General features: G+C 42.7%; 1 long non-coding RNA gene across 1 annotated transcript; it reads right to left on the bottom strand.

Moving 5' to 3' along the window:
* Positions 1-13,239: 13,239 nt before the first annotated feature.
* On the bottom strand, positions 13,240-46,544 carry LOC118359480 (uncharacterized). The gene is made up of 3 exons (XR_004820680.2): positions 46,467-46,544; positions 13,870-13,945; positions 13,240-13,743 (listed from the first exon to the last, which is right to left on the bottom strand). It is a non-coding gene; the product is annotated as an uncharacterized LOC118359480 (long non-coding RNA).
* Positions 46,545-72,089: the final 25,545 nt, after the last annotated feature.

The following is a 72,089-nucleotide window of genomic DNA, read 5'->3' on the forward strand; positions in this document are numbered from 1 at the left end:
ACTGAAAACTGGAAAATATATCAATGCGCCACTTGAATGTATTGTTGAATGGAAACCACATTACCTGGAGCCGAGTTTGCAATACCTACAGCTTCCACATGATGTCAACAGTCTTGTCATTTGCCTAGGCTTTGTTTCTTGGTCAAACGAACAAGAGACAGCCCATTTCTTCCGGTCTCCAACAGGATATTTTGGTTGAGATTTATCCGGACATTATTTCAAGACGTAGAGCTATAGAATATACATCGCCCCGTGATCAATTTGATCGACTATTAACGTTTACTAATACCTAAAGTTGCATTACAAAAGTATTTCGAAGTGTTTTGTGAATGTTTATCGTTGACTTTTTTAATTTAAAAAAATGACGTTGCGTTATAAAACACAGTTTTTTTCCTTGATCACACAGTCTTCATAGATCGATATCTAGGCTATATATGGACCGATTTAATCGAAAAAAATACCCAATAGTGATGTTCATGGGACATCTAGGAGTGCCAACAAAGAAGATCGTCAAAGGTAATGAATGTTTTATATTGTAATGTTTTATATTTCATTTCTGTGGTCCTTCTGTAGCTCAGTTGGTAGAGCATGGCGCTTGTAACGCCAGGGTAGTGGTTTCGATTCCCGGCACCACCCATATGTAGAATGTATGCACACATGACTGTAAGTCGCTTTGGATAAAAGTGTCTGCTAAATGGCATTATATTATATATATTATTATTATTATTATTATTCTGCATTTTGTGTAGCGCCGACTATGCTAATTATTTTGTTTACGTCCCCTGCGGGTCTTTAGGGGTGTTGCATGCTATCAGATAATAGCTTCTCATGCTTTCGCCGAAAAGCATTTTAAAAATCTGACTTGTTGGCTGGATTCACAACGAGTGTAGCTTTAATTCAGTACCCTGCATGTGTGTTTTAATGAACGTTTGAGTTTTAACGAGTGCTATTAGCATTTAGCGTAGCGCATTTGCATTTCCAGATGTCTAAATGGTACGCCTGCGTGTCGGGTGGAGGTAAGAGGTTAAGAAACTGACTGACTGTTATAACTGTTGAGGCTCCATGGATTAACCTCTAATGACACCCCATCCCGTGAACGGGACCGTTGTCATCATCTGACACTAATTAGCATAACGCAACGGACATAAATATTCCTAGAAAATATTCCTATTCATGAAAATCACGAATGAAATATATTGAGACACAGTTTAGCCTTTTGTTAATCACCCTGTAATCTCAGATTTTCAAAATATGCTTTACAGCCAAAGCTAGACAAACTATTGTGTAAGTTTATCGATACCTAGCAGCAGGTAACTTGGTCACGAAAATCAGAAAAGCAATCAAATTAAATCATTTACCTTTGATGAGCTTTGGATGTTTTCACTCACGAGACTCCCAGTTAGATAGGAAATGTTCCTTTTTTCCAAAAATATTATTTTTGTAGGCGAAATAGCTCCGTTTGTTCTTCATGTTTGGCTGAGAAATCGACCGGAAATTGTGGTCACTACAACGCCGACGTTGTTTATAGTCAATAAACGTTGTTTATAATCAATCCTCAAGGTGTTTTGAAAATATCTATTCGATAATATATCAACCGGGACTGGTGGCTTCTTAGTAGGAGAGAGAGAAACAATGGCCGCATTTGTCCTTTACGCACCAAACACTACGAGAGACTTCAGCTGTCCACTGATGCAATGTTGACGTTCAGGCTCATTTTTCAAAATAAAAGCCTGAAACTATGTATTGTGACACTAGACACATTAGGAAAGCCATAGAAAAAGTAATCTGGTTGACAGCACATTCACTGCTCAATAGGGACGCATAGGAACGCAGAGCCTTCTAAATACCCTTCCTGTTTGGATTTTTCTCAGGCTTTCGCCTGCAACATCAGTTCTGTTATACTCACAGACAATATTTTTACAGTTTTGGAAACTTTAGAGTGTTTTCTATCCTAAGCTGTCAATTATATGCATATTCTAGCATCTTGTCCTGACAAAATATCCCGTTTACTACGGGAACGTTATTTTTCCAAAAATGAATATACTGCCCCCTAGTCACAAAAGGTTAAGGACAAATTTAAAAACTGTATGGTTGAAGAGATGGGGCAAAATTATTGGTTAATAAGTCTGGCTGCACATCTAACTTACTGCAAATTGAAAAATTAGGTGACTAAACTCAATGACAGGAAAAATAAACTGTATTATGAAGCCAATATCAATGCCATAAAGTATGAACTTTTAATAAAATTATGGGCAGAAAGACAAATTCAATTCCATCTTCCATTGAATCGGATGGCTTATTCATCACAAAACCATTTTATGTTGCCAATTATTATAATGACTACTTCATTGGCAAAGTGGGAAAACTGAAGCAGGAATTTCCAACAACGAACAATGAGCCATCGTATTTATGCATAAAAAACAAATAATGAAAGAAAACCATTGTAAATGTGATTATTATAATGTTAGTGTGGGAAAGCTGGAAAATGTATTGTTATCAATCAATAATGGCAAACCTGTCATTGACAATTTAGAGGGAAGGCTACTGAGGATGGTGGCTGACTCTATGGCCACTCCTATCTATCATATATTTAATCTGAGACTAGATGAAGGTGTTTGTTCTCAGGGGTCTTTCCAAAGTCCCCAAATCTAGAACAAATTGAAGAAAGCGTACAGTATTATATAGAGACATTATTGCATGGAACTCACTTCCATTTCATATTGCTCAAATGAACAGAAAACCTGGTTTAAAAAACATATAAAGCAACACCTCACGCCCCAACGCCTCTCCCCTATTTGACCTTGATGTTTTGTGTGTATGTATTGATGTGTAGGCTATATGTGTCCTTGAGCTGTTCTTGTCTATTAATGTTTTGTATTATATTATGTTTCATGTTCTGTGTGGACCCCAGGAAGAGTAGCTGCGGTTTTCGCAACAGCTAACGGGGATCCTACTAAAATACCCAAATTCCTGCTCATTAATAGGGAGTTGGTCCCCTTTTTGCTGCTATAACAGCCTCAACTCTTCTGGGAAGACTTTCCACTAGATTAGAACACTGCTGCACACAAGAGCATTAGTGAGGTCGGGCACTGATGTTGGGCGATTAGGCCTGGCTCACAGTCAGCGTTCCAATTCATCCCAAAGGTGATCAATGGGGTTGAGATCAGGGCTATGTGCAAGCCAATCATGTTCTTCCACACCGTTCTCGAAAAAAAAAAAGTTTCTGTATGGACCTCACTTTTTGAACTGGAGCATCGTCATGCTGAAACAGGAAAAGGCCTTCCTCAAACTGTTGCCACAAAGTTGGAAGCACAGAATCGTCTAGAATGTCATTGTATGCTTTCGTGTTAAGATTTCCCTTCACTGAAACTAAGGGGCCTGGCCCAAACCATGAAAAAATGCTCCAGACTATTGTTCCTCCTCCACCAAACTTTATAGTTGGCACTATGAATTACGGCAGGTAGCGTTCTCCTAGCATCCGTCAAACCCAGATTTGCCAGTCGGACTGCCAGATGTTGAAGCATTATTCATCATTCCAGAGAATGCGTTTCCACTGCTCCAGAGTCCAATGGCTGCTAGTTTTCTACCACTCCAGCAGACACTCGGCATTGCACATGGTGATCTTAGGCTTATGTGCGGCTGCTCGGCCATGGAAACCTATTACATGAAGCTCCCGACGAACAGTTATTGTGCTGATGTGGCTTCCAGAGGCAATTTGGAACTCGGTAGTGAGTGTTCCAACCGAGGACATACAATTTGTATGCGCATCGCGCTTCAGCACTCTGCGGTCCTGTTCTGTGAGCTTGTGTGGCATACCACTTTGCGCCTGCCCTAGACGTTTCCACTTCAGAATAACATCCCATACAGTTGATTGGTCAGCTCTAGCAGGGCAGCAATTTGATGAACTGACTTGTTGGAAAGGTGGCATACTATGGCAGTGCCATGTTGAAAGTCACTAATCTCTTCAGTAAGGCCATTCTACTGCCAATGTTTGTCTATGGAGATTGCATTGCTGTGTGCTTGTTTTATACACCTGTCAGCAACGGGTGTGATTGAAATACCCAAATCCGCTAATTTGAATGGGTGTCCACATATTTTTGTATATATAGATTACCTAGGTGAATCAACCACATATCGCAGTCAAATATACAGTATACAAATATTCCATTCTATATGAAAATATAGTGTACATTTTTTAAATATTTATCCTTTTTTTAATACACGCCTAAAATCTCTGACTAAAAAATCTGAGAACTGTAATATTTTACACTTTCATGAAGGTACTAATTAGCATTCATTTCTGGAGAAAAATGTGTGGATATTGCATTTTGGAAATAAACTCTTCATATCAGTAAATGTTGACATCTCATTGACAAATTAATATGCACTAAAACATATAAATAAACATAAACATATCAAATAAACACTGAAATAACCTTGTAAGAGTGCAGGTAAGGATGCATTCCTTGAAACAGTTGTGATGTACAGTAAAGTCAATAGGGGTTTGACCTGTAAATACATTTTTGCAGGTCTTTCCTATAATTCTTCAGTCACTTGAATAAGGTTCAGAAAAGTGGGATGAGCTAGTATATTGTGGATAAATAAAGGGAAAAGCCTTGCCAGTCTTGCCTCTTGGTTGTCCTGAGGGTCTGGCCAGTGAGCATCCAGTTAAATGTGCACAGACAGATGAGTCTGCCCTCGCAACACTGCTGCACCTCCCAAGGGCACAATGACATTTTCCTGGGACAATATGGGGCTGCAGTGACATAGAAAACATTCCCTCCTTCCGTCTCCCCTTTCCTGCCCCAGACACTGCAATGCCATCTCTCTCTCTCTCTCTCTCTCTCTCTCTCTCTCTCTCTCTCTCTCTCTCTCTCTCTCTCTCTCTCTCTCTCTCTCTCTCTCTCTCTCTCTCTCTCTCTCTCTCTCTCTCTCTCTCTCTCTCTCTCTCTCTCTCTCTCCTAATTTCCCCTAACTTTTCTTGAGTGCTGCTGCTGTAGCTGCTTTTTGCCTTTTCATTCTGTTACAGGTCAAGGAACTTGACAAAGTTCCAAAAGGCTGGTGGCGGCAGGGGAGAGAATGGGGGAAAATGTGACAGGGTTCAACTAAAGAAAATGAGACAGAAAAGGCAGGGCAACAAAATGCCTCAAGGTCGTTCTTTCAATCTGAAACTTGAATTTTTTCATGGTGAGCTGTAGTTCAAACTGTACTGGACTGCAAACTGATTTTTGTTTTAAAGCACACCTACTACTAAGTCTAAAAATAAAATAATTAAAGGCTCAATGCAGCCATTTTTATCTCAATATCAAATCATTTGTGGCTCTAGCTGGCTTGGCGGTCTCAAATGGAGGCCGCTATTGAACGTTTCCAGCGCTGCAGGAGCTGTGTTTACTTTGCTTTGTTCCGGGACAAGGTGGACCTGCTTGCTTGCTGAGGACTACAGAAGCGAAGTAGCTACTCTTAACAAGCAAGTAGCAAACCTACACAAGGGAGGGGAACCCACGCCTGCCTGCTTTAATTTTTCTTTCGACGCCGTGTCGACTCTCCACAGCCGACTGGTCGGTGCTCAGCAGGGTTCCATCCCCAAAAGGGTCTCCCCCTTCCCTGGAGAATGGAGCTGTTCTCGACCCAACCAACCAGCCATCACCAGTATGTCACTTGCCGTAGAAGTTGAAGAAAGTAGGCAGCTCTATATTGAGAAACATCTCGGTTCCCAAGACAAAAAACTGTGCTACCCAGGAGCAGGAGAACAGGACATCACAAGGCTGCTTCCGACTGTTCTACGACAGATGCCGGGAGCTGACACTGTCATAGTCCATGTGGGGTCAAACGGCATCAGGAGGGCCAGCTCGGAACATTTGAAAATGGATTTTAAAGAACTGATTTGATCACTAAAAGGCTCCAAAAAACAGGCAATCATTTCAGGTCCAGTACCATCGTTGGGCCGTGGGTGTGAAAGATTACACATCTGCTTAAAAGACTACTGTAACTCTGCTGGAGTCACTTTCATAGATAACTTTTACACCTTCTGAAAACAAAAGATACTCTACGGGAATGTCCATCCAAATCATCTTGTCACATGGGCTCTGTCCACGCATTTCAAGACTGCATTGAAACAATGAATGTGATCCAAGACCAGCTCAATTAATCCCTACCATTGTGACAATGAGTCATCATAATGCTGCATCAAATGTACATGATCCTAGGGGCATTGGCAAACACAATGTAAATCACTTAATTTATGTGCCCCTAATTGCACCGAATACTTCTGTTTATCCTACAGCTATTGTATGCAGTAATCATGAGCTTATAAACCAGAGATACACTGTTAGCACTGAGGCTGTGTGCCCTAGTAGGAAGACCACTTTGTGCAGCTCACCCTGCACTATCAGCTACAATATAAATAACATGAGTAAGTCTACTTCTGATAAGCCTCCCAGTAAAGCATTAAAAACAATCAAGCAAAACTGCTAAAAATAGTCTCCCAGCCTCTCTTTGGTAGTCCTCCCGGTTTTGACCTTTGCCTGTCCTGTATCTTTGCTCCACCTCTGGATTACTGAACCCTGCCTTTCCCTGACTCTGAGTCGGCCTGCCGTCCTGTACCGTTGCCTTCCCCTGGATTTTCGAACCCCTGCCTGCCTTGACCTGTCTTTGCCTGCCCCTGTTGCTACAATAAACAGTGTTACTTCGACAGTCTGCATCAGGGTCTTACCTTGATTCCTGATGTTATGGCCTTATACCCCCTGCTATAATGTGGATAACGATTTACTTGTCTAACAAAATACAGAGGGCGTTCTTTAATGGAAGCCTCTCAAACATAATCCAGGTAGAACCAGGAATTCCCCAGGGTAGCTGTTTAGGCCCCTTGCTTTTATAAATGGTATACACGTCAGCTACTACAGTGACTGAAATGCCCTTAACCAAGAGTTGCAGTTAGTTTCAGAGTGGGTGGCAAGGAATAAGTTAGCCCTAAATATTTCAAAAACTAAAAACATTGTACTTGGGACATAACATTCACTAATTATGTGGAAATTGAGCAAGTTGAGATGACTGCTTGGAGTAACCCTGGATTTTAAACTGTCATGGTCAAAACATAATGATACAATAGTAGCTAAGATGGGGAGAGGTATGTCCATAACAAAGCGCTGCTCTGCCTTCTTAACAACAACAACAACGCAGGTCCTACAGGCCCTAGTTTAGTTGCACCTTGACTACTGTTCAGTCGTGTCGTCAGGTGCCACAAAAAATTTGCAATTGGCTCAGAACCGGGCAGCACGGCTGGCCCTTGGATGTACACAGAGAGCTAATATTAATAATATACTGGCTCAAAGTGGAGGAGAGTTTGACTTCATCACTACTTGTATGACATGTTGAATGCACCAAGCTCTGTTTGAACTACTGGCACACAGCTCGGACATCCATGCATACCCCACAAGACATGCCACAAGAGGTCTCTTCACAGTCCCCAAGTCCAGAACAGACTATGGGAGGCACAAAGTACTACATAGAGCCATGACTACATGGAACTCTATTCCACATCAAGTAACTGATGCAAGCAGTAGAAACAGATTTAAAAACAGATTTAAAAAACACTTGGAACAGCTGAGACTGTGAAGCAACACAAACATAGGCACAGACACATGCACACACACACACACATGGTAACATATGCACTATACACACACGTGGATTTAATACTGTAGATATGTGGTAGTGGTGGAGTAGGGGCCTGAGGGCACATAGTGTCTTGTGAAATCTGTGAATGTATTGCAATGTTTATAAAATTGTATAAAATTACATAATTTTGCTGGACCCCGGGAAGTAGCTAATGGGGATCCATAATAAATACAAATACAAATACTCAGACCACTCCCAGACTGTCCTAGCCGAATTCTTGCTGGAGAAATTGCTCTTTGCAAAGAAGCTTTTTTTGTTTCTTTTTGACAATTTTAATTGAAAACAATCACAGTAAGGTACCGAAAGGGATAATTCACCCACATTTAAAAAATGGTGCCTTTACCCTGTAAGCAGTCTATGAACAAGATTTGACAGTAATCCATGTTTTAATTTAGTTTCCCTGGCATTCTTTCCACATGCAAACGGCACAAATCCCATTCAAGTCATGGAACCGATATTGGCATATTATAATTTTTCACAGATCATGTTCAAAACATCTATAAGTCCGATTATTTGGATATGATGCCCGAAAAAAAACAGTGACTTGAATGGGATTTGTGCCACAAAAACATTAGCATATGGAAACAGTGCCAGGGAAACTAAACCAAAGCATGGATTGCTGTCATACCTTGTCCATAGACTGCTTACAGGGTAAGGAAACCAATGTGCTGTTTTATAATTTGTGTGCACTATCCCTTTAATTGTTACCAATTGTTTTTAATGTAATATTGAGATAAAAACAACTGCATTGGACATTTCACAGATATTGCAATGGCATTTATTTGACTTGGGCCCACTACAGAAACACGTGTATGTTCAGCTTGGCCTCAAAGACGTAACATAGTAAACTTAAATCGGTGATACTCAAATTAGCATGATACAGTATGTTACTTTTGGTATGCTTATATAAGAATGAAGGTTACTTAAGCCAAAACGGGACCGCCGAGTGCTGAAGCACGTAGTGCAGAAAGATCGCCTGTCCTCAGTTGCAACACACACTGCCATGTTCCAAACTGCCTCTGGAAGCAACGTGGCTGAATGGAAGCAAGTCCCCGAAATGTTCCAACATCTAGTGTAAATCCTTCCCAGAAGAGTGGAGGCTGTTGTGGCAGAAAAAGGGGGACCAACTCCATATGAAAAACTATGATTTTGGAATGAGATGTTCGATGAGCAGGTGTCCTCATACTTTTGGTCGTGTAGTGTATTCTATTCTTATTTACAATAAAAGTGACTGCGAAATGACACTGTACATTATTTACCATTCATTTCAATCGGGCACAGAACAATCTGAAACACAACCAAAACAAACAGCAAATGCATCCAACAAATTTGTAGAGATACAAGCATGATATAATTATTGCGTATGGGACCAAATACTAAACTTTTGACTACTTTAATAGACATATAAGTGAATTTGTCTGAATACTTTTCGGTTCACCCGATATGGATTAAAATAACCTCAAATTAAAGCTGACAGTCTTTACTTTAACCTCATAGTAAATCTATTATTTCAAATCCCAAGTGCTGCAGTACAGCGCCAAAGTATCAACAAATGTGTCACTTTCCTAATACTTCTGGAGCTCACAGTACATACATCCAGTACTGTACCTATAAATATGTAAGTGCCTGTCATATTGTCTACAGTATCCACACAGCGGGTATGTACATGTAGGCAGGGTGTATACCCAAAGCAGGGTGCATGTATGTATGCCCAGGGTCTGTCCATGTACAGTGTTGTCAGGCCGGTGTGTGGAATGCAGGGTGCAGATGTGTCACTGCAGATCAGGACAGCGGCCCGTGTGACAGTTGAAGCGTCCTCTGTCAGTGGGGAGTGTGTGTGTGTGTGTGTGTGTGTGTGTGTGTGTGTGTCAGTGTGAGTCAGTGGGGCCTCTCTCCAGGGAGGTGCAAATCTCTGCACATCCCTGCATTGGAAATCATCCACAGCATCTTGATGAGCGACAGTCCCCAGACTGTGATTGACTGGCACACTAACACGGAGCGACGGCTGCGCACGCCACGGGGGCGGAGAGGCAAGGGGACCACAAGAACATGGCCCTGTCCCTGACACAAAGAACACAAGCCCAGACACATATAACAAATCACTGCACATTAGGATCCCATCTCTCCCTCTCTCTTCTATGGCTGATATGACTGACTGATACCCATGACTAATGTCATTAGTTTCATCTTCCATAGAGCTAGAGACAGAGACAAAGACAGCTATAGCAGCTAGCATCTATCTGTCATTAGAACACAAACACGGGAGTCATTTTAATTTAAAAATACATTTCGGAAGACATTGTCATTGAAAGAGGCATTTGGTTTGACCTCAATAGTAGCATACCACTGAGGAAGTACAGTTCCCGCTCAGCCCAGTCAAAACTGTTCGCTGCTCTGGCCCCCCAATGGTGGAACAAACTCCCTCACGATGCCAGGACAGCGGAGTCAATCACCACCTTCCGGAGACACCTGAAACCCCACCTCTTCAAGGAATACCTAGGATAGGGTAAGTAAGGGTAAGTAATCCTTCTCACCCCCCCCCCTTCTCCCCCCAACAAGATTTAGATGCAAGTGGCTGTTCCACTGGTTGTCATAGGTGTTTGCACCAATTTGTAAGTCGCTCTGGATAAGAGCGTCTGCTAAATGACTTAAATGTAAATGTAAAATAATGTATTACATTTTAGTCTCCAAAGTGGGGTCGAATAGGGTCACAGTGGGGGTCACACTGTTGGGTCCGTTATGAGGATGGTTGAGAGCAACTAATCACACGAGCCAGTCGTTAACTTGCCTGCTGAATGTAGCATTGCAAAAAACAGTTAGTGGTTCATTCAATTAAGATTTCAACTCAAGTGAGACTCACTCCCACATCTTTCCCAGATAAATAAAAGAAATGTCATTCGTAAACAACTGGTGTAGACTAACCATGAAAAGCTTACTTAGGGACTCTTCCCAACAATGCAGAGAGAAGGGAAATAGAGAAATAATGGAAAAGTAAAAATAGTAATCATAGAAGTAATAATTACACAATGAGTCACAATAACTTGGCTATATGGGTCTTTTTTTATAAATAATGGGGCCAATGTGTGAAATTGAGATCAACATTTCTAAATGTACAGCGCCTGAGTGGTGCAGAGGTCTAAGACACTGCGTCGCAGTGCAAGCTGTGTGGCTACAGATGCTGGTTCAATACCTGTGCCAGCCTCGACTGGGAGACACATGAGATGGCTGTATGTTTTTGGTTTCTCTCCCTCTAAAAACAGAAATAATTCATTCTAAATTACAAACGGGCTTTCTTGACAAAAAATAACATCTCACCCCATGTTCAAGAATGGACATTTTATCAGTTATTTTATGTTATTTGAAAATGAAATCATCTCCAAAATATTGTTATCGTTTAAACAAAGCGAATATTATTGTTAATTTATAATTATATAAAAGCACCTTGGTTATTCTAACAGACATATTATTAACCCTGTTATTAGCAGGACAATATATAGTTGAAGTCAAAAGTTTACATACACCTTAGACAAATACATTTAAATTCAGTTTTTCACAATTCCTGAAATGTAATCCTAGTAAAATTCCCTGTTTTAGGTCAGGTAGGATCACCACTTCATTTTAAGAATGTGAAATGTCAGAATAAGGTATTTCAGCTTTATTTCTTTCATCACATTCTCAGTGGGTCAGAAGTTTACATACACTCAATTAGTATTTGGTAGCATTAAATAGTTTAATTTTGGCCAAATGTTTTGGGTAGCCTTCCACAAGCTTCCCACAATTAGTTGGGTATATTTTGTCGCATTCCTCCTGACAGATCTAGTGTAACTGAGTCAGGTTTGTAGGCCTCCTTGCTCACACACCCCTTTTCAGTTCTGCTCACAAATGTTCTATTGGATGAGGTCAGGGCTTTGTGATGGCCACTCCAAAACCTTGACTTTGTTGTCCTTATGCCATTTTCCACATCTTTGGAAGTATACTTGGGGTCATTGTCCATTTGGAAGACCCATTTGCGACCAAGCTTTAACATGATAGCTTGAGATGTTGCGTCAATATATCCACATACATTTCCATTCTCATGATGCCATCTATTTTGTGAAGTGCACCAGTTCCTCCTGCAGCAAAGCACCCCCACAACATGATGCTGCCACCCCCGTGCTTCACGGTTGGGATGGTGTTCTTCGGCTTACAAGCCTCCCCCTTTTTCCTCCAAACATAACAATGGTCATTACGGCTTAACAGTTCTATTTTTGTTTCCTCAGAGCAGAGGACATGTCTCCAAAACATACCATCTTTGTCCCCATGTGCAGATGCAAACCGTAGTCTGGCTTTTTTATGGTGGTTTTGGAGCAGTGGCTTCTTCTTTGCTGAGCAGCCTTTCAGGTTATGTCGATATAGGACTCGTTTTACTGTGGATATAGATACTTTTGTACCAGTTTCCTCCAACATCTTCACAAGGTCCTTTGCTGTTGTTCTGGGATTGATTTGCATTTTTCGCACCAAAGTACGTTCAACTCTAGGAAACAGAACGCGTCTCCTTCCTGAGCGGTATGATGGCTGCATGGTCCCATGGTGTTTATACTTGTGTACCTTCAGGCGTTTGGAAATTGCTCCCAAGGATGAACCAGACTTGTCTTGGCTGATTTCTTTTGATTTTGCCATGATGTCAAGCAAAGAGGGACTGAGTTTGAAGGTAGGCTTTATAAATACATCCACAGGTACACCTACAATTGACTCAAATTATGTCAATTAGCCTATCAGAAGCTTCTAAAACCATGACATAATTTTCTGGAATTTTCCAAACTGTTTAAAGGCACAGTCAACTTAGTGTATGTAAACTTCTGGCCCACTGGAATTGTGATGCAGTAAATTATAAGTGAAATAATGTTTCTGTAAACAATTGTTTGGAAAAATGACTTGTGTCATGCACAAAGTAGATGTCCTAACCAACTTGCCAAAACTATAGTTTGTTAACAAGACATTTGTGGAGTGGTTGAAAAATTAGTTTTAACTTCCGACTTCAACTGTATATTGGTCATATTGGTCATGGCTTCCGAGTGGCGCACAATAGGATTGCCTTGCAATTCTCCAGCTGTATCCGCTGAAATAGCTGTGGACGTGCAAGGTTCAAGGTAAGAGGGCTGCAGAGCTGCGCACAGAAGACGGACCTAGCCCATGGGGAAGGGAGGAGTAGGAAGGGGAGTGGGGGTAGCACAGAGCAACACTTTAAGGGGCATTGCACTAATAATGACACTGCCTGACGTTCCAGCTGTTCTTAGTGCCTGTCTGCACATTCAACTAAAACAATATACTGTAACTAATAATGGCATGACAAATGCCCTTGGATATGAATTCGGAGGGCAGATATTATTACATATTAAAGTATTACACCTCTCACCAAAGGCGTCAGTCAACATTTATACTTAAATTCAAACTAGATTTAACAAAAAAGGACATGAAAAGCACACATTTGTAAATCCCAAACTCTAAAAGTAATTGGAAAGGTAGATACAAATTATTTGTGACATTTTGGTTTCAATAAAGGGTGTAAACAAGATTTTAAAAAGATGCTGTGTTTTTATTTACAGTAGTGATGGACAGCTGATGGCATTTTGAAAACATGTTTTCATGCACTTGTAGCCCAATTAGCAGGACAATAGACTCTTTATAGCCCAGTTACTGTAGATGTGAATATCCCCTACTTGCTATGTGTTCGATGCTTAAGTACTCTAAAGTGTTACATTTATAACTCAAAACAGCAGTACAGTATTTCGTCATCAACATCTATATGCTTTTGTTAATAAAATAACTAGAAAAAATACATTCAATATTCAGATGGTTATTTAAACTACATTTGAATTGCACTTCCTTCCACCAAGCTCCACTACCATGGGTAAAACCTTGCTGAGATGTTCAATGTATTTGTTGCATTGTAGTATCTTCAATTTCTCCAGCCAAAACATCTTGATGGCCTTGACCAGTTCATCTTTTCTTGTAGGCTTGGCAGAGTTACGGATGAAGGTTTCCACTTGATTCCAAACAAGTTAGATCGCGGTTAAATCAGGAGACCTACATGTAGAGATAAAAAAAAAAAAACATTTTTAGATATACTGTAGGTCCTACCGTAGGTGTTGTAGGTCTTTAATTGATTTATTTTTAGTTAACCTTTATTTTACTACATGAAGGTTTACTTACTGTACTGGTGTCTTGACCAAGGTTATGGCTTCATTTGCAATGCAAACCCGGGCGGTGGTGTGTTTTGGGTCATTGTCTGCATTTGGAGAAGAAAAAAATCAATATAGCCTAACAGCCAACATTAGGTCCAATACTGGAAACATACATGTAAATAGGCCTAAACATAACAAACTATTGCTCTAATCCTACCTTGAAAGAAACAATGTCCCAGAAACACCTATCTGCCATAGGGTATAGCATATCTCTTGATTATTTACTCCTCAGTACACAATCGTTAGCACAGGCATCGGATGATAGTGTTTGCGAATAGCACTGTCCGTGACCAAAAATCCCCAAGTCTACCAGTGTTTTGGAAATGTCTCCAGTGGATTTTCCGTTCCTCCTGAAAGCCCTAATCTGCTCACTTAAATGAATAGAGATCCTGGTCAGGGTGCTACAGTATGTTGTTACAGCATAACCAAAGTGAGGACAATCAGCGTTCTGCTCTATACTTATGGCCTATTGTATGAATTCTGCGGCATCCTGCAGTACGCTGCAACTTTTAAAGGACAAACCACTGTAGGACCTTATAAAGGATCCCCTCCCCAAAAAAAAACATTTAAAAAGTGTTTTAAAAAAGTAGACCATCACCACTTGAAGAATAATCTTTTTTTTAGGCCTTATTAACAGCTGTAACGTGTTGTCCAGTGTAGGGAATTCTCACTGGTACCCTATTTAGTAGAAAGATTCATATACACAAGGTACCAGTACGGAGTTGGATCATGATAGATCCTTGGTGATGTAGACACCAAGAAACTTGAAGCTCTCGACCCATTCCGATGTGAATGGGGGTGTGCTCGGGCCTCCGTTTCCTGTAGTCCACGATCAGCTCCTTAGTCTTGCTGACGTTGAGGGAGAGGTTGTTGTCCTGGCACCACCCTGCCAGGTCTCTGACGTCCTCCCTATAGGCTGTCGTCATCAGTGATCAGGCCTACCACCATTGTGTCGTCAACAAACCTAATGATGGTGTTACTGATGAGGCTATGTTCCACTACCCACAGTACCATACCACGTAGAATGCATGCTCAATACATTGCTTCAGTCTAAGTGGCATCCTAGTGTGGATATCTTTACATAACTTCTTGAGAGAAGAGCCTCTTAATGGAGGTCAGGCTCCCTGGACTTCAGGTGTACAACACTCTGGCATTCAGTGCTGATTGTTCCATTTGTAGTGCTGCTGGGTTCCACCACACGGAGGCTATCAGAGCCGGTCAGTCACCTTCTTGTACTCTGTAACACTACACATATATTGTCCCTGTCTTCTGACACAACATGACACCTCCCACAGGGCCACTAACCAAGGTTCTGATTGGACCGGGGAGTCAACTCATCACCCAGAGAAATAGACAGAGAGAGAAAGAGAGAGAGAGAGAGAGAGAGAGAGAGAGAGAGAGGATTAACCCTGAGGTCCTGCTGTTTGTTTAAGAGAAGGAAGCCATGCGGAAATGTTTCATGTCTTAATTGGCTTGAGTGGCAACGGACGGTACCTGACGACACTCATTAATCAGAGTGGAGAGGAGAGGAGAGCTTGAGGGAGGGAGAGAGAGAAGGATAGCGGGGGAGGGAAAGAGAGAGGGTGAGAGAGAGCGAGAGAGAGAGAGAGTACGATTGAGTCAGATTAGGGTAGCAAAGTGGGTCCAACACGGCCTCCCCCCTCACTTCTCTACCCCCAGTCCCAGACACCCAATGACACGCTCCTCACAGCTGTGTCTGTCACACTCGGCCACTCATCACCACACACAGAGTGCACAGAGAGGAGACTGTAGTAATTAAAGTAAGCCAAGCCATTGCTACATGTAGGCTAGACACACACACACACACACACACACACACACACACACACACACACACACACACACACACACACACACACACACACACACACACACACACACACACACACACACAATACATGTCACAGAAAGCATATCTGATATCAGACTCCACTATAGCTCTCGAGCGGCTAGATGTTCTTTACCATTGCCACCAATGCTCCTTAATTAACCTCTTGAAGCTAGGGGGCACTATTTTTATGTTTGGAAAAATAACGTTCCCAAAGTAAACGCCCTATTTCTTCAAACCAGATACTAGAATATGCATATAATTGACAGATTGGGATAGAAAACACTCTAAAGTTTCCAAAACTGTCAAAAATATTGTCTGTGAGTATAACAGAACTGATATTGCAGGCAAAACCCTGAGAAAAATGTAACCAGGAATTGGCTTCTATTTTGAAAACTCCATGTTCCATAGCCTCCCATTGCTCCATTTAAAGGGATGTCAACCAAATTCCTTTTCCTATCGCTTCCTCAAGGTGTCAACAGTCTTCAGACATAGTTTCAGGCTTATATTTTGAAAAATGAGCCAGAACGATAACATTGCGTCAATTGGTCACGAGTTTTGCTCGCGCAACAGAATTTGGACAGCTATTGTTTTTCCCTCTCCTACTGTGAAAGACATTTGCGGTTGATATATTATCGATTATATATTTTTAAAACAACCTGAGGATTGATTATAAAAAACGTTTGACATGTTTCTGTGGACATTACGGATATTATTTGGAATTTGTCTGCGTTGTCGTGACCGCTCTTTCCTGTGGATTTCTGAACATAACGTGCCAAACAAGCGGTATTTTGGATATAAAAATCATCTTTATGGATGGAACAAAAGGAACATTTGTTGTGTAACTGGGTGTCTCGTGAGTGAAAACATCCGAAGATCATCAAAGGTAAACAATTAATTTGATTGCTTTTCTGATTTTCGTGACCAAACTACCTGATGCTAAGTGTACTTAATGTTTTGTCATGCGATCGATAAATTTACACAAACGCTTGGATTGCTTTCGCTGTAAAGTATAATTTCTCAATCTGAGACGACAGGTGGATTAACAAAAGGCTAAACTGTGTTTTGCGATATTGCACTTGTGATTTCATGAATATTAATATTTTTAGTAATATTATAGAGCTATGCGACTGGAACGAGCAGCAACAAACACTCAAACTGGACAGATTTATCATTCAAAGTCTCAATCATGGACACTTACTGACAGGTGTGGCTACTTTGTGTGATGGATTGTTGTCTTTACCTTCTTGACCTTTGTGCTGTTGACTGTGCCCAATAATGTTTGTACCATGTTTTGTGCTGCTACCATGTTGTGTTGTTACCATGCTGTGTTGTCATGGGTTGCTGCCTTGCTATGTTGTTGTCTTAGGTCTCTCTTTATGTTGTGTTGTGTCTCTCGTTGTGATGTGTGTTTTGTCCTATATTTATATTGTATTTATTTATTTATTTTAATCCCAGGCCCCCGTCCTCGCAGGAGGCCTTTTGCCTTTTGGTAGGTGTCACGCCCTGACCATAGTAAGCTGTTTATTCTCTTTGTTGGTTGGGGCGTGATAGTGACTTGGGTGGGTCATCTAGGTGTTTTGTATTTCTATTGTGGCCTGATATGGTTCCCAATCAGAGGCAGCTGTTTATCATTGATTGGGGATCATATGTAGGTAGCCATTTCCCCATGGTTATTCGTGGGATCTTGTCTACATTTAGTTGCACAACAGTAGCGTCACGTTTCGTTTGGTTGGTTGTTTGTTGTTTTGTTCAGAGTTTTGGGTTAAATAAAAATTATGTGGAACTCTACACACGCTGCGCCTTGGTCTACTCATTACGACGAACGTAATAGAAGATCCCACCAAAAATGGACCAAGCAGCGTGTACATGGGGAGTGGACTTGGGAGGAGATCCTGGATGGTAACGGACCCTGGACACAGGCCGGGGAGTATCGCCGTCCGAAGGAGGAGATAGAGGCATGGGTTCAGACCTGAGCCAACTCCCCATGTTTACCGGTCAGGCAACATGTTATGCGGTGATGCGCACGGTGTCTCCAGGGCACATTCACAGCCCAGTGCGCTCTGTTCCAGCTTCCCGCAGTTGCCGTGCTAGAGTGGGCATTCAGCCAGGACGGATTGTGCCGGCTCAGCGCTCCTGGTCTCCAGTACGTCTCCTCGGTCCAGGATATCCTGTGCCGATTCTACGCACTGTGTCGCCAGTGCGCCTTTCACAGCCCAGTGCGTCCTGTGCCAGCTTCCCGCACTTCCCGCAGATCCCAGTCCAGAGCTTCTGGCGACAGTTCCCAGTCCAGAGCTTCCAGCGACAGTTTCCAGTCCAGAGCTTCCGGTAACGTTTCACAGTCCGGAGCCTCCAGCGACGGTCCCTAGTCCGGAGTTTCCGTTGACGGTCCCTAGTCCGGAGTTTCCGTTGACGGTCCCCAGTCCGGAGTTTTCGTTGACGATCTGCATCCCGTAGTCTTCAGCGACGGTCCACAGTCCAGAGTCTTCAGCGACAAGCTGCAGTCCAGAGCCTCCAGCGGGGGGTTCCCAGTCCAGAGCCTCCGGCGATGATCTGCAGTCCGGTGCCTCCAGCGGTGGTTCCCAGTTCAGAGCATCCGGCGATGATCCACGGTCCGGTTCCTCCGGCAACGATTCACAGTCCGGAGTCTCCAGCGACGATCCACAGACCGGTTTCAGAGAAGCGGAGGGATCAGCATAGGGAGTGGGTACTTCGCCCTGCACCGGAGCCGCCCCCGACGCCCTGTGTCAATGCTCCCCTATTGAGTCAGGTTTTGCGGTCGGAGTCTGCACCTTTGGGGGATCATATTTAGGTAGCCATTTCCCCCATGGTTATCCGTGGGATCTTGCCTACATTTAGTTGCCTGAGTGCACAACAGTAGCGTCACGTTTTGGTTTGGTTGGTTGTTTGTTGTTTTGTTCAGTGAGTTTCGGTTTATTAAAATGATGTGGAACTCTACGCACGCTGCGCCTTGGTCTACTCATTATGACGAACGTGACAGTAGGCCATCATTGTAAATGAGAATTTGTTCTTTAACTGACTTGCCTAGTTAAATAAAGGTTAAATAAATAAAAATAAATATTTTTTAAAAGCATACAGACCTCACTCCGTCATTTATTACATATCGTTCTCCCACATGGGGCTAGCTAAAGAAAACTACATATTGGGCTGGCATGTCAAACATATCGCTTTGTGGGTCATTGGAGGTTTGTCATACATCATCTGAGGTCCTGTCATACATAGCCTACATGTGTCTGAAAGCAGGCCTGTAGAGACCACAATACCTCTTTTCGCTCTCCCCCTGGCCTCTCTATGAGACAGGAGCCATCACAGCCTCCTTACACCCTGACTGGCTCCTGGATGCTCTTTTCTTCTTTTCTTCCTCTCTCTCTCTCTCTCTCTCTCTCTCTCTCTCTCTCTCTCTCTCTCTCTCTCTCTCTCTCTCTCTCTCTCTCATATATATATTTTTTGCTGATGTTCTTCGGGTCACTTCACCTGGTGGGAGTAAAAAGCCAAGGCCCTGAGGCCATGAGTTGTTCTCTGAACAACACACACACTACACAAGACCTAGACCCTTTCACTGCTCTCTCTCTTTCTATCTCTGCCTGTCTGTCTGTCTGTCTGTCTCTGGCCTTCCTGCCCGGGGCCCAAGGAGCTACTATAGGGAGGGAGAAGGAGTCACTTAACTGCCTGTTATGGTTGTTATTTTCTCCGGCTCGTCAGGGGCACACCATTAAACCCTGGTTACCTCTAGGCTCACTCTTTGTGTTTGTGTCACTGCACTTGTTTTCCCTCTCTCTGTTCCGTGGCTCTCTGTGACCCACTCTCTCACTGCTGTGTATCCTTGTCAGGATAGACAATGGTTAGAGGACTGTTTGTGTCCAACAGAGAGGCAGGGAAAGGCAGATAAAGAATGGGACAAAAGGGAAAAACTTGGTAAATGGTAGCTAATGTAGGACTATTGAATATTGCGTGTGATGCCCAGTAATCATGGCCCAGAAATTCTGAGTTGCATTGAAAGGGTAAAATTACGTCCAGGCCAAAGCCATTGTGAACCAGTGCCCACAGTACTGTACCAGGATTGTATGAAGAATGCTTCATGTTCAACATTCACTAAACTAAATAGACCCTGTTCTTTGATGATTTCATCTAAACAATTTTCTTTTTTCAGGCTACATTCCACTTTTCATTTCATGCAGCTAGTCTTTTTCGTATTGACAATGTTTGGATTAATATTCTTATGTGCTGCACCGCAAGATGATGCATCATGCAAATGGTTCACTCCTGATGATACAATTCTGTCCACAAATGCTTGGAGTGTGTAAAGGAGAATATTGCCACAGAGATAGGAATGAAAGGACTAGTGACTACTTACCCTGATGCTGTTTATGTCTAGCTCATCCAGTCTAAGAAGAGAGGATGCAGAGAGAGATATCACGTTCTGCTGCTTTCTCAAGACTCTCCTTCACTGACTCATTCATTACAAACCATTAACGAGATCTGATTTAGTCTGTCTGTTCAGGATGCACGGAGTAGCTCTTCTTTATGTGTGACTGGGAGGTTGAATGAGGAGAAGTGATGTCAGAGACAACAGATGAGAGCCTCCATTTCTCTCGTTCTGCACATTGCCAGTCTCCTTCAGCACGTTCCCCAACAGCCTCCCAGCCACGTGACACATCGCCTGTTCCAAATCGTAATCAACCCTCACCTGTCTGCCTTAAACAACACAGAGACACAACTGCTACACCTCTGAACAGTCCCCGTGATTCCCCAGCTACATCCACTGTCTGCCACACCCCTCCACTGTCTCCTCCATGGTGGCTGAGACTGAAGGAGAGGGACGGACAAGGACTGTCTGTCTGATGGCCACTGTCTGTTTTCTCTAGCTGTCCGCCCAACAAAACGCATCCTCTTAATTGTCTGTCCTGTTCATTTGAAAAACAATAAAGCTGGTCTGTCCCTGTCCGTCTCCCATGGTTTGTCAATTGCCTCCAATGTCTCACTGTTTGTCTACACTCATGACAGCTCGCAATGAGGAGACACAGCAAAGACAAAGGGAGAGGAAGAAAACATTTTTCTTTATACTGGCTTGGAAGGGGTATGCCTGGGAAATGGTGGCATGTCGGTTGGTAACAAATTGTAGCTGCATTGCTCTTCGTCTATGCTGTGTTTTATGTAACCTTGCTAGTAGTGGTGCATCGCTATGCTGTCTCTTCACATTTGAATATAGATGTACAATTGCTCATAGGGTATGAATTGCTCATCAGAGCTGGAAAGGGGGAGGGACGACATCGAAGAAAAAGGAGAAAAGCACCATGCCCTTCCTTCTCACTTGGCTGAGCTCTAGTCATTGCTCTTTGATAGTATTTCTCTGCAATTTAGTCATAAAGGATTCATGGTACAAGATGCTTTTCAGAACCTGTGACCTTGGCCCTAACACCCAGGGTAGCCAGGCGCTAAAATAGAACTTGGTTATAGTCATGTACCCCCATCCTTGACTTTCCTAAATAAGTCTATTCAACACACTGTTGTTGTTAGAATTTCAATATCACAACCAGAGTTTGTATTATAAGCAGGTTTAGGAAGATTACATCCCCCAAACCCCCCCGATCTTCCTTCACTTGACAAGTTGGCTGCCATCTGATAATTACCCATCTGACAACGACACATCGGAACTACACCTTAACCACTGTATGTTGAAACTAATTTCACACATAGGCCTATAATAATAGATTGTAAAGACCAGATTCAATTGACAATCGTCTGATGGTTGCCAAATATTTTCAATTGCCTTGTGAATGAAGAGAGTAAGACAAAAAAAGCAAGACAACAGGTTCTAAAGCTTCTAAAACACAAACATTTGCCAAATAACTCTTAAAATTAGCGCACGGGTTCTTTAAAAAAAAATACAGCCACTTATCCATTCAACATGGTAGCATAGCCATAGGCTACGAAGTACAGACTAGTAACAAAATAAAACTTAAAATATGCTTGTTGTGTTCTTTTGAAATACAATGTATTCGTTTTTGTTTTTTAAAGTTTCTTAAGACCTGCCTTAACAAAATAATAATACATTTCTTTGCGATGGTGTATAACACTTGAATTATGATGTTTTGTTGTTTTTGGGTTTTACATATAGCCTACAATAGCAAAAATAAAGCGAAGCCAGTTCAGAAGGGAAACACAAGTGCGGTGCCATCAGCTAATCACATCACTGGGTAGTGCACCAATTGGATTCGCACTCTACTTACATGGGGCTTCCCTTTGTATTCATTAATATACACCCCTTTGTAGGCTGAATATCAGTACGCTGTGTTTGTAATAGATGTCCCATTCCATTCCAATGGCGGATGCAAGATGCACTGATGCTGATCTTATTTTCGAGTAGACGAACGTTCACACGTAACCTATTCAACTACTTTTATAGTGATTTATTTGACAATCAGGTGGAAACATCATGACTGGTTGTGTTCATGACAAATGAATAGGTAATACATTGGTACAGTTAAATATTTTTGTTTATTTTTTTACATTGTTTATTTTTTCACTGGCAATCCCGTAAAAAAATGGAGACCTCGAATGTCACTGTATAATTCACACTTTGGATGGTACTTTCAAGTTAATTTATTGCTGTACTGTATGTATACAAAAACCTGACCTTGAATACAAACACTGTAAGAAGACTTTTAGAATTTATTTATGATTTATTTGAACAGGAGAATGTACCAAACCTAAGGTAAAGCATTTTATGTGTTGAACCGACAAGATAGAACTTCCAAAGGGGGCGGAGTTGCAATCTACTGCAGCGATAGCCTGCAGAGTTCTGTCATACTATCCAGGTCTGTGCCCAAACAATTAGAGCTTCTACTTTTAAAAATCCACCTTTCCAGAAACAAGTCTCTCACCGTTGCCACTCGTTATAGACCACCTTCAGCCCCCAGCTGTGCCCTGGACACCATATGTGAATTGATTGCCCCCATCTATCTTCAGAGTTCATACTGTTAGACCTAAACTGGGATATGCTTAACACCCCGGCCTTCCTACATTCTAAGGTAGATGCACTCAATTGCACACAAATTATCAAGGAACCTACCAGGTACAACCCTAAATCCGTAACCATGGTCACCCTCTTAGATATCATCCTGACCAACTTGCCCTCTAAATACACCTCTGCTGTCTTCAACCAGGATCTCAGCGATCACTGCCTCATTGCCTGTGTCCGTAATGGGTCCGCGGTCAAACAACCAACCCTCATCACTGTCAAACGCTCCATAAAACTCTTCAGCGAGCAGGCTTTTCTAATCGACCTGGCCCGGGTATCCTGGAAGGATATTGACCTCATCCCGTCAGTAGAGGATTCCTGGTTTCTCTTTAAAAGTGCTTCCATCACCATCTTAAATAAGCATGCCCCATTCAAAAAATGTAGAACTAAGAACAGATATAGCCCTTGGTTAACCCCAGACTTGACTGCCCTTGACCAGCACAAAAACATCCTGTGGCGTTCTGCATTATCATCGAATAGACCCCGTGATATACAACTTTTCAGGGAAGTCAGGAACCAATATACACAGTCAGTTAGGAAAGCTAAGGCTAGCTTTCTCAAACAGAAATGTGCATCCTGTAGCACTAATTCCAAAAAGTTTTGGGACACTGTAAAGTGAGTAAGAGCACCTCCTCCTAGCTGCCCACTGCACTGAGGCTAGGAAACACTGTCACCACCGATAAATCTACGACAATTGATCATTTCAATAAGCATTTTCTACGGCTGGCCATGCTTTCCACCTGGCTACCCCTGGCCAACAGCTCGGAACCCCCTGCAGCAACTTGTCCAAGCCACCCCTCCCCCCCCGCGCTTCTCCTTCACCCAAATCCAGACAGCTGATATTCTGAAAGAGCTGCAAAACCTGGATCCTTACAAATCAGCTGGGCTGGACAATCTGAACCCTCTCTTTCTAAAATGATCTGCCAAAATTGTTGCAAACCCCTATTACTACCCTGTTCAACCTCTCATATCCAAATTAACAAACAGATCACTGACCATTTGGAATCCCACCGAACGTTTTCCACTATGCAGTCTGCTTTCCGGGCTGGTTCAAGGTCTTAAACGATATCATAACCGCCATCGATAAAAGACAGTACTGTGCAGCCGTCTTCATCGACCTGGCCAGGGCTTTTGACTCTGTCAATCATCGAATTCTTATCGGCAGACTCGATAGCCTTGGTTTCTCAAATGACTGCCTCGCCTGGTTCACCATCTACTTCTCAGGTAGAGTTCAGTGTGTCAAATCGGAGGGCCTGTTGTCAGGAACTCTGGCAGTCACTATGGGGCTGCCACAGGGTTTAATTCTCGGGCTGATTCTTTTCTCTGTATATATCAACGATGTCGCTCTTGCTGCTGGTGATTCTCTGATCCACCTCTACGCAGACAAAACCATTCTGTATACATCTGTCCTTTCTTTGGACACTGTATTAACAAACCTCCAAATGAGCTTCAATGCCATACAACACTCCTTCCGTGGTATCCAACTGCTTTCAAATGCTAGTAAAACTAAATGCATGCTCTTCAACTGATTGCTGCCCGCACTCGCCCGCCCGACTAGCATCACTACTCTGGACAGTTCTGACTTGTGGACAACAACAAATACCTAGGTGTCTGGTTAGACTGTAAACTCTCCTTCCAGACACACATTAATCATCTCCAATCCAAAATGAAATCTAGATCTTAAATCTAGATTAAATATCCTATTTTGCAACAAAGCCTTGTTCACTCTTGCTGCCAAACATACCCTCGTAAAACGAACTATCCTACCAATCCTTGACTTTGGCGATGTCATTTACAAAATAGCCTCCAACATTCTACTCAGCAAACTAGATGTAGTCTATCACAGTGCCATCTGTTTTTTCACCAAAGCCCCATATACTACGCACCACTGTGACCTGTATGCTCTCATTGTCTGGCCTTCACTACATATTCGTCACCAAACCCACTGGATCCAGGTCATCTATAAGTCTTTGCTAGGTAAAGCCCCGCCTTATCTCAGCTCACTGGTCACCATAGCAACACCCACCCGTAGCATGCACTCCAGCAGGTATAATTCACTGGTCATCCCCAAAGCCAACACCTCCTTGGCCACCTTTCCTTCCAGGTCTCTGCTGACAATGACTGGAACGATTTGCAAAAATCACTGAAGCTGAAGACTTATATCTCCCTCTCTAACTTTAAGCATCAGCTGTCAGATCAGCTTATCGATCACTGTACCTGTAGACAGCCAATCTGTATATAGCACACCCAGCTACCTCATCCCCATATTGTTATTAATCTTTTTGCTATTTTGCACTCCAGTATCTCTACTTGCACATCATCATCTGCAAGTCTATCACTCCAGTTTTAATGCTAAATTGTAATTATTCCGCCTCTATGGCCTATTTATTGCCTTACCTCCCTAATCTTCTACATTTGCACACACTGTACATAGATTTTTCTGTTGTATTATTGGCTGTACGTTTGTTTATGTGTAACTCTGTGTTGTTGTTTTTGTCCCACTGCTTTGCTCTACCTTGGCCAGGTCGCAGTTGTAAATGACAACTTGTTCTCAACTGGCCTACCTGGTTAAATGAAGGTAAAATAAATTAATCAAAATAAATCATAATTATATTGAAAGAATCCACCCTGCATCGATTAAGGTGAAAAATGTCATGGCCCCGCTAAACTGGGTATGTGCCTCACCTTGGCCACCCCATTCAAATATTCTGAATCTTCCACCACCCCAGCCTCCACCTGTCTTGGTTCTGTGTTTCTTCCTTCAGAGGATTTGGTATAGCATATTGGGCTCACTACCTGTAGCTACTTTATCATTGTCATGTGACGCTTGGCTTTGGCTACCCTGAAGGAGCAGAGCCTAACGCCAAGACGTTGTAATATTTTGGGATAAATGGTTAAGCGTACACGAGGTGTTTCCTTTCAGAACTAATGAAAATGCTTTTTTCCTATTCTAGTGTTACCTAAGCACTTCATATAGTAAGCACAAAATATGTATATATATGAAATGTATTCATTAGACTGTTAGAAGGCATTGCTTCAGAACAGGATTGTTCGGTGCCCAGCTTTTTTAGTGTGAACAGTCAGAGATGAGAAAAACATGTTTTTGTATGACTCTACAAAGAGTCTACAAAGATCCAGCTAACAAAATGACAATATGCATTCAGGTAAAATAACAGCCCTATGTTCATCTCCCAGCACAAATAAGATAACAATAGCAAGATAGCTAAATGTCCATGAATGTTTCATTTGTGTTTCGACAAGCCCCCAAATGAATATAGTTGATTCACAGTTGGTTTTGTTATTTTAACCTGCGTGTCATGATCGAGTCTGATGTGGATGGACCAAATCAACATGTGTGTGCGATGGCGCACGCGGACACCCATGTGTGGCTGGTGTAGTCGGCATGTAATGCAACATAGCAACAGCAAACATCTACATTATTACTGCAGCGGACTGAGAGGGGAGGGGTCAGCATGGTAGAAAACCTCTCAGTACGGAACCCATATTAGGGGTGACAACTGACAGGATTAATGAAGGGGTGACAACTGACAGGATTAATAAAGGGTTGAGATTTGACTAGAGGTGAGGGGTGAGGTCTGGAGAAGGAATGACGATGTTCCTAGAATAGATTCCATATGCCAGAGCCACACTGAGCCGTGGCATCAGCAGGTGATCATCTGGGGAAAAAGGACTCGTTGATCTGGTGTGTTCAAAAGGTTGAGGATCACACATATGTTTGGGAAGGAAAGTTTATCGTCAATAAGCAACTTTTTGGGCAACCCGACCAAAATAGAAATATAAGTTATAGATCTGTCATTCTCATTGAAAGCAAGTCTAAGAAGCGGCAGATCTGCGCTATTTCTATGCTTCCTCTTCTATCGTTGATTGCGGCACCGGTGCATCAATCTAAGTAACATAATCAAAAAATCCCTATCAACATCCGTCAGTTTAAGCTAGACATCTGTTTTGAATTGGATGTGTCTCAATCCATTGCATTCGCCGATGTCACACTTCTGCATCTGCGGTGAAAGGATCCAAAGCTAGAGCCGTGTTTGTAAGACAATGAGACATCCTGAAAATTGGTCTTTTCACGAAAACACCTGTAGCGTCCGAACGGTTTGATCTTCAAACTACTATGACCCCTCCATGGAAAGGGAGACTCTCACGAACACAATGGTGGGCTCCATTTTGCTCTACGATGCTACAAGTGTCAGGGTACTCGTCGGAAGTTGGAACCGTCGATGTGCCAACTTCAGTTTGTAGCATCCGAACCATTTGGGCAACAAACTAATGTGCCACCACTGTGGAAAGGGGAGATTCTCACGAACACGATGGTCTTCTCGGTTTGTAGCAAGTGTCGCGGGACTCATCTGAAGGTAACCGGTACCAGTTTTTAAAAATGCGTCAGCTTAGAACACACAGATCTAGAAAATGCCACAATACATACAATATATAAAATGCCTTATATTTGAACCCTGTGAAAATGCCTTCCTTCCACCTGCCTGTAATGTTTTCCTATTGATAGAGCATGTAAGTGCATTTGACTGCTCGTTTTTTATAGATCAGTATCGATCAGCACTGTAGAAAGAGCCCACTCCTCTCTCCAGATAGTGATCTAAGCACGGTGATGCTAGGCGCAACATTTCCTCTCCCGTTGTCAGGCGAGATTGATTTTATGGGTCGTGGGGTCTCTTCTCCCCCTCTGTGCTTTCAAACGTCATCTGCTTCTAGTCTGTTAATAACTTGGCTGACAGGGCCTTCCTTCCTGCCCTTGACAATGATAGCTGAGTCGTTCCACAAAATGAGAGCCTTTTGTGCACAATTATTGCATTTTAAAAGCCAGTTTATATAAAGTGCCCTTTAATATACACCACATGGCAAATTCAATCAGATGTTTTATATAAAGACTACCATCATTGTAAAGCCACAGTTATTTTATTGCTTTGACAAGTCATTTCTGAAGATTCGTTTCGGGGTGTTGTTTGATGTGGATGTCTCTTGTGTGTGTTTGCAGGTGGGAAGAGTTAGACAAATCATTTCGCCAACTAGCTTCAGCTGGCTAGTGTGCGACAGTGGCAAAGTTGGCGTGACTTCAGATAGCGTACCTCCAAGGAATAGTTAGGGACAGTCAATAAATTACACAATATAAATGGGACAATATTTTCATGTTTCACTTCTTTTAGTTGTCTCATTAAATGCTTTCAATATTTGTACAAGAATTTCAACAATTTATAGTTGGTTTGAAGTTTTTAAGTCATTGAAATAGGCCATTTTCAAAATGAGAAGCTGCTATTTCGGGACATTCGCTCTTTAAGGTAAAAAAAACAACAACATTTCTCTCATTTTAAGGTGAACACAGTAACGTGTACTGAACTCTCATTTTAACATGGTGAAACTTTAAAAATATATATATAAATATTCAAATAATAGTGTAAAATCAGGTGAGCTAGATCTACTTTTTTTTGTAAATGTTCTTATATTTTGCTGTGGAACGCTGAGTTAAAATTAGGTGAAATAAAACCTTTTTTCTTCACCAAGTTGCCCTAATGAAATGGTACCTAATTGGTTGAACGAGCCAGCTACTGAACATTTTGACAGAAGATTTTCCACTTTGCCATTTAATTCCAAATCAAAGTGTATTTGTCACGTCTGCCGAAAACAACAGGTGATAATGCTTACTTACAACAGACCTTACAGTGAAATGCTTACTTGCAGGCTCTAACCAACAGTGCAATTTTGAAGTAAAGCCCGGTATTAGGTGAACAATAGATAAGTAAAGAAATAAAAACATCTGCAAAAAAAGACAGTGGGAAATAACAGTAGCAAGACTATATACAGTAGTGATGCTATAACAGTAGTGATGCTATTACAGTAGTGATGCTATAACAGTAGTGAGGCTATATACAGTAGTGATGCTATAACAGTAGTGATGCTATAACAGTAGTGATGCTATTACAGTAGTGATGCTATAACAGTAGTGATGCTATTACAGTAGTGATGCTATAACAGTAGTGAGGCTATATACAGTAGTGATGCTATAACAGTAGTGAGGCTATATACAGTAGTGATGCTATAACAGTAGTGATGCTATTACAGTAGTGATGCTATAACAGTAGTGAGGCTATATACAGTAGTGATGCTATAACAGTAGTGATGCTATAACAGTAGTGATGCTATTACAGTAGTGATGCTATAACAGTAGTGAGGCTATAAAATATAGAGACTTCCTTAGATTTTGTGCACCAGCTGTTGTTTACAAATATGCACAGACCAACCCCCTCGTCTTACTGGGGTGTGCTGTTCTATCTTGCCGGTGCAGCGTATATCCTGCGAGCTGAATATCTATGTCATCATTCAGCCACGATTCCGTGAAACATAAGATTTTACAGTTGAAGAGTTTAAAGAATGTTTCAACATTTTTTAAACTCTTCAATTGTGATTCATCAATCTGGAATTTTCAAAATGTCAAAAACTGTTTGGAGAAACTCCTAAACTAATTTGCAATCAAATTATAATATTTACAATCATATAGTAAATCAATAGTCTAATAAGGCACTGTTTGTCACCACTTAAAACAAGTCAGTCGAAGGAGCAGGGTGTTGTCAATCATGTCATAAATCACATCTAAATAGACAATCACGTGATCCCATAACCACACTATCACCCTCCTCTGCTACAGTACAGGGTCCAACCCCAAATCAACCCCTAGACCCTATGCCCTATGCATTTGTGGGGATTTGAGAGGATTTTACAAGTGTAAAGCAACATGGTGAAACTTACACCTAGCCCATCAGTGAGCAATTGGAGCTATTAGCATTGCCTACACCTGTGAAATCCTTTCAAATCTAGGGCGTAGAGTCTAGGGGTCGATTTGGGATTAGGCCAATGTAAATCTAGAGACTTATCCCTCATACAGGAGTTAGAGCTGGTGGTGCATGGGACCTTCCAAACCCCATACCTCCCAAGAGGGTACGAAATTATGGAGGAATGTGCTCCTGCCTCTCTCCGACAGAGTCCTTTAAATATTCAGTTTCAGAGTTACACTGAGCAGCTTTCCTGCCACCCTCCTTCCATCTCTCCCTCTCCCTCCTCCATGCCTCCCTCCATCCTTCCCTTCCCTCTCTCTTCCTCCACTCTCTCTTCCTCTACCCCCCTTCCCCTTCATCCATCCATCCCCCTCTCCCTCCCTCCCTCCCTCCCTCACTTCATTCATAACAGGCTTGGTGTCACCACTACAGTTCCCAGCATGCGGCTGATGTAGAGCTGGAGATGTCATCCGGGGATGCCGGCCCTGCGCCACTGCCTCCCTCGTCCTCCCCCTTCCTCTCCTCCTACTCCCCCATCTCAATGTGTCACCGCACCCACGCTCATGCCACCCACATGCAGCTAAATGCTTCATTTGAAATAGAAACATAACTCTGCTAAGCACTGGCCATATTTCCGTGGGACAGCTATTTACCTGCTTGATCCAACAATGGGCAAACACAGCTGCACTCTCCTTATTCAGTGACTGGCAAAAAGTCGTTAGATTAGTCCACCTAATTTCATTCTAGTTCCAAATGAATGCGGTTCAATACTGAAAGCCAGTGTTCGTTTTTAGCTACGCTGATGTTTTCGAAACAAATCTGAATTTTTTTGGGGGGGGACAATCCCTTAACAGATTGCACATTTGGGATTAGTGTCAGGATTTGGCCAGGGTTGTTCCGGTTTTTGGTCACTAGATGCCCCCATTGTGCCTTTTGACCTTTTGTTTTCCCTTGATCCCCGCTTTTGGATAAAAGCGTCTGCTAAATGGCATATATTATTATTATTTGCACCTGTGCCTTGTTTCCCCTGATTGTATTTAAACCCTTTGTTTTACACAGTTCTTTGCTCTGTGTTTGTATGTTAGCACCCAGCCCTAGTACTCTGTGAGCTCTTGTTGATCCCGGTGGACTCTCTTGTGGAGTTCTTTTTTTTGTTCTTGTTTGTTTGTTTTTGAGTATCTTTTGAGGCTTTTTGTGCTGTGCCTTCCACCTTGTGGATTTGCCTTTTTGTCTTGGAGGATTGCCTTTTGTTCTTGTGGAATTCCTTTTGAGGTTGTGGAGTTACATGTTTTCCTGAAGAACTTCACTTTTTACTTCATAAAATACACCGTCTCAAGTACTGCTGTGTCTGCCTCATCTTCTGGGTTCTGCTGACTATTCGTGGCTCAGTTGGTTTAGTGACTGTTTCTCACTCCGGAGACCCGGGTTCGTAACCGGGTCCTGACAATTAGTTTAGCTTTTTTAGTAATATATGGCAAAGAAGACCTTTAACATTTCTGCTCAATACAGTTGAAGTCGGAAGTTTACATACACTTACCTTGGAGTCATTAAAACTCATTTTTCAACCACTCCACATATTTTCTTGTTAACAAACTATAGTTTTGGCAAGTCGGTTAGGACATCTACTTTGTGCATGACACAAGAAATTCTTCCAACAATTGTTTACAGACAGATTTTTTTCACTTATAATTCACGGCATCACAATTCCAGTGTGTCAGAAGTTTACATACACTTAATTGACTGTTTTAAACAGCTTGGAAAATTCCAGAAAATGATGTCATGGCTTTAGAAGCTTCTGATAGGCTAATTGGCATCATTTGAGTCAATTGGAGGTGTACCTGTGGATGTATTTCAAGGCCTACCTTCAAACTCAGTGCATCTTTGCTTGACATCATGGCAAAATCAAAAGAAATCAGCCAAGACCTCAGAAAAAAAATTGTACACCTCTGGTTCAAGTCTGGTTCATCCCTGGGAGCAATTTCCAAATGCCTGAAGGTACCACATTCATCTGTACAAACAACAGTACGCAAGTATAAACACCATTGGACCACGCAGCCGTCATACCGCTCAGGAAGGCGATGCGTTCGGTCTCCTAGAGATGAACATACTTTGGTGCGAAAAGTCCAAATCAATCCCAGAACAACAGCAAAAGACCTTGTGAAGATGCTAGAATAATCAGGTACAAATATCAAATATCTATATCCACAGTAAAACGAGTCCTATGTCGACATAACCTGAAAGGCCACTCAGCAAGGAAGAAGCAACTGCTCCAAAACCACTATAAAAAAAGACAGACTACAGTTTGCAACTGCATATGGGGACAAAGATTGTACATTTTGGAGACATGTCCTCTGGTCTAATTACACGAAAATAGAACTGTTTGGCCGTAATGACCATCGTTATGTTTGGAGGAAAAAGGGGGAGGCTTGCAAGCCGAAGAACACCATCCCAACCGTGAAGCACGGGGGTGGCAGCATCATGTTTTGGGGGTGCTTTGCTGCAGGAGGGACTGGTGCACTTCACAAAATGGATGGCATCATGAATTAGGAAAATTATGTGGATATATTGAAGCAACATCTCAAGACATCAGTCAGGAAGTTAAAGCTTGGGGTCTTCCAAATGGGCCAAATGGACAATGACCCCAAGCATACTTACAAAGTTGTGGCAAAATGGCTTAAGGACAACAAAGTCAAGGTATTGGAGTGGCCATCACAAAGCCCTGACCTCAATCCTATGGAACATTTGTGGACAGAACTGAAAGAGCGTGTGTGAGCAAGGAGGCCTACAAACCTGACTCAGTTACACCAGCTCTGTCAGGAGGAATGGGTCAAAATTCACCCAACTTAATGTGGGAACCTTGTGGAAGGCTACCCGAAACATTTGACCCAAGTTAAACTATTTAAAGGCAATGCTAACAAATACTAATTGAGTGTATGTAAACTTCTGACCCACTGGGAATGTGATGAAAGAAATAAAAGCTGAAAAAAATCATTCTCTCTCTTATTTTGACATTTCACATTCTTATAATAAAGTGGTGATTCTAACTGACCTAAGACGGGGAATTTTTACTCTGATTAAATGTCAGGAATGGTAAAAAACTGAGTTTAAATGTATTTGGCTGAGGTGTATGTAAACCTCCGACTTCAACTGTATATCTGTAGGGGAGACAGACCACTATACAGCTAATGTAGGGGGAAATTCAGACCTGAGTTACTTGCGCATAAATGTAACTTTATTCCCTTTTTATGCACTTTTCTCTCTATGCGTATTCTGACCTTAACCTTCAGCATGATTTGTTTTAGGTAGAGATCACAGAAATGGAGGTGTGGCAGAGGTGTGTCTACATATACTAGTATTCTGACCTTGACTTAATTCCCTAATCATTACACTACCTTTATGTGTGAGGAAACCATGAATAAGGTAGGTCAAGCTAACCTGTCAGTTGCAAAAACTTTTTTTTTTTAATTCTAATTTTTTAATAATAGCATTCTCCATACACTGTAATTTATAAATTGATAAGAGCTATTGATAAAAGTTAGGTGAATTAGTCATCCGTTTGTATAAGGGGATTGTAAAATATAGGCGAAATGACAATTGTTTTAGATCTATTTTACCTTATGATCGCTAGACTGGAATTTGAAACCACTCATATGGCATGAAACTGAAAAGCGTATCGTTATGACAGGTATTTATGCCCCTTTATGCTATGCCGTCATGCATCATTTGTATTGTATGGCCTTATATGATGAAAGCCAAATGGGATGACAAGATTCGCATCAAATAAAGGTACAAAGTATTTAAAGGGAGTGCTTGAGATAAATGAACAGATAAACGAATTGAAGAACAACTCTGATCAAATTTCTAGGCCACCCAGTGGGTGTGTTTCCTGGGGTTGAATTAACATTAATTCAATGTGGGACAAGGGAACCACGACACAAACCAATTACGCACCTCCATGAGTTAAGTCTGAATACCATCTACTGAGAGGTGCATAGGAAAGACGTGAATAGAAAAGGCATTTCCTAAGTCTGAATTGGGCCCTGTAGTGTCTTGTCAGTCTATAGCCCTGCCTATGGTGCTGAAATCTCCCTCTAGCTCAAAAGCTACTGTTTCAATTAAAGCAAATCATATTTATTAATCATGATAACGTCAACATGAAATCTTACTGTGTAGAACTGATCATAGCTAAATAATATACACTGAGTACACAAAACATTAATCACCTGCTGTTTCAATGACATAAACTGTCCAGGTGAATCCAGGTGAAAGCTATGATCCCTTATTGATGTCACTTGTGAATACACCCACCCTCCGTACCAGCTGCATCTTTTCAACTAGTCTGGCTCATCTTCGTAAGGCTTTTCATTGGTTCTTCCTACTATCTTTTGTATGTTTTAAGTTCTTCCAATGCTCTATGTACTCATTGTAGTCACTCTGATCCTAGCCCAGCTGTTGGTAACTTGGTTGGGATTACAGACGGTCTGGATAACCATCTGGTTGAAGAGAGAATGGGAGAGAGGTCAAAGTAGGTCCACTCTGAACCTCTCATCCTTGTTTTAGCATAGTAAAACTTTCTATGAAATCAAATACAATTGTATTGGTTGCATACACATATTTTGCAGATGTTATCACAGGTGCAGTGAAATGCTTATGTTTCTAGCTCCAACAGTGCAGTAATACCTAACAATACAAAACAGTCTGAGTCCAGAATATAAATATATAAATATATATATAATGGTGTGCATAGACAATATGGACAGTAGATGAATAGAGAAGGTGTGTACAGCAGTAGTTATATAGCATGAACCTTGACTAGGATGCAGTAGGATGCAGTATATCAGCAATGTTTAATTTTTTATTTATTAGGATACCCATTAGTGACGGCTAGTCTTACTGGGGTCCGACTCATAACAAAAAAGACATTAAAGATAAAATACTTTACAATTGACATACATTTAAAAACATGATCATCGAGTGTGTGTGTGTGTGCGTCTATCCGTTACACATACATGTATGTACATACACACAACAAGTAGGTCACATAGAGGAGTGCTGTCTTATCATGAGGTGTTGCTTATTTGCTTTTTTAAAACCATGTTTGCTGTTCAATTGCTCTGTATAAGATGGAAGGGAGTTCCATGCACTCATGGCTCTGTATAACACTGTACATTTCCTTGATTTTGTTCTGAACCTGGGGACTGTGAAAAGACCCCTGGTGGCATGTCTGGTGGGGTAAGTGTGTGTGTCAGTAATGTGTGTAAGAAGTCACTCTGATTACAATGAAAATCAAGACGTGCTGTTCTGGTCCAGAAGCAGCTTAACTAGGTCTTTCTCTGCAGCACTAGACAATATGACTGGACAATAATCAAAATAAGATAAAACTAGAGACTGCAGGACTTTCTTTGTGCAGTGTGGGGTCAAAAAGCAGAGCATCTCTTTATTACGGACAAACCTCTCCCTTTACAACCATTGAATCTATATGTTTTGTCCATGACAGTTATCAATCTACGGTAACAAGTCGTTTAGTCTCCTCAACTTGTTCAACAGCCACATCCTTCATTACCAGATTCAGCTGAGGTATAGAAGATGACTCAAGTAAAAGTGAATGTCAACAAGGTAAAATATTACTTGAGTAAAAGTCTAAAAGTATTTGGTTTTAAATATACTTAAGTATCAAAAGTAAATGTAATTGCTAAAATAAACTTAAACATCAAAAGTAAATTCAAAAGTAAATTCCTTATATTAAGCAAACCAGACGGCACCATTTTATTTATTTATTTATATGCATAGACATGGGCACATTCCAACACTCAGACATTATTTACAAGTTAAGCATTTGTGTTTAGTAAGTCTGCCAGATCAGAGGTAGTAGATGTCCAGGGATGTTCTTTTGATATGTGTGTGAATTGGACCTTTTCTTGTCCTGATTCAAAATGTAGCAACTACTTTTGGGTGTCAGGGAAAATGTATGGAGTAAAAAAATACATTATTTTCTTTAGGAATGTAGTGGAGTAAAAGTAAAAGTTGTCAACAATATAAATAGGTAGGTAAAGTATAAATACCCCCAAATTGACTTAAGTAGTACTTAAAAGTATTTTTACTTACATAGTTATTATACAACACTGGATTCATCAGCATACGTGTATACACATTCTTTGTTTAATGCCAGTGGCAGGTCATTTGTAAAAATAGAAAAGAGTAGAGGGCCTAGAGAGCTGACCTGTGGTACACCACACTTTACATGTTTGACATCAGAGAAGCCTGCATTAAAGAAAACCCTCTGAGTTCTATTGGATAGATAGCTCTGAATCTACGATGTGGCAGAGGTTGTAAAGCCATAACACATACATTTTCTCATCAACAGGTTATGGTCAATAATATCAAAGGTTGCACTGAAATCTAACAGTACAGCTCCCACAATCTTCTTATTATCAATTTCTTTCAACCAATTATCAGTGATTTGTGTCAGTGTAGTACATGCTGTGTGCCCTTCTCTATAAGCATGCTGAAAGTCTGTTGCCAATTTGATTACAGAGAAATAGCATTATATTTGGTCAAACACATTTTTTCCAACAGTTTGCTAAGAGCTGTCAGCAAGCTGATAGGTCTGCTGTAAGAACCAGTAAAGGCCGCTTTACCACTCTTGGGTAGCGGAATGACTTTGGCTTTCCTCCAGACCTGAGGACAAAGACTTTTCTTTGGGTGGGCAATTCCAGGCCTCAGGGGCCTGATTGGTGTCACACTTTTTCTCCATCCCTAGCAAACACAGCTGATTAATCAAATTGCATTCTAAACTGAAGACCATGATTAGGTCATTATTGGAGTCAGGTGTGTTAGCTAGGGCTGAGGCAAAACTGTGACACCAATTATGCCCTTGAGGACTGTAATTGCCCACCCCTGCTCTTGGCTCAGATATGACAGATAGGAGTGGCTATAGAGTCAGCTACCATCCTCAGTAGCTTTCTATCTAAATTGTCAAAGCTGTTATATGTGCATTCAGCAGTCCTTTAATCAGTTGATGTGTGTAAGTGTGTGTGTGTGCTGAGGGGTTGAACTACGAACCCTCTTGGCTCTCTCATCCCTTCCAGGCTTTTGGGACAGAGGGTGGACAATGAGTTTTCCTGTCCTATGGACGCGCTCCAGCTCAATCTTCTTGTGGTATATCTTCAGTTTCTCCGAGATAATTTCCCTCACTTTGTCCTCAAACTCCGTCCAGCTCTCGTAGAGATTCTGCAATTTCGTCAACAATGTTTTACGCCTTTATTGTCGCTCGAGATAATCTCATTTCTCCATCATTGTTATCATGGATTCACACACAGAACTAATGTCCTCTCTCAATGACTTACTTTCTCTCATTTTGCTGTTCGCCTGTCTTAAGGATTGGACCCATCGAAATGCCTGTAGCTCAGGATCTAAAACAAGCATATTCTTGATACCATTTGAAAGGAAACACTGGAGTTTGTGGAAATGTGAAATGAATGTAGGAGACTTTAAACTCATAGAGCTGACCCTGAAAGAACTGGAGACTTCTTAAGGTCCTGGACCTCTCTGGTCAGGTCGTCCATTCTTTTATCAGTTGACTTCACCAGTATTTGGACACAACAATTGAAGCCATTTTCTTCACCTGTGATAGAGACACTAATGTTCTCAACAGTACTCCTGCCGGCTTTGGTCTTTGTCATGGTAGCAACGTAGGTTACGCTGTTACTCCTCAAAATTCAAGACAGGGCAGGTCGCAGGGAAGATTGGAAACAACAACATTAAACAGCAGGGATCTAGACAGCCACAAGCCTGGGACAAACTGCGGTCCCTGCCACAAGGGCTAACCACATCACGGGCTGCGTTCAAGCTCCCAAGAAAACCCCATTAGCTTTATTTATTTTTTATTTTTTATTTACCTAGGCAAATCAGTTAAGAACAAATTCCTATTTACAATGACAGCCTACCCTGGCCAAACCCTCCCCTAACCCGGCCGACGCTGGGCCAATTGTGCGCCACTCTATGGTATGCTAGCTGCTACGCAAAGCAGCTCCTCAGACCTGGCCTTGGTCGGCAGGATCACTGGACAGATAGTAATATGATGTAAGAACATTATATCTCACCTGCTGTTTCCCAGTTGTTTAAATCTTTACTGCAGTGGGCTAAATCAGTCACACAGAGTGTTCCTTTGTAGTCTTAAACAAATCTACCTTGAAACGAATGCATACACTTCACACACCTGTAGCATGTCAGATATAGAGTTGAACTGTATTCAGTTGTATGTTTGCATCCCCAATAATAAACTTTATATTGATGGATTTGGATTTCTGAGCTTTAACTGTCATTAACCATTAGTTAAATGATTAATCATTAGTTATAATAGAGACATGGGGGGTGTCATACTTAAGCTTGGGAGGGGCTGAGTGTAGGGAAAACGGTCACGTGGCAGTAATGATAAGGGGAGGAACCGTTTGCTGCCCATATCACTTAGCTCCCTGCCTAGCAATAACTATGCAATGGTTAAATCAAATCAAAATCAAATTGTATTGGTTACATACACATGATTAGCAGATGTTAATGTGAGTGTTGCAAAGTGCTTGTGCTTCTAGTTCCAACATTGCAGTAATAGCTAACTAGCCATCTAACAATTCCCAACAACTACCTAATACACACAAATTTAAAGGGGTGAATGAGAATATGTAAATATAAATATATGGATGAGCGATGGCCAAGCGGCAAAGGCAAGGTGCAGTAGATGGTATAAAATGCAGTATATACATGTGATATGAGTAATGTAAGATATGTAAACATTATTAAAGTGGCATTATTTAAAGTGGCGTTGTTAACAGTGGCGAGTGATCCATTTATTAAAGTGTCCAGTGATTGGGTATCAATGTGGGCAGCAGCCTCTCTGAGTTAGTGATTGCTGTTTATCGGTCTGATGGCCTTGAGATAGAAGCTGTTTCTCAATCTCACGTTCCCGGCTTTGATGCAACTGTACTGACCTCGCCATCTGGATGATAGTGGTGTGAACAGGCAGTGGCTCGGGTGGTTGTTGTCCTTGATTATCTTTTTGGCCTTCCTGTGACATCGGGTGCTGTAGGTGTCATGGAGGGCAGGTAGTTTGCCCCTGGTGATGCGTTGTGCAGACCGCACCACCCTCTGGAGAGCCTTGCGGCTGAGGTCGGTGCAGTTGCCATGCCATGCAAAGATTCAGCCCGACAGGATGCTCTCGATTGTGCATCTGTAAAAGTTTGCTGTTGCTCCTTCTTCACCACACTGTCTGTGTGTGGACCATTTCAGTTTGTCAGTGATGTGTACACCCAGGAATATAAAACTTTTCACCTTCCCCACCGCAGTCCCTTCGATGTGGATAGGGGGGTGCTCCCTCTGCTGTTTCCTGAAGTCCACGATCATCTCCTTTGTTTTGTTGACGTTGAGTGAGAGATTGTTTTCCTGACACCACACTCTGAGTGCCCTCACCTCCTCCCTGTAGGCTGTCTCTTTGTTGTTGGTGATCAAGTTCACTACTGTTGTGTCGTCTGCAAACTTGATGATTGAGTTGGTGGCGTGCATGGCCACACAGTCGCGGGTGAAAAGGGAGTACAGGAGAGGGCTGAGCACACACCCTTGTGGGGCCCCAGTGCTGAGGGTCAGTGAAGTAGCAATAAGGAGGAGACTCCCCCCAAAGTGGGATATGTATACTACCACGGGTGGAACTATGTCTTTGTCGATTCAGCTTTTCGATCCTCTGGGAAGAATAAACTTGGTTTAAGCATTCACAGTGTCCGTCGGGTTCTTACTCCAATAATTAGAACATACTGTAAATATACATCACAGAAGACTGAAATATAACAAACCGTTTCACATAGAAACACCATATTTTCAGCTACTTTTTTAAGATAATGTTAATGAATTCTGAAATTATTCAAAATATGAATAACATTCCACTCATGAGGCCACTAGGTCATTTGACTGCAGGAAAGGTATACAGAGTTAATTTAGTTGGGAACAATGGTGGATAAAATAAGGATAAACCACATCTGAGTTAATGTCAGAAAAGTACACAGTGTGAATCCCTAAAACATTCCCCAGTTTGGAGTATGAAGGCAAAACTTAAGCATCTCCAAAGCCACAAGACACAATCACAAACACAGCATATTCAGCTGACGTACTCACACAACAAAAACAACCGTGCTGAAAGTGACGCCCTTACGCTCGATGCCTCGACAGTGGCTAATTTATCTGTCATGTCCAAGGCATATGCCTCAATTAGAAAGTCATTTTCACAAAACTTCATTGTTCAGCACTCCTGGGACTATTTTTCCTGCTTTCTGTTGGGGTTGTGCTCTGACAATGGTGTACATTAGGTGCATTATCCCTACCTATGGGGGCTGTTTGATCACAAACCCATCCCATACCAGGTCTTAACGGACTGAATGAGAGAAATGTGGGTCAAGGGGTTACATATTGGATCATTACGATGGGCCATTTCGCAGCAGAATGAGGCTAAAATGTGGAATGACTTCTCTAGGGACAGGAGAGAGAGAGAGAGAGAGAGAGAGAGAGACAGAACAACGAGTCTTCATTATTGTCCATGCTTCTCATTGTGTTGCACTGGGCCGTAATGACAAATCAAATGAAGCCGCACAAATCTATCGGTAAATGTTTAAGTTGAGCCAACTGTTGGAAAACGTGATGGAGGTTAGAGGCAGGCGGGGCAGATGTGGCCAGGTCTTTTATGCTTTTCTCTCTCTCTACCCTGTCGATAATTGCATCGACTTCCAGAGGTGGCCATATCACATTTCTGCAGGACATAAAGGACAGGCAATCTGCATGTGCTGGTGCTGTAATGAGCTTTCTGATTAAGAAGGAGAAATCTGCTGGAGGGGGAAACAGTCTTGTGAGGGAGAGAGTCATTTATCCCATGCCAAAGCACTACAGCATGGCACAGAGAGAGGGGGAACAATAAATGGGTGCCGTAGTCGAACGCCCCAACGCCCTCAGCGCTATGCCAGCGCCATTTACCCAGCTGGGAAGCCAAAACAAGGACTACAGTTAGACACTTATGCATCTGCCTGCATTGTTATTCAAAATGAGATGGCTGTGGTTGAGGCTATTTATGCCCAAATGCTGCTATTACAGCCGGGCCTGGATGGGAGCAGAGAGGATGGGATGGAAGTCAGATGATGTGAATCCATGTGTCAGATGGGACTCGGGGACTGAGCAGAATGACTGGGGAGAGAGAGGGAGAGGGAGGCCAGCCTTTACCTAATCATTTATATCATCAGCCTCCTCACTATCTCTCTCTCTCACCCTTCTATCCTATTACCTCCCCCTCTTACTCTCTCTGTTTCTCCCTCCGCCCTGGTCGCTCTCTTAGCTGTGCGTTCTGCCTGTGTGCCGAGCTCATTACAATCCTCTTCGCTTCATTACGGGAGAAAGACGGCCTGTCATCACTCCTGACACCTCTGACTGCCGCGCATTAGTGTTTTGCCTCCTCCCTCCCTCCCTCCCTCCCTCCCTCCTCCCCTCCCTGTGAAAGAGCATGGTACGACGGGGTGACAGGGGTGTCCAAATGGAGAGAGAGGTAAAGTCTCTTTGTCTCTCATATGGTGAATGAAGAAGTGATGTTGATGCCCTCCCAGGAGCCAAGAGCCTTAGCCTATCGATTAAAACAAAAGTCACCTCCAGACACAGATGAACAAACGCAAGTTTCACCAAGAATGATGTTAATGGCTGGGGTTGCTGTTTCATCTGAGCTATGGCGTCTGGTAAAGTTCTATTGGCTATGTGTTGTAAACACACTGCATGTTGGGCTGCATAGTGTTGATAATCAGACTGTTTGGAGACGGCTCATCCAGGTTTGTTTGCTGGAATCCATCAGGTTCAACACCAATGATTCCTGCCACACACCACAAGCCAAACGCCAAAGATAGGTCAGCAATCAAGTTTTTAAGATATATATTTTTCAAAATACAGAAATACAGCCAGAGTGATGCATTTTACATCATATTATACTGTGTTTTGCATCAACCTGGCTGTATTTCTGTATATTAAAATATGTATATCTTTAAAACTTGATTGCTGACCTGCAAAACACTTCGGGACTATGTCAACAATGGACTAATGAAACAAATACCCACTGGCATGTATTCATGGATGCCAAGGAAAGCATATTCTATCAATCATAGTTTTCCATCAATTCGCAAACGGTTGAATCTCACTGGAGAAATCATCAGGGTGAGGGAAACAGCGCCCCTCTGTCTCAGTATGTGTAGCCCATGTATCTGATGCTATCTGGAACAAAAGAGTATGACATGTTGCCGCCGTAGCATTTGACTGATTGATGCCAGCGAGTATTTGGCATCCCAAAAAAACAATTAGCCAATGAGCGTTAAGCAGAGTTCCACTGTGGGTTGTCTTGGCATAGCAAAACAGAATTTGTCTTCACACCAATCAAATCACGTCCTAAGCAAAACTTCATCATTGTCAGAAAATGTGTCTATTTCTGGTCTGCTTGTTTTGATGTACTGCAGTAAGCTAGCTTGCTTGCTAAATTCACTGGGGAAACTTACTTCTCTGCACAGGCCAAATTATTATGACAGCGATTCTGATCTAACCATAAATTCATATATTGTGCCACTAGCCTGAGATGATTGAAGTTCCGTATGTAGCCTAGCAGGCTTACATGAACGTTCATTGTTTCCCATGCAAGGAAGTTAGTCTACCTAGATAAAATGCTTTCTAGCCTATGAAAACCAAAACTAAAAGCGTACTGTATGACAGAGCCTTAGACCGTTTTGCAAACAGGAAAGAGAGGAGGATGGCATACCAGTCTACAAGTAGGGTGAATCAACATTTTGTTTTTACTTGTGTACGCAAGCATGCGCACACACACACACACAGAAATCAGTACCCTGGACAGCAACAATGTATTTAGCAACATTGATTTGACTGAATTGATTTTGGTATCTTTAAGATTGTTTCCAGTGTATTAAACTAAGAAGAAAAAGGGAAAAGAATATACCTGGTTGATGTTAAGATATTGAAATAGTGCTGAGATAGCACAGGCAGTGCTCCTGTTGTCTTCGTGTTGACTTGCGGTAATTCCGTGCTTCTAAATCAGTAGTTGTTTAAACTGTCAAAAACATTAACTTATGTATAGTTGAATTTATTCCGTCACTGCGTGTCTTTTTGTTGTCACTGTCTTATTGTATATCACGGTGGTGTATGAACTAATGGGTATAGAGCAAACAACGCAATTATCACAACATAGGTTGTAGTATGACCTTTTTTCCTGGCTTGGCTTCCCCAGTGATTTTATCCACGCACCACCACTGCAAATACTAAAAGATTGTTTTTGGGAGGAATTTTCCATCAAGTGTCTTTGTGTCGCTACTAATGGCTCCAATACAGAAATTATTGAATTACCTTGACTTTTAATTATCAGACCTGAATCAAAAAGTATGAATGCCCTGGACCTAAAGTCAATGTCTGGAGAGAAAGCTTTCGGGAATATGCTGTTAAAGATGGAAAAGGTAAGCTATCAGAATCCAATATCTCACCTCAGTGTGAAGTGTTGGTACTAGTCCCCTACCACCAGGAGATTGTCTGTTTTTAGAATGACCTCTAGGGGGAGCTGTGGGAACCTGATTTAGAGGTGTCAAGAGCGTGTGAAGCAAGTCATTGGCTTTTTCTCATTAGTGAAAAAGTCTGTCCTCTCTCCTCTGTGTCCCAGGAAACCGTTAAGCGGTCAAATCGTCGACGAGTGTCATTTCGTTAGTAGGCAAACAGAAGACAGTCCTCACCTCTTCGATAGCCTCCTTCTGGCAAGGAAGCACAAGTGTATCTTACCTGAGTCCTTCGTGTAAGAGTGTCAAAATCTGCCATACATCTGCCAAACATTTAAAAACAATACGCTACTTATTATTTTATCTATATCTCGCACTACTAGCTACATTTTGATCAGTTTATTCATTATTTTGGTGATTCCACCCTGTACACATAATTTGCCTGTTGACGTGTGATTGGAAGAGAGTTTAATTTCATACAATTTTGTCCACTTTCCCTCTCTTTGATTACCTTTGACCTATTTCAAAAGGAGACCAGAGAGGACAGAGGAGAGAGGATGTAGGAATTGAGCAAATCCAATATAGAAAAGTCCATCGTGTCCAACTCCATGGGAACAGCAGAAAACATGCCAGCTTTATTTTTCATACACACTTACCTCTCACCCCAAAAGTAATTTCAAATGGCTGAAATGTCTGTATCCAACTATGAATCCTCTGCAATGATAAAACAAAATATTCAAGAAAAAAAGAGCCATGGATGAAGGGGAGAGGGGGGTGAGCCCAGCCAGAGATATCCATCTGCAGAGAGAGAGAGTGAGAGCGAAGGAAGCAGGTTCCCATGTCATTACCCACTCCAATGCACTAACATCTAAAATTAACAGCGGCTCCATCCTGCTTACATGTTTTCAGGATGTTGCTCTGTCTCTGAGACCGATCTCCTCACACTTGGCTGGGCGTCACACCCATTCAGGGGGAAGGCAGCTAGGCAAAGGCAAGCAGCTAGTGAAAATGCATGGCTTCCTTTTTTAAATCCTCAGCTTAAGTACCCTTCCAGTTCCAATCCATTGTCCCTCCTGCTCCTCCCGGCTCTAAGGAGAGGGAGAGCCATGTGACTGGGTTCTGTGTCCCATATAATAATACAAACTTTATTATATAGTGCTTTTCAATACAAGTAACAAAGTGCATCACGTCATAAAATTTAAATAAAAGTGCTAACAAAGAGACAAAGATGGAGAATGAAACAAGAAAGCTAATTAAAATCATACATTGAAATCGTACATTAAAACCATCTTTATAAAAGTGTTCAACAAGGATTTTAAAAGAGGCACTGAATCTGCAAGCCTCTGGCAGACCATTCCACACAAAAACAAATAGACCCTTGACGGACACCATAGTGAACAGGTGCTGAATACTGAACCACCCATGCTCACTGAGAAACATCTGCCACATAGACATGACCTGAACCAGTCGAGGGCAACGCCAGAGATTCCTACCCATCTCTCCAGTCGGCCATTAAGGGTGTTGTGATCAATACTATCAAACGAGGCACTGAGAACCAAAATAACTAGAATAGAATGTTCACCGGCATCAGCAGCCAATAGAAGGTCATTACAGACATTCAATAAAGCCGTTTCCGTGCTGTGAAGAAAGAGGAAGCCCGACTAGAATTGCACTCCTACTCAAATACATCCCCAAATGCATGAAAACAACTTTAAAAAAAACATATTGGATAAAGTTCTACAATGTATTACTCAGTGAGGAGGGGTCTAGATTGAGCTTTTTAAGGAGAGATTGGACCAGTTTTAAAATAGGCTGGAAAGTAGCCAGAGGTCAGGGAGCTATTTACAATAGACAGAATGTTGGGGCCAACAGTCGGCATCATAGTAGGGATCAATTAGTAGTCTAGAAGAAATCTATTGTCTTAAAAAAATAGTTGTAGTTCTCAGCGATCAAGATAGAGAAGTAGTTCACTCTTGCATCTTTAACCGCAACATTGTAATTTCTCATCAAATCCTTCATTATGTCATAGGAAACTTAAAGTTTGCATTCAGCATTTCTAAGTTCACTTATTAACCTCTACAGAATTGGTGGCTCCTCCTCGGGATGGTTGAGCTAACATAGGCTAATGTGATTAGCATGAGGTTGTAAGTAACAAGAACATTTCCCAGGACAAAGACATATTGGATATTGACAGAAAGCTTAAATTCTTGTTAATCTAACTGCACTGTCCAGTTTACAGTAGCTATGACAGTAAAATAATACCATGCTATTGTTTGAGGAGAGTGCACAGTTATGAACTTGAAAAGTTATTAATAAACCAATTTGGCACAATTGGGTAGTCTTGATACAACATTTTGAACATAAATGCAATGGTTCGTTGGATCAGTCTAAAAACTGCACATACACTGCTGCCATCTAGTGGCCAAAATATAAATTGCGCCTGGGCTGGAATAATACATTATGGCGTTTCTTTTGCATTTCAAAGATGACGGTACAAAAAAACTTTTAGATGCAAGTTTTTTTCTTTGCATCATCTTTTACCAGATCTAATGTGTTATATTCTCCTACATTCATTTCACATTTCCACAAACCTCAAATAGTTTTCTTCAAATAGTATCTAGAATATGCATATACTTGCTTCAGGTCCTGAGCTACAAGCAGTTAGATTTGGTTATGTCATTTTTAGGCAAAATTTTAAAAAACGTTCCGATCCTTATTAAGGCACAAGTGTGTTCATTTAAACAAGATGAGACTCTGGCAGACAGTTTATTCTTGCTTTTAACTGGTGCCACTGAGTCCACAGCTAGCACATCTGGTTCCTTGAAAGTACTTTTTGGTTTCCCATTGGTTCAGGGAATGAAGTCATACATTTCCTGACTGGTAAAACTGGATGTTTTTTTTAAACAACAACAGAATTGAAAGTTTTGCCTGTTCTGGGAACGTTAATTTTTAGGTGCGGGATGTTCTGAGAACATTTTACTCTGGTTCCATTGAAAGTTTTCCTGGGAGGTTATGTTTAATCTCTGAGAATAGGAAGGACAGGTTATTTCAACGTTTTTGAGTAACTTCCTCAAAACTTTTACTGAATGTTTCAATAAGACTTAGAATAACACTGCTTGCTTATTTTGGGATATTTCTTTTGAACTCCAAACACAGAACACATGGATATAATGTCTCTTAGGCATCCCCCATTCATCCCCCTTCTCTTCCCTGTAGCTATTCCACAGGTAATATATATATATATATATATATATATATATATATATATATTATGCAAACACATGTTGTATTGTGACATGGCAGTGAGATTCTCACCAACATTGTCTGTTCTCTATCTATGGAATTTGTCCACCAGGAGGAAGCCAGCATGCCATGTTTTTTTACACATTCAAAGCTGTTCATTTTAATTGATTAAAAACCAGACCCCATCAAATAAACATTAAGATTAGGTGTGGCCAATTAGTGGGCGCAGCCAACAGAACTGAACACACTTAACAAGGGAGGATAGAGGTAGTTTTGTTGATGCTGAGAATGGAATGTACACCGAGTATACAAAACATTGACAACACCTACTCCTTACAAGACATGGACCGACCAGGTGAAAGCTATGATCCCTTATTGACGTCACTTGTTAAATCCACTTCAAATCACTGTAGATTAAGGGGAGGAGACGGGTTAAAGAAGTAGTTTTAAGCCTTGAGACAGATTGTGTACGTCTGCCATTCCGAGGGTAAATGGTCAAGACAAAATATTTTTGTCTGTAAACGAGGTATGGTAGGAGATGCCACGTTAAATTGAACTGTTCTCGCACACAATGAGTGCGGTTACATACACTAGTGCGATTATTGTGGATAGTCAGATTAATATAGCTTGTTTAAAACATTTACATGCTTTGCAAGAAATACTTTCCTTAATAAACCTGTTTACATGGACACATCTGAAATCAGGCTACCTGATGGCACTCAAAATAAACACGCTCAACCACAGATAACGTGTCATTTCTGGGAAGCATATTTGATTCTGAGTTCGGACATAAAGTTTGTAAGTGAAACCACTTCGATTAATACATTGTTGTTCCTAACACACTTCACTCGCGCAAAAGAGGGACGTTCGCTTGGCTGGTGCTAGCACATGCTGGTGAAATACACCCCGCTGGAACTATGATTAAAGGGTTTACATGTCCTCATCATACGAAAGATTGCTCAGAAAAATAGGTTATGATTACTTCGATTTTGACCTTACGCCAATTAAGATAAGCAGAGTGAGGTGTTTACATAACTATTGCCTAATCTGGCTACTGCCATAATCAGTTTAATATATTATTAGTGTGAATGTAAATGTACTCATTGATAGACAACATGGTATGTGGAAGGTGCAAGAGACCAGCTGATGTTGATATGGCGCATATGGTTAAATCTTCCTGTTGACCACACCCACCTCTGTGTTCACGAGGGTGGCTCAGATTGGGTTTACAAACTACTGAATTATTCATATTGGATTGACAAACAGCTGGAGAGTTCTCAGTCCCAAGTTTTATATAGAAATTAGCTGTTATCCTCATCTGATAGGTGACTTGCTAAAGATAGTTTTTTTTAATGAATCTTTGAATGTGATGTCAGGTTTGAAATACATTTTGTTGACAGCACTTAGTCACATACCATTTAATATATGTTTAAAGAAGCAGTTAAGTCTCCACTTCCTGATTGGTTCTTGTCGGGAAGAGTGGGGGTGTGTCTGACTACAGATGCAACCATGTGTAAACACACAAAATACTTAAAGTTTAAGAAGCTTTTAGTTCAGCATTTAGTGTCTCTGGCACTCTAGTCCACAAGCCGTTCAGGCAAGAGTGTGGTTAAAGATCGTGGCCACCTGTAGTCTGTTGCATCAGTGTGGCCTCGCTGGCAGAGTCCGTTCCTCTTCTGAAAAGCCTGCGGCAGGAGCGCAAACCACAGCGTGAGATTATGCTGTGCTCCTAACTGCTACACTTGAGTGAGGTCCAGCCTGCACTCTTGTGCCAGTCCGTTGATTAGGGAATGCCTTGCAGGTGTGCTGATTAGTAATCCTGCACAAGTGTGTTGGAGGAGCAGAGCTGTGCTGCTGTCTTCGGTTGGCCTGGGGCTGAAGGTGTTGAATCCTTACACAGTGCTGAACTGAGTACAGCTGTCCACTGTGCTGCAGCCAGTGCCGCTGTCCATGGTGCTGCACGGGGAGTCCTTCAGGCACACCTATGCCCATGCCTCTCACGGTGCCACTGGTCTAAACACATTTCATTACATTTACTTTGCAGACGCTCTGGGGTTTAGAAACCAGTTCGAAAATGCAAGTCCTCTTATGATTTGTCGGTGGAGAATATGGTAATAATTTTATCACCAAATAATTTGTTTTTTACATTTGAATATTGATTGAAGCTAATTCTCACTACACATACACATACACTGAGTGTACAAAACATTAGGAACACCTGCTCTTTCCTTGACAGACTGATCACGTGAATCTAGGTGATAGCTTTGAACCCTTATTGATGTCACTTGTTAAATTAATTTTAATCAGTGGAGACAGGAGACAGGATAAAGAAGGATTTTTAAGCATTGAGACAATTGAGACATGGATTGTGTATGAGTGCCATTCAGAGGGTGAATGGGCAAGAAAATATTTAAGTGTATTTCAATGAGGTAGTAGGTGCCAGTCGCACCAGTTTGAGTGTGTCAAGAACTGCAACTCTGCTGGGTTTTTTACACTCAACACTTTCCTGTGTGTATCAAGAATGGTCCACCACCCAAAGGACATCCAGCCAACTTGACACGACTGTGGGAAGCATTGAGTGCAACTCAATATTAGGAAGGTGTTTGGTATACTTAGTGTAAATGCTTTTAAATAACATTCTTAGAACGTTCTCTGAATATTGCTAATAAAAAAAGTGTTTTTTTTTTATGGAACATTTTCTCAACGTTCTTAGAACAATTTAAGAACATGACTGTAAATAGAACCACGAGGAAACGTTATGCTGACGTACTGACATTTCCACAGAAGACTGTTGTTTCTCAAGGTTCTCTGAACTATTTGAGAACATTCTCAATGTCAAACCAGTTGCAGAATTACCAAAATGTTTATTAAATGTAACAATTTTTGAACATGTTCTGTTGAAGTAATGAAATAGCAAAAAAAATACATCGTTTTTTTTGTTGTCAAATTCCTTAAATGTGCAGAGAATGTTCCAAAGCCAATCAACTATCCTGCACTGCAAGTTGTGGGAAGGTTGCATGCAAAATAGCCAGAACCACACTCTCACCATGCACTAAGAAACATTTGTTTCTCAGAACGTTATGTGCAAGCTGTGTCTAAAGTAGTCTGGCATACGTCATTGGAACAGTTCAGCACAGCACCGGTGTAATACAAATAACAGGATCAGTAGTAGGGGATGAAAAAGCATTCGTAAATGTATTAGCAGTTGTGGAGTTAATGATGCGTAAATGACACCCTATATAGTACACTCCTTTTGACTGGGCCCGGTTCAAAAGTAGTGCAAATGGAGAATAGGGTGCCATTTGGGACGTAACCTGGGGAATAGGTGCATAGTCGTAATCAAGTCTCTAGTTGTACTCCAATGTATTCTAGTGTGTTTTTTCCTCGCTCCCTGGCTGTATAATATGAGGTGTATAATCAGCTACGTACTTGACCTTGGCTTGTATCATTAATTCAGGGAGCAACTTGTCAACGTCTCCTCTCACCAGCTGTGCCCTGGAATGCAACCTTGTCTCCCTGAAGGTCAAGCACTCTGCACAACAGACACACACCAATGCGCACACACATGCACGCTCGCATATACGCGCAATCCGATGCACAACAGATGCACACACACACGTAGGCACGCACGGGAGCACATTTTGACAAATAGCTACTCAAGTACACATATTGTATGGAAAAGGAGAGGCTGATCTACAGACAGCACTATAGAGTTGCATTTCCTCTCTCCATCTCCCACTCTCATTGTCATTCATCCTCCTCTCTCCCATTCTACTGTATGTAACAGTCTGTGTTCTGTAGAGGAGCCAATGCTGTATCTAGGTCAGTAGTAATGACAGAACCTGTGAGGTAACAATGGTAAGGCGGCCCAGTTGCCCAGTCGCCTGCGCCCCAGGAAATTCAATTAGAGCTGCAGCACCCTCCTGCATTCACTTTATTATAGACGAGTTAACAAAGTCCCCCTGCTCCCGGAGATAGAGGATAAAGCCAGGGGCTGCTGGATTTTGTTAGATCCACCAGAGTCTGCTCTGATCGGGCCGAGATGCCCCAGACGAGTCCCTCCATGGCCAGGTGACTGGGGAGAGAATTAAAAGAAGCAGCTCATTCTCTTCCTATCCAGAGTTTTGGCTCAAAATAACAATTTCTGCCAATGTCCCCCCCCCCCCCACACACACATCTCTCCTCCTCAGCTTACCTTCGAATTTCATTAAGGGTCCTCTAGTACATTAACCAGCCAGCAAATCAAATTCCCATCCTGGAATGAGAATGAGGGTTAAATGAGGCTTTAAGAAGAGTTGGACCCTGGCTGACTGTTATTAGCTTGTCAGGAAGTGGGTACACTTATCCTTGGCATACCCTTTAGACCCCACTGACTGCCTTAAAGGAGTACTGTCCAAGTCTCAATCAAATCTAGCCCCTCTGATAGAGGCTAGGAAGCACTGCAGAGGACCTTTCCATGGCTGACTCTGAAATGGCACCCTATTCGCTATAGTGGGAGTGGGACCTGGTCAAACGTAGGACACTATCTAGGGAGTATATAGGGCAGTACAGGTGGCAGTTAAGATGCCCCTTGTCTGTCTGAAAGGTGAAAGTGCTCAGAAAAAAGGAGTTCTCTTAGTCTATGAGGCGACGAAGCCACTCTAAATGAAATGGGGTAGAAAAGCTGCTGTCTGTCGTTATATGGGACAGGAGAGTGGACACATTGCAGAGGGCGGAAATGGATTGCAGTGTGAGCACGATCTGACTGTTTGATAAGAGGATCGTCTGGCTGTGTGTGAGGGAACACACTGATGTGCTGTTAGTGGAGGCAGTCAGCCTGCTAGTTGATATAAGCTGAGTGAACCATGAAGGGCAGAGGCCACAAGTCACTCACTCACAGTCAGGTATCAGGGGAAATATGTTTTTTTGAGTCACCATAGGTATCAGAGGGGAAGGATATTGGTGATGCACAAAATAGGAATACATGTATTTTGTCCATCGTGAAATAAATGCATTCTAACATTTGTTAAACATTAATGAAACACACCGAGAATCTCACTGCCTTCTCCTGCTACAGCAAAAGTGGTACCTGTTGCATGCCGACCCGGTAGCGACGAATCTACCAATGCTTATCAATGGCCAACAACTTGACTTTGAGCCAATCAGAGAGCACAAACCCCAACTTGGGGGAGCAAAGAGGAGTGACAACAAAAAGGAAAAAAAGAGGACATTTTCTACATACACCCACAGATTAGCCAGTCACACTTCATATGCAATGTAGTCCATGGGATGATAATCAATCAAATTTCAATCAAATGTATTCATAAAGCCCTCCTTACATCAGCTGATGTCACAAAGTGCTGTAGAGAAACACAGCCTAAAACCCCAAACAGCAAGCAATGCAGATGTAGGAGCACGGTGGCTATGAAAAACTAGCTAGAAAGGCCTAGGAAGAAACCTAGAGAGGAACCAGGCTATGAGGGGTGGCCACTCCTCTTCTGGCTGTGCCGAGTGGAGATTATAACAGAACATGGCCAAGATGTTCAAATGTTCATAGATGACCAGCTGGGTCAAATAATAATAATCACAGTGGTTGTAGAGTGTGCAACAGGTCAGCACCTCAGGAGTAAATGTCAGTTGGCTTTTCATAGCTGGTCATTCAGAGTATCTCTACCGCTCCTGCTGCCTCTAGAGAGTTGAAAACAGCAGGTGGACTGGGGACAGCAAGGAGTCATCTGGCCAGGAAGTCCTGAGGCATGGTCATAGGGCTCAGGTCCTGAGAGAGAGAGAGAGAGAGAGAGAGAGAGAGAGAGAGAGAGAGAGAGAGAGAGAGAGAGAGAGAGAGAGAGAGAGAGAGAGAGAGAGAGAGAGAGAGAGAGAGAGAGAGAGAGAGAGAGAGAGAGAGAGAGAGAGAGAGAGAGAGAGAGAGAGAGAGAGAGAGAGAGAGAGAGAGAGAGAGAGAGAGAGAGAGAGAGAGAGAGAGAGAGAGAGAGAGAGAGAGAGAGAGAGAGAGAGAGAGAGAGAGAGAGAGAGAGAGAGAGAGAGAGAGAGAGAGAGAGAGAGAGAGAGAGAGAGAGAGAGAGAGAGAGAGAGAGAGAGAGAGAGAGAGAGAGAGAGAGAGAGAGAGATGTACAGCAGGACCAAATCGGAAAGATAGGTAGGAGCAAGCCCATGTAATACTTTGTAGGTTAGCAGTAAAACCTTGAAATCAGCCCTTGCCTTAAAAGGAAGCCAGTGTAAAGAGGCTAGCACTGGAGTTATATGATCCAATTTTTTGATTCTCGTCAAGATTCGAGCAGCGGTATTTAACAATAACTAAAGTTTATTTAGTGCTTTATCCGGGTAGCCGGTAAGAGGAAGCCGGTATAGAGGATTGCAGTAGTCTAACCTAGAAGTGACACAATCATGGATACATTTTTCTGCATCATTTTTGGACAGAAAATGTCAGATCTTTGCAATGTTACATAGATGGAAAAAAGCTGTCCTTGAAACAGTCTTGATAAGTCTAGCTGAGCGCACAGTCTAGCTAAGCACACACACGCAATGCACACAACACTAAATACCTACTCCAAGCTAGTTAACCACAGTAGCTAGTATTTACCTTATAATTACATCACAATGGAATGTCCTTAGCTAGCTAGCTAACTATATTGTGCTACCTAGCGAGTATGCTAACTTTAGATAGCAAGCTAAACATTTGGCTATGGGCTGGCACTGGCACATCTGGAGACTGAATTAAATTGTTTCTTCGTCATCTTGTTGTAGTTATCTAGCTGCAGTCATCTGGCTAGTATCAACAAGGGTTTTCTACAAAATAGCAACATTAATGCAGCTAGCTAGCTGATATTGGAATCTAGACCATAAACAACACACACATCCATGCATTGCCAAACAACGCTACTGCCACCTTCTGGTTTGGAGTATTTTAACAAGGCTGAGTAGCTGACGATGTCAAGGTCTTTGCTGTGTGAACACAAAAGAGATTGACTGCCGACAACTCTGTTCAGAGGTGCTAAGTACTGTCGGCAAGAAAACATTTGACAATCCTACCAGTGAGCTTTTATGCCTGTTCTGTACTTTCATATAGTCAAAAAATGCATTCCATCACAGAACAAAGACTACAGTAAACCTCTCAGGCCTCACACAGTCTGAAGTGTTAGTCATACTGCATTTACATTACCGTGTAGGTCTGACTAAATATGTATTGGAAATGTTCTGTATTCTGTCGAATATTAAAAACGTGTCATGTCAAGATATCCCCTGATATGGACCCTTTTTGCCCAGTGAAGGTTTTGAAGTTTTCCTATATCTACAAAAGATAACAAAGCTCAGGAAATACGGTCCTTTCTTTAGACACATATTTAACTCCTCGTACTTTGGACACATATTTAACTCCTCCATACTTCCATTTGTTTGTATGGGTTACCTTCAGACGAGTCCCGTGACACTTGTGGGGGTCGTAGAGCAAAATGCAGAACACCATCGTGAGAGTCTCCCCTTTCCATAGAGGGGTCAATAGTTTTAGGCCAAACCGTCCGGACGCTACAGACGTTCTCGGGAGAAGAGCGATTTTCGGGACGTCGCATGATCTGACAAACACTGTTGTAGCTCGGCCACCTTCCATCGCTGATGCGGAAGGCCGAAGGAGGCGGATGAGATGGCTTGAGACGCAGCCCACGCAAAACCTGAAATCTCTAGCTTGAACTGACAGATTGTGGTGTGGATGTTTTTACATTTACATTTACATTTAAGTCATTTAGCAGACGCTCTTATCCAGAGCGACTTACAAATTGGTGCATTCACCTTATGACATCCAGTAGAATAGTCACTTTACAATAGTGCATCTAAATCTTAAAAGGGGGGTGAGAAGGATTACTTATCCTATCCTAGGTATTCCTTAAAGAGGTGGGGTTTCAGGTGTCTCTGGAAGGTGGTGATTGACTCCGCTGTCCTGGCGTCGTGAGGGAGTTTGTTCCACCATTGGGGGCCAGAGCAGGGAACAGTTTTGACTGGGCTGAGCCGGAACTGTACTTCCTCAGTGGTAGGGAGGCGAGCAGGCCAGAGGTGGATGAACTCAGTGCCCTTGTTTGGGTGTAGGGCCTGATCAGAGCCTGGAGGTACTGAGGTGCCGTTCCCCTCACAGCTCCGTAGGCAAGCACCATGGTCTTGTAGCAGATGCGAGCTTCAACTGGAAGCCAGTGGAGAGAGCGGGGTGACGTGAGAGAACTTGGGAAGGTTGAACACCAGACGGGCTGCGGCGTTCTGGATGTGTTGTAGGGGTTTAATGGCACAGGCAGGGAGCCCAGCCAACAGCGAGTTGCAGTAGTCCAGACGGGAGATGACAAGTGCCTGGATTAGGACCTGCGCCGCTTCCTGTGTGAGGCAGGGTCGTACTCTGCGGATGTTGTAGAGCATGAACCTACAGGAACGGGCCACCGCCTTGATGTTAGTTGAGAACGACAGGGTGTTGTCCAGGATCACGCCAAGGTTCTTAGCGCTCTGGGAGGAGGACACAATGGAGTTGTCAACCGTGATGGCGAGATCATGGAACGGGCAGTCATTCCCCGGGAGGAAGAGCAGCTCCGTCTTGCCGAGGTTCAGCTTGAGGTGGTGATCCGTCATCCACACTGATATGTCTGCCAGACATGCAGAGATGCGATTCGCCACCTGGTCATCAGAAGGGGGAAAGGAGAAGATTAATTGTGTGTCGTCTGCATAGCAATGATAGGAGAGACCATGTGAGGTTATGACAGAGCCAAGTGACTTGGTGTATAGCGAGAATAGGAGAGGGCCTAGAACAGAGCCCTGGGGGACACCAGTGGTGAGAGCGCGTGGTGAGGAGACAGATTCTCGCCACGCCACCTGGTAGGAGCGACCTGTCAGGTAGGACGCAATCCAAGCGTGGGCCACGCCGGAGATGCCCAACTCGGAGAGGGTGGAGAGGAGGATCTGATGGTTCACAGTATCGAAGGCAGCCGATAGGTCTAGAAGGATGAGAGCAGAGGAGAGAGAGTTAGCTTTAGCGGTGCGGAGCGCCTCCGTGATACAGAGAAGAGCAGTCTCAGTTGAATGACTAGTCTTGAAACCTGACTGATTTGGATCAAGAAGGTCATTCAGAGAGAGATAGCGGGAGAGCTGGCCAAGGACGGCACGTTCAAGAGTTTTGGAGAGAAAAGAAAGAAGGGATACTGGTCTGTAGTTGTTGACATCGGAGGGATTGAGTGTAGGTTTTTTCAGAAGGGGTGCAACTCTCGCTCTCTTGAGGACGGAAGGGACGTAGCCAGCGGTCAGGGATGAGTTGATGAGCGAGGTGAGGTAAGGGAGGAGGTCTCCGGAAATGGTCTGGAGAAGAGAGGAGGGGATAGGGTCAAGCGGGCAGGTTGTTGGGCGGCCGGCCGTCAAAAGACGCAAGATTTCATCTGGAGAGAGAGGGGAGAAAGAGGTCAGAGCACAGGGTAGGGCAGTGTGAGCAGAACCAGCGGTGCCGTTTGACTTAGCAAACGAGGATCGGATGTCGTCGACCTTCTTTTCAAAATGGTTGACGAAGTCATCTGCAGAGAGGGAGGAGGGGGGAGGGGAGGAGGATTCAGGAGTGAGGAGAAGGTGGCAAAGAGCTTCCTAGGGTTAGAGGCAGATGCTTGGAATTTAGAGTGGTAGAAAATGGCTTTAGCAGCAGAGACAGAGGAGGAAAATGTAGAGAGGAGGGAGTGAAAGGATGCCAGGTCCGCAGGGAGGCGAGTTTTCCTCCATTTCCGCTCAGCTGCCCGGAGCCCTGTTCTGTGAGCTCGCAATGAGTCGTCGAGCCACGGGGCGGGAGGGGAGGACCGCGCCGGCCTGGAGGATAGGGGACATAGAGAGTCAAAGGATGCAGAAAGGGAGGAGAGGAGGGTTGAGGAGGCAGAATCAGGAAATAGGTTGGAGAAGGTATGAGCAGAGGGAAGAGATGATAGGATGGAAGAGGAGAGAGTAGCGGGGGAGAGAGAGCGAAGGTTGGGACGGCGCGATACCATCCGAGTAGGGGCAGTGTGGGAGGTGTTAGATGAGAGCGAGAGGGAAAAGGATACAAGGTAGTGGTCGGAGACTTGGAGGGGAGTTGCAATGAGGTTAGTGGAAGAACAGCATCTAGTAAAGATGAGGTCGAGCGTATTGCCTGCCTTGTGAGTAGGGGGGAAGGTGAGAGGGTGAGGTCAAAAGAGGAGAGGAGTGGAAAGAAGGAGGCAGAGAGGAATGAGTCAAAGGTAGACGTGGGGAGGTTAAAGACGCCCAGCACTGTGAGAGGTGAGCCGTCCTCAGGAAAGGAGCTTATCAAGGTATCAAGCTCATTGATGAACTCTCCGATGGAACCTGGAGGGCGATAAATGATAAGGATGTTAAGCTTGAAAGGGCTGGTAACTGTGACAGCATGGAATTCAAAGGAGGCGATAGACAGATGGGTGAGGGGAGAAAGAGAGAATGACCACTTGGGAGAGATGAGGATCCCGGTGCCACCACCCCGCTGACCAGAAGCTCTCGGGGTGTGCGAGAACACGTGGGCGGACGAAGAGAGAGCAGTAGGAGTAGCAGTGTTGTCTGTGGTGATCCATGTTTCCGTCAGTGCCAAGAAGTCGAGGGACTGGAGGGAGGCATAGGCTGAGATGAACTCTGCCTTGTTGGCCGCAGATCAGCAGTTCCAGAGGCTACCGGAGACCTGGAACTCCACGTGGGTCGTGCGCGCTGGGACCACCAGATTAGGTGGCCGCGGCCACGCGGTGTGGAGCGTTTGTATGGTCTGTGCAGAGAGGAGAGAACAGGGATAGACAGACACATAGTTGACAGGCTACAGAAGAGGCTACGCTAATGCAAAGGAGATTGAATGACAAGTGGACTACACGTCTCGAATGTTCAGAAAGTTAAGCTTACGTAGCAAGAATCTTATTGACTAAAATGATCAAAATGATACAGTACTGCTGAAGTAGGCTAGCTGGCAGTAGCTGCGTTGTTGACACTACACTAATCAAGTCGTTCCGTTGAGTGTAATAGTTTCTGCAGTGCTGCTATTCGGGGCTAGCTGGCTAGCTAGCAGTGTTGTTTACGTTACGTTGCGTTAAAAGAACGACAATAGCTGGCTAGCTAACCTAGAAAACCGCTCTAGACTACACAATTATCTTTGATACAAAGACGGCTATGTAGCTAGCTATGTAGCTAGCTACGATCAAACAAATCAAACCGTTGTACTGTAATGAAATGAAATGAAAATGTGATACTACCTGTGAATGCGACCGGGTTGTTGAGTACTATTCAGTAGACGTTGGCTAGCTGTTAGCTGTTAGCTGTTGGCTAGCTAGCAGAGTCTCCTACGTTAAGGACGACAAATAGCTGGCTAGCTAACCTCGGTAAATTAAGATAATCACTCCAAGACTACACACTCTAAACTACACAATTATCTTGGATACAAAGACAGCTATGTAGCTAGCTAACACTAAACTAATCAAGTCGTTCAGTTATTATTATTATTATATTACTTAGATTGACGAACAGGTGCGTCAATAGACTCTTAAATTAAGAACAATATATACATGTCACACAATTCACTTGTGGGTACGCACAACATCCCACAAGTCCGGAGATGTGAGTGAATACAGTTGTTGATGGACAGAGATGTTGCACTCTGCCACTGCTTGATGGAGACCGCAAGTATTGCGTGACCTGTATAGTCAAGAGGGTGGGCAGATGTCCAGCCCCCTAGTAACATCCCTAGAAACCTATCAAATCAAATCAAATTTATTTATATAGCCCTTCGTACATCAGCTGATATCTCAAAGTGCTGTACAGAAACCCAGCCTAAAACCCCAAACAGCAAGCAATGCAGGTGTTGAAGCACGTTGGCTAGGAAAAACTCCCTAGAAAGGCCAAAACCTAGGAAGAAACCTAGAGAGGAACCAGGCTATGAGGGATGGCCAGTCCTCTTCTGGCTGTGCCGGGTGGAGATTATAACAGAACATGGCCAAGATGTTCAAATGTTCATAAATGACCAGCATGGTCAAATAATAGGTCTGGGACAGGTAGCACGTCCGGTAAACAGGTCAGGATTCCATAGTCGCAGGTAGAACAGTTGAAACTGGAGCAGCAGCACGGCCAGGTAGACTGGGGGCAGCAAGGAGTCATCATGCCAGGTAGTCCTGAGGCATGGTCCTAGGGCTCAGGTCCTCCGAGAGAGAGAAAGAAAGAGAGAAAGAGAGAATTAGAGAGAGCATACTTAAATTCACACAGGACACCGGATAAGACAGGAGAAGTACTCCAGATATAACAAACTGACCCTGGCCCCTGACACATAAACTACTGCAGCATAAATACTGGAGGCTGAGACACCTATCAGTGCACAGGTCTCACAGGTCAGGGAGAGTTTGAGAGACACGTTTATGCTACCCCCCAGACTCTCAGTCTCCAGTCGTGGGGGATGGGGAGTGGAGTGTGCAGCTCAGGGTTGTGAGGTACTGATAAAAGTCGATGGCAGGGAATTCGTAATAACTCCACTGGCTGGGTAGATACACTACATGACCAGAGGTATGTGGACACCTGCTCGTCAAACATCTCAATCCAAAATCATGGGCATTATATTTAGTTGGTCCATCGGACTGCGAGATGGTGAAGCGTAATTCATCACTCCAGAGAACGCGTTTCCACTGGTCCAGAGTCCAATGGCGGCAACCTTTACACCACTCCAGCCGACGCTTGATATTGCGTAATGTGACCTTAGGCTTGTGTGCGGCTGCTTGACCAAGGAAACCCATTTCATGAAGCTCCCGACAAACAGTTATTGTGCAGATGTTGCTTCCAGAGGCAGTTTGGAACTGGGTAGTGAGTTTTGCAACTGAGGACAGATGATTTTTATGCGCTACGTGCTTCAGCACTCAGCGGTCCTGTTCTGTGAGCTTGTGAGGCCTACAACTTTGAGTTTTATATACCTGTCAGCAACTGGTTTGGCTGAAATAGCCAAATCTACTAATTAGAAGAGGTGTCCACATACCTTTGAATTTACCGTGTACATTCCCACATTATTGTATGACGTGGTTTCCAACCTCGGGAACTCTCCCACAGTGACCGCTCTGCTCCATCCCTTTGTGACTAATGGTAAAGCTCTTTCTGTGGGGTTTACAACAGGGAGTGAAGGAGAGAGAAACAGAGGGAGAAAGGAAAGTTAAATAAACATTCTACCAGAGCCATGTAACATAGTGTAAGTAGGCTGCTAATGGCTTTTTACACAATAGTGTGCTGTGGAAGGAGAGAGCGACAGAGAGAATCCCACATTGCCCCTTCCCTCTCTGAGGGAAACCTTGGAAGACAGGGTGACATGGTGTCACAGAGCCTGAAACAACAACACTGTCTGGGTGCAGCTCACCCACTGCTATTATCAGACCTCATGGCTGCAAATAGTGTAATTGCTTTAAAACGGTAGAGAAAGAGGAGGCTGTTAGAGGATTAATTATGGGATTTGGTTTCACACTGAAGGAGCCCAAGAGGGAGTCCAAGGCCACAGCCAGGGGCCAGGAGAGACAAATAAACCTGTCAGCTCTGTGTGGGGAGGCCTGTGGAGAGAGCACACAAACAAACATGGGCGCACATACACACACAGGCAAGCACACACGCGTGCATGCAAACATGGAAACGCACACTGGCACATACACACACCACAGGACTTCACAGCACATCTGGAGTGGTGGATGCTTGGTCTGCCCACACCACAGTTCTGTTCTAAAAGAGTGTGTAACCTATACAACTAAAACATAGTTCAAATAAACATTTGAGCTTTAAAGTAGATAGTAAATAGATAGTAAAAATAGTAAATAGTAAACATTGGATTTACTTACAGTCACATATTCCCATCTACTGATTTTTTCCCAGAAGACATTTTAGACATTAAAAACATATTTTGAAGTTGGTTGGAGCCAGTTTTGTGATTTCAAATGATTAAATGCCCACAGAGGCTAGGATTGCTTCTTCATACCTGTTTTCACATAGAAAGAACATTTGACATATTACTGCTTATTTATTCATATCTGAAATAGAGAGTAGGGAAAAGGCTGATTGTGTTTAAATTCTTTAGTAAACATTTAACTTGTCATATGTGTCTCCCAAGTTGTTTACATTGTGAGAGACTGGAAGATCCCTAACGTCAGTAAATGTCAGCTGTTGAAAGTGGATGAGTGATGGATGCAGTGAATGTTAACCCTCCATCTGTACATTAAATAGACCCTTTGTTGTCCCCCGTTTCTCTGCCCCTGTCCCCCTTCCTGTATTTCTCTTACTGTGTACCCTTCCCTGAGTGAGGTGCCAGTTTGGGGTCAATGCCCCTACGGAGGATGAAGTGTGTTATAACTGAATAGTAAAATCAAAATCCACTGAAACAGGATGAAGCTATTACTTCTAAAAAATAATCATCCACACTTTTAGTATAATTGACCACAAAATCATGTTCATTTAGATGCTCCGCACTTAATTATGTCCCCATATGTAGTCAGGACAATGCTAATGTTGAAAAGGTATGTTGTCTTTCAGACGATAAAAGGTCAGATGGACTTCTTGGCAGTTCAGCAACTTGGCTTCATCAACGCGAATGAATTGCTGATGGGTAGCGGGCCTACTCAACTAGGCTAATGTATAGAACAGTCTAAATATTGTAGCGAATTCGGGGGGTAGCCCCATCCGGGACTCAAACCCCGGTCCAGTCACAGTCAAGCCAACACATTAACCTGTATGCAGATGACACTGTGGTGTATGCTATTGCCCCCACAGCTGACCAGGCTCTGTCAGAGCTTCTATCTAATTTTATTTGCAAAAAGCCTTTGTTGAACTGAAATAGATACTTAATGCAGATTATTTTCCAAATCACGCAAAAAATGTATCTGATGATTTATTGTATGCATTCGTACTTTGGATGGTCCCCTCATTGATTGTGTCCCCACTTATAAATAAATACCTGGGCATCTGGATCGACAAGGCTTTCTATAGGAACAGATCCTGTCTTTCGTTAAATAGCAGAAAACGAATCATTCAGTCAACATTCCTTCTGGTTATTGACTATGACGATATCGTCTATATGAATGCAGCTGCCACTGTATTGAAGCCATTGAACACAGTTTATCAAAGCGGATTGCACTTTATTACGAGTGATAGGGTTCACTACGCATCATTGCATTTTGTATCAGAAAGTAGGCTGGCCCTCCTTGAAGTCCTTTAGATCGATGCATTGTGCTCATTTTGTCAATAAAGCCCTCTTGCATAAACTTCCGCCAAATTAACCTTCAGATGTACTATATAAGTTACCAGACCTGGACTCCGAGATGGCTAACCCTGGAGATCCATTCAATCTCCACTGAGTTAGGTAAATCTGCTCTCATGTGGAATGATCTCCAAAAGTCCTTAAAGTTGGTGGATTTGGGGCCTCGGGGGTAATTCAGGAGAATGTTAGTGGGCCTTTTTACTGAAGAATGTGTTTCACGCGACTGTTTTCCTTTTCATGTATTGTGGATTTGATGTGTATATATCGATGTGTACAGTGAAATTGGGTTGTTAAATGTGTTCCTAATTGACTAAAGGTGAAATAAATCATTACGCCGAGGTCGTGAAGTGTTGGGTTAAGTTCCAATATCCTCACATTCTATAATACTTTCCCCAATTATCTAGACCAGTGGTTTAGTGATGAGCAAGTTGACTCATTTCTTAAGTTACAATGCAATACTGACATTAACAACGCATAATTCTAGGCATATAGATCCTATCTTCACATACAAGTCAAAGCATGAACAAAGAGATGCCTACTAGGCCAGAGGCCTAGAAGCCTAGAAAAATGTAATGTATCATACAACCGCTCTCCAATGGACAGGATACAGGATAAGAGAGAAAACAACAGACCTTCATTCAATTTATAACATCTGAAGGTGTAACTTTTTAAAAACAAAACCAATTACCATTGACCAATCAAACGATACCAAGTTTACAGTAACCTGATCACCCAGGCCCAATCTCCGCTGGGTGTCACAGCAACTAAGGGCTTGGGATGAGACCAATGTAAACAAAGCAGAATTCCTGAGAGGACGATAAAACATCTTTGCATAAAGTAATAGAGTTCACCATGCACAGATACAAGTTACCACAGAGATCATCCACCCATATAGATGGAATGACAGTTCTCCTTAGCTGGTTCTAAAAACCTGTTTTCACTTTGTCATTATGGGGTATTGTGTGTATAGTGTAAAGTGACAAAAAGTGGAGTTTTTTTTTGTTGTGAAAGCATTTAGTTCAAATGTAATCAATACATGTGGATGATCAAATCAAATCAAATTATCTGTCACATGCGCCGAATACAACAGACCTTACAGTGAAATCCTTACTTACAAGACCCTAACCAACAATGCAGTTTCATGACGAAAAAAAGAAGTAACAAATAAAAGTAATAAATAATTAAAGAGCAGCAGTAAAATAACAATAGCGAGGCTATGCAGTATACAGGGGGTACCGGTACAGAGTCAATGTTTGGGGACACCGGTTAGATGAGCTAATTGAGGTAATATGTACATGTAGGTAGAGTTACTAAAGTGACTATGCGTAGATAATAACAGAGAGTAGCAGCAGCGTAGGGGGAGGGCAATGCAAATAGTTTGGGTAGCCATTTGATTAGATTTTCAGGAGTCTTATGGCTTGGGGGTGGAAGCTATTTAGAAGCCTCTTGGACCTAGATTTGGGTTAGGGTCAAGAAGATTGTTCTGAGAGGGATATCGAGAGAGTTGGTCAGATACAGCACTCTCAACTGTTTTGGAAAGTAAAGAAAGAAGGGATATCGGTCTGTAGTTTTTGACATCAGAGGGGTCGAGCGTTGGTTTCTTAAGGAGGGGAGCGACTCTGGCTTTCTTGAAGTCACAAGGGATGCAGACAGTAGTCAGGGATGAGTTGATGAGTGAAGTGAGAAGGTCTCCAGAGGTGGAGCAGAGAGGAGGGGATGGGGTCAAGAGGGCAAGTTGTTGTGCGGCCAGAAATCACAAGTTGCAGGATTTCATCTGGAGAGAGAGGGGAGAATGAGGTCAAGGCGTTGGGTAGTTCTGTGTGAGTGGGACCAGTTGACTCAGTAGGCTGATAAGGGGCGGATGTCGTCAACCTTTTTTTCCAAAGTGGTTGACAAAGTCATCCGCAGTGAGGGATGAGGGAGGTGGAGGATTAAGGAGGAGGGGAGAATAATTATTGGAGTTATTAAATCAAAACAGCTTTGAAGCAACTGGTTTCACAAGCAAAATGAAAACGAAGTGTGGCAACATCTCCGTTTACAGTACGCAACATTAGCATACCAATGATGAAGGTTCTAAGGCCTTCTAATGCCTTGTGAGAAACAAGGCAATGGTTTTAACACACACATCTATACATTCAGATGGACATAGCCATATACTGTACACTACGCATAGGACAACAACTATTATTTGAGTAACAGCAGTTATTACATTTTGCCTAGCAATTTGTAGGCTGTACATAAAAAAGCACATTCACAAAAGTAACCTATATGCACCCTTAGCACCTTTCATTCTATCTAGAAGGTAAAAGGGTTCTTTGGCTGTCCCCATAGGGGAACCCTTTGAAGAACCCGTTTTGGTTCCAGGTAGAACCATTTTGAATTATATTTAGAACCATTTACACAGACCCAAAAGAGTTCTACCTGGAACCATAAAGGGTTGTACCTTGAACTGATAATGGTTCTCCTATGGGGACAGCCGAAGAACCCTTTTGCAAACTTTTTTTTCTAAGAGTGTAGCCATCACAAATGGATATAGAAAAACTATTGAGTTACAAATGAAGAACTTATTAACACATCAAAAAATCTACATCCTAGGTGGAATCATAAAAAGTTCAAATCTGAAATCGAATCAGTCTGACTTGCATTGTAAGGGAAAAGAGTCAGTCATCATTATCATAACAACAAGCAGACAAATGTAAACATAGGAAACTATTATCAATGACCTTAGACCATCCTGTGTAGCCTATCAATAAACAACCACCCAGTCAGCCATTGGCAAGCAGAGGTTTGAGACAGAACTCATACAGTAACTCACAGTCATCTATACATTATCAGATGGACTTGGTTTTATACACAATATGCATAGGAACAATCGACTATTCAAATAAATCACACTCAGAAATCGAACACAGCTGATTAACACACAAGATTAAAGGGGTTCAATATTATAAACACGTTTTGTTTTTGAGTTCAAAACCATTTCTCAAACCATTCAAGATATTTATCGAAGAGGGTTTGCAGGATCATTTGCTCTATAATTACCCACTCACACCAAGCATTGAGATGATGTCTAAAGAGCAATTGATCCTCATTGATAAATATCCTGGCTTGTTTGAGAAATGGTGCAGACTCTACCCCAAAGTTTTAAACTCAATATATATTTTAATCTTATCAGAAACCGTTTTAATCTTGTGTGGTAATCAGTTTTTTCTTTAATAATTTTTATCTGGCATTAGTGTGTAATCCTAAACTTTATGAACTAACTGTACATGCACCAAATACACAACAATTTCCAAATGCTTTTGGGAACTTGGAAAGAGAAGGTTAACGATCCACCGAGGCAAAATGACAATGTCGGAGCTCAATTCAATACGAGAAAAGCTGTGAAATGGAGAGTTGAAAATAAAGAGAAGGGCAAAGATGTTATGTGTGATGATTGTGAGGCGCTATACAAATTGGACAGTCACAAGACAGACATGAAATATGGCATGTCAAGGGAACTCAACCTGGTCTCGGATCAAAACATATTAAATGTTACTGACTCTGAGCCTGCCTGCCTGACCACTATGCCTACCCCTGAGCCTGCCTGCCATCCTGTGCCTTTGCCACTACTCTGGATTACCGACCGCTGCCTTACCTGACCCTGAGCCTGCCTGCTGTCCTGTGCCTTTGCCACTACTCTGGATTACCGACCGCTGCCTTACCTGACCCTGAGCCTGCCTGCTGTCCTGTGCCTTTGCCACTACTCTGGATTACCGACCGCTGCCTTACCTGACCCTGAGCCTGCCTGCTGTCCTGTGCCTTTGCCACTACTCTGGATTACCGACCGCTGCCTTACCTGACCCTGAGCCTGCCTGCTGTCCTGTGCCTTTGCCACTACTCTGGATTACCGACCACTGCCTTACCTGACCCTGAGCCTGCCTGCTGTCCTGTGCCTTTGCCACTACTCTGGATTACCGACCGCTGCCTTACCTGACCCTGAGCCTGCCTGCTGTCCTGTGCCTTTGCCACTACTCTGGATTACCGACCGCTGCCTTACCTGACCCTGAGCCTGCCTGCTGTCCTGTGCCTTTGCCACTACTCTGGATTACCGACCGCTGCCTTACCTGACCCTGAGCCTGCCTGCTGTCCTGTGCCTTTGCCACTACTCTGGATTACCGACCGCTGCCTTACCTGACCCTGAGCCTGCCTGCTGTCCTGTGCCTTTGCCACTACTCTGGATTATCGACTCCTACCTGCCTTAAACTGTTGTTTTCCTGTCCCTGTTGCTGTAATAAACATAGTTTCTTCAATACAGTCTGCATTTGGGTCTTACCTGAAGCATGACTGACCCAGTAGACTTGGACCAGCTCCGCAACCCCATCTCATCCCATGGACACAAGAGGTGGTTCGCGGTCTGATGGAAGGGTTCCAGGACGTGGCCGAATGTCACAACCTAGCATTAGATGCATTGGCTACCACGACGGTAACATCCCAGCCCCTCATTTTTAAAAATGTTACCTTTATTTAACTAGGCAAGTCAGTTAAGAACACATTCTTATTTTCAATGACGGCCTAGGTTAACTGTCTTGTTCAGGTACAAAACAACAGATTTTTACCTTGTTAGCTCAGGCATTCGATCTTGCAACCGTTTGGCTACTAGTCCAACGCTCTAACCACTAGGCTACCTGCCGCCCCAGAGACTTGGACGGGTCGCCAAGTCCAAGTTGGTCGTCATTAACCCGACTGGTAGCAGCGCCGTCAGCCTGGTTTCCCGGGAACCTCGCTTACCTCCCCTGGAGAGCAAATATGGAGATTCCACAACCTGCCGGGCCTTTCTCTCCCAGTGCTCCCTCGGTTTTGAGCTGCAGCCTTATTCGTTCCCCTCATACCACTCGAAGATAGTGTACATTATTACGCAGATGTCCAGGAGGGCACTCGCCTGGGCCACGGCGGTGTGTGAAAAACAATCCGTCATCTGCCTCAGTCTGGAGGTATTCGTGGCGGAGGTGAGCAAATATTTTGAGGCACCGGTGTCTTGAAGAGAGGCTGCCTGGAAGTTACTCCAGCTTCGGCAGGACTCCCTCAGTGTGGCAGACTATGCAGTGGATTTCGCAGCGGAGGATGCCTGGAACCCGGAAGAGCTGTTCGACACGTTCCTACACGGATTATCGGAGGAAGTAAAGGACGAGCTTGCAGCCCAGGAACTGCCGACGGATCTCTAATCACTCATTGCTTTAACCATCCGGATCAAAGGTCCGCTACGGGAACGTAGGAGGGAGAAGAGGTCTGATTGTGGTCCAAATCGCTCACTCAAGGATCCCACCTTGCATCTGATGAACTCCGGAAGTCCCCGAGAGGATCCGAGCTTACCCGAGTGCCTCCATGAGCCTCCGAAGACTGCCGATTTGCTTGTTCCTGAACCGATGCAGCTCGGCAGGGCTAGGCTGTCTCCAGCCAAACGCATACACAGACTTAACACCCAGAATTGCCTGAATTGCGGTACTGCCAGTCACTGTGTGTCTAACTGTCACTGTGCGTCTAAGCTCATTGGTGGGTCTTAAGGATAATTTTGCTTCCCCCCTACTCGCCCCCCTCTCCATGCCATCCTGTGGTGGGGCGAACAGTCCAAGTATCTCCAGATACTCATTGACTCTGGGACCGATATGAGTCTTATGGATGTTACTCTGGAGCCCGAACTGGGCATTCCTACTCAACCCCTCTCCATTCCAATGAATGTTAGAATGCTGAATGGGAGCTCTATTGGCCGGGTCACCCATCATACCACCCCCATCAACCTACGTGTGTTGGGGAACCACAGTGAGACAATCCAATTCCTGCTCATTGAGTCTCTGCAGGTACCCGTGGTATTGGGATTCTCTGTTGCCCCGTACCCTCCGTATACTTCCTACTTATCATGTGTCTAAATGTAAACCTGTGTCTCACAGCCCTTTGTCTCCCGTTTCCTGTGTTCTCTGTTTGTTTGTTGCCAGTTCGTCTTGTTTGTCAAGTCAACCAGCGTTTTCCCCAGTCTCCCTTTTTCTTGCTCTCCTGGTTTTGAACTTTGCCTGTCCTGACTCTGAGCCCGCCTGCCTGACCAGTCTGCCTGCCCCTGAAACTGAGCCTGCCTGCCGTCCTGTGCCTTTGCACCTACTCTAGACCCCTTCCTGCCTTCACCTGTCATTTGCCTGCCCCTGTTGCTGTAATAACAATTGTTACTTCAACACAGTCTGCATTTGGGTTTTACCTAAAACATGATATACGTCAGGTTACATTACATTAGCCCACCAATGTAATAGCGGTCGTACATTATAACATGAATTGTAGAATGTATATTATGTTAAGCATTGCTATTCGTACAATTTACGATTTGGCAATACATATGATATGTTACAAATTCCAATTTTTTGTTGCTAACATTAGCTAGATGGCTAGGTGGCTAATAGTAACGTTAGCTAGGTTAATACAGTTAGCTAAGCTAGGGGTTAAGGTTAGCGTTATGGTTATGGTTAGGGTTTAGGTCACAGTTAAGAGTTAGGTTAAAGGGTTAAGTTATGTGTTAGACGCTAAGTAGTTAACATGCTCAGTAGTAGCTAAAACGTAAGTAGGTGCAAAGTTGCTAATGACTTAAATGCTAAATTTGAATACACAACCTTTAGGTTGCTAGAAGTTGCAGTCTCTATGGGGTGCCACAGGGTTCAATTCTCGGGCCGACTCTTTTCTCTGTATATATCAATGATGTTGCTCTTGCTGCGGGCGATTCCCTGATCCACCTCTCGCAGACGACACCATTCTATATACTTTCGGCCCGTCATTGGACACTGTGCTATCAAACCTCCAAACGAGCTTCAATGCCATACAGCACTCCTTCCGTGGCCTCCAACTGCTCTTAAACGCGAGTAAAACCAAATGCATGCTTTTCAACCGATCGCTGCCTGCACCCGCATGCCCGACTAGCATCACCACCCTGGATGGTTCCAACCTTGAATATGTGGACATCTATAAGTACCTAGGTGTCTGGCTAGACTGCAAACTCTCCTTCCAGACTCACATCAAACATCTCCAATCAAAAATCAAATCCAGAGTCGGCTTTCTATTCCGCAACAAAGCCTTTCACTCACGCTGCCATAAAACTGACTATCCTACCGATCCTCGTGTCATCTACAAAATGGCTTCCAACACTCTACTCAGCAAACTGGATGCAGTCTATCACAGTGCCATCCGTTTTGTCACTAAAGCACCTTATACCACCCACCACTGCGACTTGTATGCTCTGGTCGGCTGGCCCTCACTACATATTCGTAGACCCACTGGCTCAGGTCATTTACAAGTCCATGCTAGGTAAAGCTCCGCCTTATCTCAGTTCACTGGTCACGATGGCAACACCCATCCGTAGCACGCGCTCCAGCAGGTGTATCTCACTGATCATCCCTAAAGCCAACACCTCATTTGGCCGCCTTTCGTTCCAGTACTCTGCTGCCTGTGACTGGAACGAATTGCAAAAATCGCTGAAGTTGGAGACTTTTATCTCCCTCACCAACTTCAAACATCAGCTATCCGAGCAGCTAACCGATCGCTGCAGCTGTACATAGTCTATAGGTAAATAGCTCACCCTTTTTCACCTACCTCATTCCCATACTGTTTTTATACTGTTTTTATTTATTTACTTTTCTGCTCTTTTGCACACCAATATCTCTACCTGTACATGCCCATCTGATCATTTATCACTCCAGTGTTAATCTGCAAAATTGTATTATTCGCCTACCTCCTCATGCCTTTTGCACACATTGTATATAGACTGCCCATTTTTTTTTCTACTGTGTTATTGACTTGCTAATTGTTTACTCCATGTGTAACTCTGTGTTGTCTGTTCACACTGCTATGCTTTATCTTGGCCAGGTCGCAGTTGCAAATGAGAACTTGTTCTCAACTAGCCTACCTGGTTAAATAAAGGTGAAATAAAAAATAAAAAAATAAAAATTATACACCTACCTATCCCTCCACTACCAAACATCCTCCTAGGGTTTTTGCCTTAAGTAACCTATCGTCTTATTGAACATCGTACTGAATATCGTACTAAACGGGTCAAATAATGTAACCTAATGTAAAATATCTTACTAAATGGAGTGTCACAAATAATATGTTTTGCTCTGAGATCAGGCTGGGGAACTGCACTGTTCAGATAGGTTAAATGGATAGGAACCTAACTGAAATCTGGTCTGGACACTGACTGCTGGTTTATAAACTCTCATATAGCGTAATATTAACTCCTGCAGAATGAAGCAGTTCTTGCAGTAAAATTATTAACCAAATTTTGACTGAGAAACAAGAGTGGAGCGATATGGTTTCTTTCTTTCAGCATTGAGAGAACCAATGCGAGGTTAGGGAGCGTCTGTAAAGGAGCTTCTCTTGATCAGTATCAGAAAAGCTGAGTATATTTCAACAACATAAAATATGCATCCAAGCAAAACTGAAATCTTCTTCTAATTCCCACAGAAAGTCTTTCCAGAGTTATTGCATACCCTAAACATCAGGAGAGAAGCAGAGATAAAAGGGAAAACTTGACCGATTTCAAATAGATTGAAGCATTCATTCTATAGACGTACAGTTTGACATATTTTCTGGTGAGCAAGGTTTTATTTAGTCTTCTAGGGCAACAAGTAATGACAGAAGAGAAGATGCATGTATCTAATTATAGACAAGTTGAGTAGCAAATAGCCTACCTGAATTAGGCTTAAAATATGTATCCCGCACCCCCTCTCATAAAATTGTTCCGGCATCTCTGACGGTACAGCTCATTTTCCAGGCTATATTTGCTGGCGGTTGCGGATGTTTTTTTATCAATTGAGGGCGGGTGCAGGTGAAGAAACAGCTGACCTGTGCATCACTACAGTGGTTCCAAAACTGTGGGCTGTGTTACCCAACGATGAAAGGGGGGCATGAGTGAAAAAGTTTGGGAAGCACTGATCTACACGTTTTTTAACCTCGGGATACGGGATCCCCCCATCATCTAGATGTATGAAGGTTAATGTCTTTTCAGTAGGGAAGCTAATTATCCATCATTTATTACATTCCTGGGAGTGTGTAAACTAAAATAAAAAATATAATTTGTGTATGTTTTCTACAGTTATGTACTTGAAAATGTATCAATTGACCAACTGACTATATTTTCCTACATTTCCACAAACTCCAAAGTGTTTCCTTTCAAATGGTATTAAGAATATGTAAATCCTTGCTTCAGGTCCTGAGCTACAGGCAGTTAGATTGGGGGATGTTATTTTTGGCTGAAATGGGAAAAAAAGGGTCTGATCCTTTTAACAATGATTTCAGAGTCTAACAACGTAGCAGACAAAAGTGCTCTGCTCCCCAGGCGCCAATGACGTAGACGCCGATTAATTAAATGTGGAAGACTCATTTCGGTTTAATGCAGTTGTGCAACTGACTAGGTATCCTCTTCCCCCTTTCCCTGTTGCAAGGATAAAGGAGATACCTTACCTTCTCGTAATTACCTTGTAAAAATGATCAGTTTGACCCCACTCCCCCTCAAAGCTAATGGTTGGTTTCGCTCTTCACATGTTCAACAAGTAATATTTCCAACAGTATCAGCCAGTGTTACTAAATACTGAATGAACAATAAACTTCAGAGTTTCCGAGTTCCGACTAGTATGTGAAACATTCTCGCGGAATTATCCACGACCCCACTCTCAATCCAGAAGTACCACTGTGCAGTGTTAGATCCACCCGCTATTCCAAACCAACACATTTAACAACATTTTACAACAATAGACGATGGTAGAACAAGCTACTAAATCAACACAAAACACAGGCTTCAAATGTAAAACTTTAGCAAGAAAATTATAACCTCCTGCCTAATCTGCTAGCAAGATCACCTTCCTGTTCTAAGCCACTTCCACCCATACGTGGGAACAGGTTATTTCAAATGAGGGGACTGTGTTGAAGCCACCGTACCTCCATCTTGGCACTCCCCCACCATTGTAAAAATATATATTTTGCTATAGAAATGACCTTATTCATGTCTACATTCATTCATTTATGCCATGTTTATTTGATTACAGACACATTAATACATACTTTTAAATTACATTATGTGAGCTAAACAAACATTCAAAATGAAACTGTACAGACTAAAATAAAAAATACTTAATTACTTAATTACTTAAACATTTAATTTTGGCCTTTTTTTGAAATACTGTACAATTCCACTCATTCTTATGGAGGACTGCTCGTACTGGGAGGTGCCAATACGCCGACTGGTGGCTTTAAGCCTCTCAATGGCCGATACATAGCAATAGCAATCCAGGGTTTATTTACATCATTGTTTACTTCCCAGCTAGCTGCTAGCCAGCTAACCCTTAAAAGCAGTGGTGGTCGTTGCTTATTAAGATGAGGGAGGAAGATTTTTTTAATGAGCATGGCCTTATTTCTATGATAGCATATTATCATATTCCATTCACTTA

This window comes from Oncorhynchus keta, chromosome 27 (assembly GCF_023373465.1).
Source record: "Oncorhynchus keta strain PuntledgeMale-10-30-2019 chromosome 27, Oket_V2, whole genome shotgun sequence".
Classification (NCBI taxonomy): Eukaryota; Metazoa; Chordata; class Actinopteri; order Salmoniformes; family Salmonidae; genus Oncorhynchus; species Oncorhynchus keta.